A 70,590-nucleotide genomic window follows, 5' to 3' on the forward strand; every position below is an offset into this window, starting at 1 on the left:
CTTTAACTGGGTCTTTATGTGGGTAGTTACGCCTGTAAGATGGTCCTTCCTGGTGCCACGTTAATTAGCATTCAGATCAGGGGGTGAGGGAGGGAGAGGGGAGCCATGCTCCACGGAGGAAGGACATGGCATGAGATGGCGACACAGTGACATTGTCATTAACGTGATGTTAATTACTAATTAATGGGGCTATTTCATTTACATGTATCTCGGGTCTCTGATGGCCGGGGCCTTGCTGTAGTAAGTCGTTGGTATGGCCTCTACTGGAGCCTGCGAGATGGGGGAAGGGTCTCCTCTCCTCTCTCTCTCTGGTTCATCTCTGCTAATTAAACACTCATAGCGATCATGTCTCTGAAGTGCCTTTTACGTTTACCTTCACTGTGAAAGGCGCTGTGAACGGACTGACTGTCAGTGTGTTCATATTCAGACCTCTCGTCGACTTCTGTTGGACAGTAGTTTCAAACGCCACAGTCCGCGACCCCTCCCCTTTTCCCCATTGTCACAACGAGGGCCACAAGCCACCTGTCTCCATGGTAACCTAAGCCGTTCGGTCCCACGAGGCGGGCCGGGTTGGGCTGACTGGCGTCTGGCCCTTCGCGCGTCGGCGCTGCCAGCTAGCCAACGTGGCACACAGCGTCCTGCCATATGGTGCCGCCCCGTACGTCCCACCGGCCTGGGCTGATGGGCCGGGCCCGTAGTGGGCTGGGAAGTGTGAATGGGACAAACCTGCTCCATGTCCATTCCACAGCTGATGCACACACACGCACGCACACACAGGGTCAACAAGAGGCAACGTACTTCATTATTTCTAACCACTAGGATGCAAGGTGCAGGTTGCTTCTTTATGCTGAATAGCCTACATCCTACAGGGTAATATTTGCTTGGTCATCTTTATTACTGACATGTCAGAAAACTTACTTTGGGGTACAGTCATTATTACACTACTAAATGCAATGCCACTGAGCAACGAATCTCATGATAAAGAACTCGAATAGGCCCTGCTTGTTCTGTCTCTATCACATCAAATCAAAAAATGTCTTTATTCCTCTGAACTACTTGGCCTTTCCTCCCTCATTATTTAAACTGTACTGCCCCCCTGTGGTCATAGAGTGGAAGCACACACCTTAACCATGCAACACTCACTGGCTCTAAGAAAAGAATGACCAGACACCTCTATACAATTGATAAAATAGATTTTATTCAAAATTAGATAAAATATGCTTACAAATACATCTTTAAAGCAATATAACACATTTATTTTCTCATTAAACATTTTTGAAAATGTGTTTATACATTATTTTACATTATCTTATACAAAAAAATATCATCAAAGCTTTCAGGAACCTACAACACAGTAACATGTTGGTGAGCAGAGCTACGATGCTGCGCCTCATACAGGTCAACATTACAGAGCAGGGCGTAGAACGGAAATCAGACAAGCAACGAAGGCCTTTTCAAACAACGCAGCTAAGGCAGGTGACATGTTAGCATACATGTGGAGAACAGTCTTTTCGGAGCTTTTTAAAAGGTGCAGTAAATTGATGAGTTCATTAACACCAAGACTGACTGGATAGTTTGTAAAGCTTGTTATTGTAGGCCCATTACACTGTGCAATAAAGCATAAATTAAGTATAAAATAGCTTTATATGCAAGGGCCCTGTATACCGTATGTGGAGTAAATAGGCTACATGTTCACATTAATTATACAAATTTGCAGTTTTCTAGCTAATAGTGTGCCATACCAAACAACTTGGTGATTAATTGGTCATCTTATAGTATATTTGAGTCTGTGTGTTACATGGATTCAGTAACGGGAGGACAAGGTTCCCAGAACGCAGCTGCCGTTATTCACATAATACATATTTTACGCTTCCTCTGGTTAAAACACAGCATTTTATCCAACGTGAAATGCTGCTCTAACCTTCTCATGAACGACTTCTGGGTGGGGAATGGAAAAGGACCCAACGAGTTGACTACAGCAATGAGCAGCTTTTACAAGCACCAAGCCAAGTTCTACAATGGACACAACTACCAACTAACACACCGAAAATGTACTAGAGGGAAAAAAAAAGAAAAGGGTTTCCTATTTTTTTTGTGTAACGTACGACTGATGAAGCATCCTGTGACATGAAAAAAGGGTAATTTAAATAATAATGTATGTTTTATTAATAACTAATATAAATAAAGAATTAGGATACTTTCAATTGGAATACATGTACACTTGGATTGAGTTGGAACATAGCATGCAGCTAGCATCCCTGCTGTCTGTGGACGATCAGGCTTATGACCTCAATCCTGTCCATGATCACAGTGTCCAGCCTGTCGGTCCAGTAAATGATTCCACTGTCCAGCCAGCCCTGGCTGGTCCACTCAGGACACATCACAGAGGGGGTTAGGAGCCTAGGGAGCATTTCAATAGTCTAAAACGTTTCCTTCTCATGTTCACTGATCTACCTTTCGGTCAATCTAGTAGGCCTATCAGTGTTGATGGAGGGGAAAGGAGATGAGGGGCGATCTATGGAGATTTCCTCCATGGGGAGAAGAGTGTGGAGAGAACTGTGGATGGCTGACCAGTCGGCACCGGGCAGGACCGCTCCCGTCTTGTCATCACTGGCTTCATGCCACACATACAGACCCGAATGGACCCTAATGACATCACTTCCTGTCTAGACAATGAAGTAACCATAAGCAGGATTCGTCTCAAAACAAAGGGGTCTTTTTCCCCTCATATACCCGCCATTCACCTGTGTCTTCATGATATACCGTAATAGTTAACATTTCTGAAAGGTTTTCCAGTGAGGAAACAGGAACACTCGCACACTGTCTTGAATGAAATTTAATGAAATTTAATACACATTTAGTACTTGACCTTCTCCATGTACCGAAACGATGCAATATTAGATTTCATTGCGCAAGTGAAGGCAGTGTGCAGGTGCTTGTGTTTCCTTGTGGTACGTGTCCACTCCACCTACGCACCGTCACTGATATGTGATTCAGGTGTGCAAGACAATTGTGAGAATTGTTTACTTTGGACAGTAGACTAGGGGAGCACATAATAGATGTGGCCTGATCCATCTCTGGGATTCTAACGCATGACACACTAGTACAACTCAATTAACAATCACCATTCATATAAATATAAGAAAAGAATCAAGTGAGGTATTTGTTCTCGGATATCTCAGGCAACTATTGTCAAAGTAATATATCAAAAAGAAATAAAGCTTTTGGTTGTCGTCTTAATTTAACACAAATCACTGAAGGTTGAGAAGCGAGACCAACTGAAGCACAATGACGAGATGAAAAGCTGGTAACCATGGAGACGGGGGCTATGGCAGGTGAATGGTACAGGAGATCAGAGGGGACGCCAGGTAATTAGTCATTTGATAATTAGGTGCCTGTCACAGACCCGTCATGTCTGGAAGGGAAAGAGTGGGGGGGGGTTAGGGGACTCACCTACTTAATACATCCTCCAGCTTTCTCCATCTTCCTACACACACACACACACACACCAACTTGGTCTGTCCCAGCGACGAGACTAACACACACCTGTCACTCCCCTGATCTCTCCAACACAAGCGCACGCACAAATTGGGTGTGAAGACACTGAGGTCACGCTAGACCGTCTCTTAAGCTGAGAGCTGTGGTCAGCATTTCCATGACTGCCCCACACGCCCTCAGCCCAGGCACATTCTGGGATTGGCTACGCTTCAAAGATAACAACGGCCTTGTGTTGATCAACACAAGGTAAGGAGGTACTACCGACTCTCCCATCGGTACACACTCACCTCTCAGGTCAGTGGGTCAGGTTTTGGTCGTAAGAAATATAAGCATAGCTTTCGTGTTCTACTCTAAGGCTCTAGGACTCGTACTGCAGGCGGACGCAGTGACAGTGAAAAGTCGGTTCAGTAACATTCCAGAGAAGCTGCGACTCCACAGCTCTAACTGCACCAGAGCAGGATTCTGCGCGCCATCTTTTGGATCCTCGTATTCTGATAGGGCGGTTATGATGCTTACGGCCAACCGGGGCCTCTCACTGGTTCTCCTGCTGCAGTCCAGGTCCTGGTTCTGGTTCTGGCGTGGTGGTTCTGGGCCCCGGCGTCGGTCAGATGTGGATGTTGTGGTAGCGGGCCTTGGCTGAATCGATGTCGACGCGGCGGGCTTCGGCGAAGGCCAGGAAGGTGCTCAGGCCCAGCAGGTTCACGGCGGAGATGAGGGCGAACACCGAGGCCCAGGAACCCGTGGCCTCGATCAGGTAGCCGGAGAAGTACACCAGTAGGACCCCTGCACGGGACACGCCCACAATACCCGTCAGGTCAGGTCATACATGGTCAGGACATACATGGTCAGGGTACAACAGTATGGTATGACACTACATCGATGGCTCAGGCCCATCCTCCCAGCTGTGAGCTGTATGACCAACTGGAACAGACACGTTGATTTTTGGTCCCCTGTAGGGTCAGTAACTGCCATTTCTATCTATTCCCACAATTATTCATCTGACACAAACTGCAGTCATTCCGTGATAAAATACACATTGAGGCACATTGGAATCAAGCTGGACTTGACAGGCGAGACACGCAGCCCAAAGTTTTTGCCTTCAGAAAATTCAGATGAATTATTCATCTTATTAATTTTCTCGCAAGGGCTGAACAATTCCTGAACCGCTGGTGAAAGATTAATCGCACGCGTTTTCCCTCAACGCTTCACTTCGCTCAAACTGAAACACTCACCCGAGAAAGCACCGCAAGTATTCATAACCCCTGCAATGGAATGAGATGTACAAATTTAATGCACAGAGCAGATTGTATATTTCGACAAAAACTCAGACAGAAAGAATTGAAAATCAGAAGTTGAACGAGGGGGAGATGAAAAGAAAGGTGATGAAAGTCAGCTGACTCCGTCCCATACTCCGGCCGTCAATAAAACGCACATCTCCCTTTCTTCTCTCCTTCATCGCAGGGTTTGACTGAGGAAGCAGACTGTGTTTTGTTGACACTGAGGGTCACGTAGCTCCAGAGAGAGGAGACCTTAGGGGGGGAACGAGGGCAGGACGTACCGAACAGGGCGCCGGCGCAGGATGGAGCCAGATCCTGGACGTTCACCGACACGCCGCTGGAACAGAGACGCGGCTCTTCAGTCAGTTTACATTTAGACAAGGACCGCCTGCGGTGCTACCGAACTGGAGCCGTGCAAAGTGGTAGCGGACGAAAAAGAGCGTAGAGGGCGCGGGGGGGGGGGGGTGATGGGGGTACGGATTAGGGCTGGACGCTGGCCTGGGCATCAGTACCTGTGGCTGAAGGTGGTGAGGCCCATGGTGGCGGAGACGAAGGCCACAGCCCAGGGGAAGGTGGTGGTGCTGCACAGCAGGAGGGTGAACACGCTGGACACGCCCATGGAGAAGAACTGAGGGGGGGGGGGGGGGGGGGGGGGTTGGAGACGACACACACGGCATGAGAAGACATTCATCACATCACGGTTTTCAGGGTGTAGCCCCTGTCAGGCTGCAACTACATCTGACGCACAGGATGCCATGCATACTAGAACAAGCGACAGTACCTGCATCAGCTTCCTCACGGCAGCAGTATCAAAACCTACAGGGAGATCGAGAAAGAGAGAGAGAGAGAGAGAGAGAGAGAGAGACAAAAAGAATTAGCAAGCACAGCAGACTAGCTCCCAAAGGAACCTCCAGATAGCCACATATTTCCCTATATCAAAACGTCGACAGAGATTAAGAAGCCCGGGTGGCCCGACCTCGGCTGATGAGGTTGTCAGACAGACAGCCGCTGAGGAGGGATGACGGGATGGCCACCAGCCAGGGGATGACGTTGAACACCCAGCCCTGAGGGGGAACACACAGCGACACACACACACACACAAGCCGGAGACCGTCACGCCAAAGCCCTTCCTTCAGAATCACAATTCTTTTCATTGCCGTTGTAGTTTTTCGACATGCTAGGAATTTGCCTTTGGGCGATGGTGCATAGCACAGAGATAACATTGGGCAGGGCACAGGGATGAGAAGGGACAGTGCAAAGATAGGTTGTGTGATTGTGTGTGATTGATTGTGTGTTTTAGTATTTTACAGCAGCTGTGTTTAGAGTGACGGTTACTGGTTAACCATGTGATCCTCCCAGTGGTAAAGTAATAGCATGCTCTGTTGCTAACCCTCACCGTGATGACTCATATTCCCAGTCTGCACCCCCCCTGGACATCATTTGGATGTCTGCGTTGCTAAGGACTAGCCTCCGGCTTCTTTATCTCACGGTGTAATCCAATCCTCATGCCTGTTATCTCAGTCACGCCAGCCTCGAACCTGTGCTTGGTGTCAGAAGCTAGCTTTTTGGCTAAGAGGAGAGGGCCGAACAAAGTTACCTTGGCTTCGGGGTAAGTGTCCTTGAAGAATGTCGGTAGCCAGGACAACAGGGTGAAGAAAGTGCTTGCGGTGCAAAGGTGAGTGACGATCACGGCGCTGGAAAGAGAAAATCCTTTAAACGAGTTATGACCCCGTGCGTGTGTGACAGTGTCGGAGCTCGCGGACTGGACAGTGGCCCCACTGTGGCAGGTCCATTTTCATTCTGCTGTACATCTGATCCCATTCCGCTGACTGGAGGCCAAAATGCAAGTCACTGTAATGTAATAACTGCTTCCGTGCTGTGCAGCGCAACGTGGCCATCATGATCTCTAGGGCACTTCCACAAAGCTACAACACCGTGTCGATTTGAGTGCGCCACAACACTCATAGGTCTCTTCCTGGTTTAGCCCGCCCCCTTTCCTCTCCCACTCTCCTGAAGACTGACGTCAGATTAACGGTTGAGTTGAGTTGAGTTGTGGTTGAGCCGTGAGGGGGAAACGAAACCTAACAAACGGTTTCGTTCATTATAGTCAGGGAAACAGGGTAGATCAGTTGCACAGGCATTGGCTTCTATAAATATCTGGCCTATAAGACAAGAGACTTGGCAGGCAGAGCACAGGAGATATGAATGGACTCATTATCTGTGACGCATAGCATCTGCACAAAGCTGAGCTCGCTGGCCACAGATTTACCCTGCTGTTTCATTCTAAGGTACACACAGATAAGGGCTTCGTCTAATTCTAGGGTATAAGCCCCCCACCTGAGCCAAGCTCACTCTGGGCAAACCAAAATTGCTCCATCACGTCCACACACGCACACACATGCACACGCACGCATACACACACACACAGGCAGGCAGCCATCTTCCCCTACACAGACATCCTGAGGCACACGGATCCAAAGGGATACGAGCCAAACCAAAAGTGAATGTGCGAGCGTGCGGTGGAGTCCCCATTGTCTTTGGTTCTTATCTCACCAGACAGCAGGTTGTTTGAAGAGACGCAGCCAGTGTCGCCTGGACAGTTTGGACTGAGTCCCCCCACTACCCAGAGACTCCAGCGTGATGATAGGCCCTGGAACACACACACACAGACAGACACACACGCACGCACACACACACAGTGTTCAGAGGAAATTCCTTAGGACAATACAGAACAATACAAAACCAAACGGCTTACTGCGAGAGCTGTGGGGCAGTTTTTTTGTTTCCTGAATTTGAACGCAAAAAAACAACAACACCCGTTCTCTCATACCACACACCTTCCCCTTTGAGCAGGTATTTCCACATGCAGTACGCCCACAGGACGGAGAGCAGGCCGGACAGATAGAACACGCTCTCCCAGCCGTACAGGTCCAGCATGAGGGAGCCGGCCCCTCCAATCACCAGAGTTCTAGAGAGGGCGGGGGAACAACACAGATCAATCACACAAAAACATGCACACGACTTCAAAGCTTTTTCCAAACAGTCAAAAAAAAAAAAAAAACGCTGTTTTGAAGTCTCCCTGACACCAATGACATATGGATCACTTGTTTTCTCCGCAGTAAAAACACACTAGCTATTACTGGAGCTGGATCAGCTTAGCCTGCCCTGGCCTGTGAGGTGAGGAAACGGATAACTGGCCTCAGGTCAGCGCGGAGGAGCGTCTGAGAGCAGGAAGTGTGCGGGAGGCAGACTCACCCCAGGTAGGAGCCGCTGCCCACGGTGCTCATGAGGAAGCCCCTCTCACTCTCGACCACCTTCTGAGAACACAGGCTGGCCAGGGATGGGTAGTGCACACCTACACATCAGCACAGGTTTGGACTTAGTCATTTATTATATTCCCCAGGCAGAATGTGCAGTAGGAGGAAGAGTAAGGCCTGACCCAAAATACAACAACAATGAAAGTCCCAGTATTTTCAGAGACCCAGAAAATACATGTATCTGACATGAAAGTTAAGGTCCCCTGCAGTTTACCAGAGACGTCAACAGCAATATTTGTCATGCTTTGACTGAAGAGTTTCTGTGTTCTGTACTGTGTGGACAAACGGACAACTGGCACCAATACCCCTAACCGGGGGAGACTTGGTGGAAACCAAGGTCAACTAGTAACAGAAACAAACTGAACTTTGACCCCTGAAGTTATTCACCAACGGCTCTGAATACCACATCCAACTCCAGCAGATGGGTCCTTATCTAACATCTATACAGACATCCAGGGGTTAAATTGGGAGAAATGTGCTTGTGGGTGGCAGCATTTTATTGAGATTTCTTGAGTGTTCAGAGTGGTCTACTCTGTAGTAATTTAGCCAAATCGAGTTCACTTGTCTGTGACAAATAAACCTTTTCCCTTTAATCACTAGCAAACAAACGAGTACCTACCTGTTCTCATCTCCACTCTAGAAAAACATCACAAAAGATGATATGCTGCACACGAGACACCCCAACGTAAGCTGTTTATGTAAGGTATGCTTACATTTCTAAAAAGTCAAACACAGTTGGACTTCAAAATGTTAGATATCTGACTCGTGTTAGTTCTTCCTGGTTCTGACGGGAGGTTGCGGCAGCACCCCAGGCCCTGGTGTCTCACCTTGCAGCAGCCCCATGAGGAAGCGCGCCAGCGTCATGGAGAAGATGGGCCGGTTGCAGAGGCGTGCCAGCACCGGGGTGAAGGCTGTCATAGCCCCCCAGGCCGCCGCCGACAGCAGGAGTACCTTCTCTCCCCCCACCCTGACAGAACAGACGCACAGAACACAATACCATGATCCACCCTGACAGAACAGACGCACAGAACACAACACCATCATCCACCCTGACAGAACAGATGCACAGAACACAACACCCTGAACTACCCTGACAGAACAGACGCACAGAACACGCCACTGTAATCCCTGTTACACTATTTGCACAAAACATTTAAAGAAAACGCAAGCTGACCAATGTCAACAATGACATTTCTGTTTACAAAAAGACCACACCCTCCACCAGCTGAACCACAGAGCAGCTGGACTGCGGCCAGCTCAAACATCCGAGACTCCATCATGACAGTAGTAGTCTTAGTATGTGTGAACCATATATATCTTGAGTATGCTCTGGGGTTGCATATTACTCAGTTACTCTTCTATCTGTTTCTCAAATCAACATTAGCGCCAGTCCAGACGGTATAAAGAACATGTCTGTATACGTCATTGAACCATCCACACCCAAACCCAGTGTTTAACTAATACCAGAGCACCACCCCACCCTTCCTTATTTGACTGGAAGCGTCAGATGCTAATTATTGACTGGAAGTGAGCCGTACCTGTCGCTGACGTAGCCCCCGAGGACCTGGGTGAAGCAGTAGCCCCAGAAGAAGCTGCCCAGCACCATGCCGGACTCCCTCTTGGTCCAGCCGAACTGCTCTGCCATGCTGACCGCACAGATGGGCATGGCCACGCGGGCACAGTACAGCAGGCAGGTCCCCAGCAGTAGTACGACCGTCCATATCCGTGCCAGTGGTCTGTACAGGGTAAAAGGTTATGTTATGTGGTGTGTATGTCGTCTGTAGTAGATTAGTGTGCATGTGTGTGCACCAATGTGTATGAATGATCGTATATTGAGCTGATATGGTGGTCAACCTAGCCTACATCTATTACTGCCTTCAACACTGACAAATGATCGGCTGGACAAGTTTGGTACTTGGAGAGGACAACATTGTCCTGTTCACTTCACTTCAAAGTAATAAGTCCTGTATTCGTCGTAGCCAGGTCACATATGACATCAATATATTAATACTAAAATTCCTTCGCAAACGAGGTATAAGCTTGCCTATTCATGTTAATTCTGAGCTGATTAAAGTGCCCCATGGCTGCCTATGGATCTCGGGACCACCAGCTGACAACCATCTAACAAGTCAATGGGTAGGCTATTCAAAGACAGCATAAGGATATGTGCCTAGAAAGCGATTAACAGCAAAACATATTTGAATGTAGGCCTACTATCTCGTAATGTAGTTACAAACAAGTGCCAAACGTCTTTGTGTGATATGAACGAGATCAACGAGTTTCACAAAACATGCCAAAATCGGAAGAAAATGTTGCAATCAGAAACTTGCCCTAACTTGTAGAGTGAGAATCCCTGACAATTTTAATAGATCCAATAACATGCTCCAGACATGATATCTTTATATACCTGTTTATAGTAGGCTACTATTAAATCACGGAAACAGGTCTTCAAGTTATCAGGCAATTACCTTGACCAGTTAGTATTCTGTTCAGACCACTTCTTCTGACATCCAGGGACTCCGGTTTTATCAGGAGGGTGGTTTTCTTTGTGGCAGACCAGATCTGGACTAGAGTTCTTTCCATGTTTTTGCAGAATTGCCATTCAACGAGAGGGATAACTGTTTACTGTCGCTTTCTGTGGGCAAGTTTATAATTCACCGCTTTCTGGGAGGACGAAGCAAAACTGGAGAAAAAAGGATGACAAAAACTAAATCTTGCATAGGGCTGAAGCAGGCGTCTCATTTCCTTTCGAATACAGTCATATCGACATTACAGGGTCATGAGGAGGAGAGGCGCAAGGATGAAGAGAGGACAGACTAGCCACGAAGAGAAAATCTGTTTTTACCGATGCTGCCTGGATGGTTGATAATCCACGTGTCAGTTCTCAGTTCTAGTCATTGCAGTACTTCTTGCCATCGGTAGGGTGTCCCGAATCAGGAAGTAAAGACATGACTCAGTCGTTTTAAAAACAACGTGAAATGGAGTCAATTCCGTGACATCGCTCGCTTTACATCTTCCTCCAGAATATGAAAAGGCGCTCCATCGTGCCGTAATGTTCAGGTTCCGTTCACAGCGGGAGGTTACACTGCGAAAGGAGAACGACCTACAGTGCGGATTCATGGGGTCTCTCTCCGCTCCCCGTTGTCCTTGGTAGATGCATGATGAGTAGCCTATGTATAATAGTCCCTCTCTTTGCTGTTGTTGTCACTATCGCACAGGCAGGGCAGTGATGCTGCGCAGTACCTTTTCGGCAGTTTGAGATGAGGCTCCCGTGACAAAGGCTCAGCTCAGTTGACATATTGGTCAGATGAGGTACAAACATTAGTCTACATAAGACCCTGCAATTGACTTATCTAATTTTCCCCTATAGCCCAGGACAAGGTTGGTAAATGTTGCCATTATAACTCCACACATCAATCCTGTTTCTAAATTCCGTTTTTATTGCAAAAAAATATCAGCTAAGCAAAACAAACAAGTTCAAGTGTACAAGAACATTTTGTTTCTTATCTCCCCATTGTAAAGCAGCTTACGTGACCAGGACAGACACTTTTCTGAATTCACATTATTGTCTTGTGTAGGTGAGAGGATGAAGAGAAAGTCCCAGCTCAGTCATAGACATTCAGAGCACCCTGCTTTGACTCTAACTACAACATCCACGACAAGCCTAAATGTGCATCTCCATGTTCATAAAAACAAACAAACTTGAATCTGTGTTAGATCCAGAGCACTTGGAACCAGTTATTCAGCCTCAAGTCCAAACTCTCATCAACACCAGTTCAAAGTCAATGCTCAAGTCCTTCAAGCCTAATTTAGGCTTTAATCAAACCATCCATTAGCAAACAAGGCCAACTTTCCCTGCCAACAGACAGAAAAAAATCTGTAACTGAAATATGAAAAAAAAGAGGAAATCTCCACAAAACTTTACATCACAGGCATGAACAAATTATGTGATGGTACCTCATTACAAAACAATATATTTTGGAAGTTGTCATTTCAGTTTTCACACAAACACCAACCATTCAGTTTACAGTCTTATATTATCAAAGAGTCCCAAAAAGCAACCCTTAAAAAAAGAAAAGGTTGTTCTGAATGAGTCAGTCTCTGCTGGGGTATAAATAGATTAAGATAATAGTGGGTGTGTCCATTTTTTTTGTACCACACAGGTGTGTCCTCACTTTGGGTCTTCGATGGTTCCCTTGCTGAGGTCTGTCATTTTGGGGTACTTCACTTTCTTTTGGTCGAGTTCATTCTGAGCCCAAAGGAGCAGCTTCAGGAGTTTGGCCAGTTTGGGTGTCGACTCTCTGTTCTCATAGTCCAGTACGGCCTGGTTCACCTCACTCCACACCTTAAGACATTGCATCATAGTCAATTAACAAACACTTTTATCCAAAGTGACTTACAATAATTGCATTTAATGTAGTTAGTGTACTCTACTCACCAAAACTCACAAGTGCATCTCCTTTCTAAACAAGTGACTAAGAGCTAGTGCTAAAGCCAAAGTGCAAGAGTAGTAAAATATAGCCTAAATACAATAGGTGCTTAAGAGGAAGGATCCTGGTAGTACTTAGTAATTAAGAGAGTGGAGATGTAGCACTGCATAAGTGCATAATGTAATAGTATCATCATTTAAACAAGCACAAATCTATGTTGGCAGAGAGACTCACATATTGGCTCTACCTATTTGTGAGTCAGCATACCGTTTTACTTTGAACTCACCTTCTGCCTTTGCATCATGTTGAGCAGATCTCCAAAGGGTGACTCCTCTGGGTTGTCGAAGGCCAGCAGGGCCAGGGTTCTCTCCATCTCAGTCAGACACTCACGGCTCTCCTCCCCCTGTTCGGCCAGCTGGGACTGGGCGAACTCCAGCGCCGCCTCAGTCTCCCTCAGACGGATCAGCTCGATCAGGTGCTGCTGCTGCACAGGGGACAGGTCAGAGAAACACAGGGGACAGGTCAGAGAAACACAGGGGACAGGTCAGAGAAACACGGGAAAGGTTGGAGAAGGACATTAGTCGGGCGGAACAACACGGGACAGGTCAGAGAAGGACATTAGTGGGGAGGAGAAACACAGGGGACAGGTCAGAGATGGACATTAGTGGGGAGGAGAAACACAGGGGACATGTCAGAGGAGGACATTAGTGGGGAGGAGAAACACAGGGGACAGGTCAGAGAAGGACATTAGTGGGGAGGAGAAACGGGACAGGTCAGAGAAGGACATTAGTGGGGAGGAGAAACACAGGGGACAGGTCAGAGAAGGACATTAGTGGGGAGGAGAAATGGGACAGGTCAGAGAAGAACATTAGTGGGGAGGAGAAACACAGGGTACAGGTCAGAGAAGGACATTAGTGGGGAGGAGAAACACATGGGGAAGAGGAAAGAAAAGACGATGAGTGAAGGAAGTAGACATGCTTAAAGCAACACCAACATGATGGACATTGGACTGAGTAAGTAAGTGTCTAAGAGAACAGATAGGTTAGATTTAGGAAAGGTAAAAAAAAGAATAATATATTGACGATGGGCTGAAAGCCATTTATATTATCTTGTCACCCCTAAGTAATATGTAAAAAAATAAATAAACCTAAGATAAATATATATAAGATAACTCTTTTTTGAATGGTGCACTGACAGCATTGTCAGTGCACCATTATTCCAAGTGCAGTAGTGGTGGTTTTCATGGACATAAACTAATAATACATTTATGACAAAAAGGAGGCCCTGTTTGTTACCTGTAGATGGAAGTACAGGTAGCGGTTGGTGTCTAACAGCTCCGGGTGAAGGCTGTTTATCAGGGCGATGGCCTCCTGGATCTGTCCCTTCAGGATCATCTCTCTGATCTTGATCCTCTCGTCCAGAGAGTCCAGGTCCACGCTGGGCTCGATCCCAGACTCCACTCTGAACTTCTCAGCTGCCTCCTTGAAACCCTCTGTGAGAATTACACAACAACCAAGCTGTTATAGACCTCACTATCCTGTGCATTCTGGCTGAACACTAGGCATGGGCAATAAAAAGTACCATTGAGATATTTTGTAAATAAAAAAATAAAGACTAGTAGGAATAGTGTTTCTCCTAAATTGAAATTAAGTTAAGATGCTATGATATGTTATTCTACAGTCTACCTGTCACCAGGTAGTTCATGATGAGCCTGTTCATGTCAGCTCTCTGAATGTGGACATTGTTGAGCTTTTCCATCCACTCTTCCCGCGTTATATCTTCCGGCTTTTCAGCATAACTCATAATGAATTGTCCTGCAAAAGGTGAATCAGTATTAGTAATTAAGCAATTTCAATACATTATACTGTAGTGACAACAATGTCGCCTGTGTCACATTTATAGCTGCAACAGTTTACAAGTAAACGAAGGCGTCTAATGGCTAAAACACTCGTCAGCTCGTTGAAGTGCAAGCACCTTATCAAAATAACGTTAACGTAAATAACGTTAAGCCTTACATGATAGATGAACACAATGCAAGCAACAACGAATATATCTCTCTACTAATGTTCATTACGATCTGCCCGCACTGGTCACTTATTGGTACAAGCCACCGGAAGCTCACTGTACCGAGCTGAGGCCCACATCGAAAAGAACAACATTGAAGCCCGACTCGTCTTGTCGACCAAAACAACGCAGTATTTACTCTCAAATGTATTTGCACCAAACACATACATCTTATATGGTTGACGGGATTAGTACCACGTTAAACTCCTTATGTGTGTCAAGTGTGTCTTGATAGATGAAATACGTTATTTTGGAATGAATAGGTACCTGAAATGCTGTTATTCCTCAACGGTAGCAATCGAGATTATGTGCACTACTCGCGATATTTCAAGGAGCCGAAATGGGAATCTCATCGGAGTCGCCAGATTTGTACAAAACCCCCTATTGTTGTCCATTAAGTGGACTGGCTGGTGATTGATAGGCGACTAATTCAATAAATGCATAAAATGGCCAGTGCAGTTAAAAAAAGAGTTTGATTACACTTGATTGCTTGCCTGAACTACGCCTTATAATGCTACATCTCCCACTAGCTTTACTCACAGTCAAGTAAAGTGGCACACATACACACACACACACAGATCCCCATGATATTATTTTATAGATTGTATTGTTGATAGGCTATTTGTATATTATTGTATATACATTTCTTATTATTTGTCTATGTTAATAATTGTCTGTACTCCTAGGTTTTCCATCTGTCATGCCAATAAAGCTTATTTTAATTTGAGGGAGAGAGAGAGAGAGAGAGAGAGACTGTCCTCGCCACCTCTTTTCATCTGCATAATCATATGTAAATCAATACATAATATTAACAAACAGTCAATACAGACATGGTGTCACCCAATACCTGAATGTGAAAATGGAAATGAGTGAGCATGCATACAGCTGCTTGAATAATGCATGAGTTAATGAATGCCACTCGCCGTTTCTATAGCAACGAAGTTGTTTACCTCCCCTGCGAAGCCCTCTGCTCTGTAAAGTCAAGTAACTTTATCCTAGCTAACTAACGTTAGCTGACGCATTTTTGGCAACACATAGAAGGTACATTTTGTTTACATTGATGTAAGGATATTTGTTGTGCTCTTCTGACAATGTATTAGCTCTCTATACAAGCCAGTGTGCTTACTGTAACTTTGTAGCTAACCTAGCCAGCTAATAGGTGCTAAACTAAGTTAGAATAGCTAACGGTAGCTAGCTACGCACAGGAACACAACATTCATTCAGAAAATGTACCTTCACCTTATTTCAATTAATTTGTGTCTGCCCTAAATCAGTGAACTCCCTATTAACACCTCTAAAGGTGACGATTCCTCCGCTCCAGTGCATGAGATGCCTACTTCTTCCGCGGGGGTGGTTAAGACCCACATTGGAGATGGCTTGAAGAGGTTCTCTGTCCTGCCCCCCATCCCGACCATACCTGTACAGGAGGAGGGGGCCAGCGGGCCAAGAGGTTCAGAGCAGGACGGGATGACAGCACAGAGGAAGCTGCTGGGTCACAGGAGGAGCAAACAGCAGCTACAGCAGCTACATAAGATAATGCAAGTCTCCAACTTGATCCTTTAGGTTATGTATGCTACTACCTGAGTGTAACTCTCCTTTTGTACTACTGTGGTATGATCGTGATGCTCTCTGATCCTTGCAGGGTTGCTAGTGCAATGCAGGCCTACAAACATGATCAAGATAGGGGACCTACAGCACCCCCGCCACCTGTGCCTGAGTTTCCCGCTTCAGTAAGATTTGTTTTTCTTCTCACAGGTACTATACCAGCTGTTTTGGCTTATAGCCAATTGTTATTGCTAATAATTGTCACTGTTTTGTTTCTTTATATTTTACAGATGTGCAGTGAGGATAGAAAACGTAGAGTAAGCATTGTTTTTTTGGTTTTGAAAATTCTCTTTTTGTCTCTGTCAATAGGTTAACTATATTGTCATAAGCAACATTGTTATACTGTCCTCACAGTGGCATATTTGTGTCTTTATTTGCAGTTGAACTACATGTTCCTGAAGCAGTGTGTGGAGGGCAGTCCCATCGTGCCGATCCAGCAGCAGTGGCTGGACGCCATGCTGAACCGCGTCCCTCCCCAGCTCAGGAAGGGCCCCGGGAGGGAGGAGCTGCTGCAGGAACTCTGCAGGGAGGTCAGCGACAACTTCCTCAGTGGGATGGTCAAACACACAGGTTTGTGTATGTGTGTGTGTGTGTTTGTGTACGTGTGTGTGTGTGTGTATACAGTATGTGTGTGTGTGTGACACCGTACTGTGTTTGTTCCCCTCAGTGAATACTGTACTCCAGAAACCGCAAATGAAGGGCACAGTCTTGGAAATACAAAGAACCCCTTCTACAAAGTGAGTGTTTCAACAGTTCACAACAAGCATGTGGACATCCATGAACAAAACATATTCTAGTAATGTAGTAAACAACAGCTGTATGCTGGGGGAAAAAAAACTATTCCTCAAACCTCTTTGCAGGGCTCTCGATTTCTCCAGACCTTGGCATGCCAGCTTTGTTAGGAGTCGCAAGGAGATGAAGGAAAATTTACATGTCCTTCGTCCAGTAATGAGGATCATCCTGGATATCTGCTATGTGACATTCTCTAACCTTCTCTTAGTGGATCTCTCTGACCGCAGGTAATCACGGCGTCAAGCACCAATGGCTCTATACTGTGTCAGTTGAAGAGGGGAAACTTTGTCTGGGTTGTCTTGTGCTTTAAAAATGCGATGTGGCGTGAAGGTCCACAGGGCCTGTTGACTGTGAGAGCCTGAAGAACAAAGTGGCGGTCGAGTGTGAAAGGATAGAGGAGAGGATCATGAACACCTGGTTCCCCAAAGTCATCCACCTGCTGACCAGTAAAGACACGCTCCAGGGCATTAGGGCCGAAAAACTGGACGCATTCTACAACTGTGTCTCTACGCTCATCTCCAATCAGGTAACATGGTGGCGTGTTGTTAGCTAGGCTGATGATATACCACTGAATGTTATAGACAATGTGTATTATCCTCTGTCCATTTGTTGCAGACCTTGATATTTTGTTTTTGGCTCTTCCTTTTCCTACAAGTTGAGATCCATGGTTAAGAGAAGTGTTGAAGAGTTTGTCAGCTTATTCGATCCTCGCAACACCCATCGATTGCCCCTGTTTCGGATGGACTTGACATTCGATGATGAGAAGATGGAATTCTATCCCAGCTTCCAGGATCTCGAGGAGGCTGTTTTGGGAATTCTCTGTCTAATCACCAACACCATGCAGGTCAGGGGAGGAGCAAATGCCTTGGACTTTCTCACTGCTCCGTTATCTTTTCCACTAATGAATACTGTATGTAGTGCCTTATCTTTGATTTTGATCCACAGAAAGTACAAACGGTCCAGTCGTGGCTGGCTGAGGCCAGCACCACTTTTGTGGACGCCAAGCTGGCCGACCACCTCCTGGTGTGGGCTCAGAGCACTCTGAGGACCGTTGTGAGGAAACACTTGGAGGAGCCTGATAAACACTTCCAGAATTATGGTAAGAGGCTAACAGAACATCAAGCAAAAACCTGTCTGGTGTGAGTAAGGAGATATGTTGGTTTCTGTTTCCTGTCTGGTGTGAGTGAGGAGCCATGTTGATTTCTGCTTCCTGTCTGGTGTGAGTGAGGAGCCATGTTGATTTCTGCTTCCTGCCTGGTGTGAGTGAGGAGCCATTTTGATTTCTGCTTCCCGCCTGGTGTGAGTGAGGAGCCATGTTGATTTCTGCTTCTTGTCTGGTGTGAGTGAGGAGCCATGTTGATTTCTGCTTCCTGCCTGGTGTGAGTGAGGAGCCATGTTGGTTTCTGCTTCATTTTTTTTTAATCGAAGCACATAAAGCTAAAGTAACTGAGGTGAACATGACGCTCTGCCTCTCTGCAGTTGACAGTTATGACTGGCTGGTCAACGGCACAGCACAGGCCCGAGTAGAGAAGTTCATGGAGGAAGGCCATTCTTTTGATGAGTACACCGAGGTAACATAGAGGAGTTGCGTTTATGTTTTAATATTTGAGGTGTAATCTCTCTGTGTAATTTTCTTCATCTCTATTTATTATCTTTTTCAGCAAGTGGAGGAATTCCGTGCTCTCTCCAGAGAGATTGTGAGCCTGCCGTCGATCGCCCACTTCGCCATGGTCCGTCTGGACTGCGAGGAGCTCAAGCAGGGGCTGGCTAAGAAAGCCAAGAACTTCGCTCAGGTCCTCTTGGAGCAGCTGATCGCCAGGCACCGCGAGCACAGTCTACAGTGAGCGGCATCCACCTCCCTCCCTCTTCTTCTACATCTTGGCTGTTCTACGAAGTGCTTGGCTTTTTGAATGTGTCATACTGAGCACTATCCCTCTGTTTTGTGCCCCATCCAAGGATCTGTCAGGAGTTTGAGACCATCAGAGAGAAAGCTCTGAAGGTCCCAGAGACCACTGAGGACATGACGGAGATGATCGCTTACATTGGTCACGTTAAGACAAAGGGAATCCAAGAGCTTAATGCCAAAATCATGGTAAGTAAGCCTATCTCTTTCTATAACTCGGCTACCTACACATGAATTTCCTGTTTACACCTGACCGGTGTATACATTGTATGGGAAAGTCTGAGTGAATCGGTTTGCCTGAAGGAATTAAAGAGTGAGTAGTGAGTCACTATCGAAACTGTGCCAAACCCCATCTGTACTCCACTCCCACAGGAGACCCTCCACAGACTGAACTACCTGTTGGACGTCCACATCTTTGATCCAGAGGATCTGGAGTTGAACTCTACAGTCCTGCTCTGGCCACGCAATATTGATCCTGTGTTTGAGCTCAGCGATGAGGTGATACCTGCGTACCCTACCTTCCATGTCCAGCCGACATGCAGGCGTTAGGACAGAAACCCTAACAGCGTGTTTCTCCACCAGGTGATGGAGAAGGCCAAGCAGAAGGGCGAGCAGGAGCTGCTGGGCAGGAGGGAGAGGCTGATGTTGGAGCTGGAGAAGCTGTCTAGAAGGATGGAGGAGTTTACTGAATGCTCTGAGCTGGACATGATGCAGCAAGTACGGGTTTCACTATCATTCAAACACTATAGGCAGATGAGTCCACCTTTTAACTTGCTTCTCACTTCAGTACTACTGGTAGTCGGTATTTATATCTACATTTCTTTGGAATGCCTGTTAAAGGACAGGTTCTGGACTTAGCATTATAAGCCATGTTATAAGGTTATTTACAATCATATACAACGGCCGATATCAAAGTTTTGTCAAACGGTACACTCTCGAGATATAGCCCGTCGCCACTAACGCACTCAATGGATCCATAGATGCATAGAAAATCCCTCAAAAACACCATAAACTCTTGTTTTCAAAGACAGGAAACTCACTGAGTGGTCACTGGTGTCGATTGATGTTCTGGGCAAAAAAAAAAAAAAGCCACAAAGTATGCTTCCGATCGGGTTTTTAACATAACCTTTTAACATGGCTTATAATGCTAGATCCCGAACTTGTCCTTTTAACTTAAACAAGGCCTCTCTGTATCATGGCTCACGGTCACGTTTTGCTCTGGGCAGTATGTGACAGATGTGAGGATGGTCCAGAAGCGTGTTCAGGAAGCTGAGGAGGCCATCGTCTTCATCAACAAAGAGGAGAGCCTGTACAAATGGGAGAAGACAGCTTATCCTGAGGTGGAGGTCATCAAGGAGAGCGCTGAGCCTTACCAGAAGCTCTTTGGACTGGTGTTGAAGTGGCAACGCACAGAGAAGAGGTGTGGACTCAGACTGTTTTTTGTTGTTCGTCCTGTCAAAGACTGGTGCTGGTCTTGAATACTTTAGTGATACTTTTTAAAATACTAGTTATGAGGGTGCCCAGTTCCAGTCACCATTACAATGTATTTTCTCTCTCCTCAAAACAAAGCAACATGGCGTATTACTTTTACAACTTTTTACGACTAATTGTAAATGACATTGTAAATCTACTTGTAAATGACATCTGATCCACCCCATTTGTTGTGTTTGTGTGTGCAGGTGGATGGACGGCTCCTTCCTGGACCTGAATGGCGAGAGCATGGAGGTGGAGGTTGACGAGTTCTTCAGGGAGATCTACAAGATGCTCAAGTTCTTCCAGCAGAAGCAGAAGAAAGCTGAGCAGGAGAGAGAGAAGATGGAGGGAGGGGCTAAGAGGAGGCCTGGGGAGAAGGCTCCAGAGATGCAGGAAAGCCCCGCGGCACACATCTGCTCCAGGGTCATGGAGCAGGTCAAGGACTTCAAGGTAGGAACATGTCATTTTATCATCCTTATAGCTTATGGACTTATGCAGTGTTTTCTATAGATACAATAAGATAAGAAAACATATTGTCCATTAAATTGACATCATGTAATATGTCTTTGGCTCTCTGGGATCACAGTATAAAAACAGACAATGCAGACAAACAGACAAAAACAACTAAAGTGAAATGTAAAAACAAAGACATGAAATACAGTTATAGCAACAATGCTCTGTGCTCATAGGCTTTGGGCGGAGGGGGGACTTACTGTACTATAGCATGGCCTGGTTTAGAATGGTTACAGCAGAGGGCAGACATTATCTTATCTCTTGTATCCATTCTTCCTGGTTAGAGTCTCCTGCCAGTTGGTAACAGCTTGAATGATGAAGGAGGTGGGTGGGGTCATTATAGATCTGGGTTGCTTTTTTTTGTGTACACATATAAAGCCATGTCGGTGATGCTAATCCATGCTGAATGCGTGTGTGTGTGCGCGTGTGAACAGGAGCACATCCCCATGGTGTCCATCCTGTGTAACCCGGGTATCAGGACTCGCCACTGGGACCAGATGTCCGAGATCGTGGACTACGACCTCACGCCTGACTCTGGCACCACTCTGCGGAAAGTGCTCAAGCAGAACCTGGCGCCGTACCTGGAGCAGTTTGAGACCATCAGCGCCTCTGCCAGCAAGGTGAGGAAAAGTTTTTTTTTATGTTTTTTCCTTTGAGGGATACAGAACTCAGGGCAAACTTTGGCAACGCTCTGAGAGATTGAAAAGCATATGGGCACTAATGCACTCTGTTGTCACCCTCTCTATCTCCCTGTAGGAGTTTTCTCTGGAGAAGGCCATGCAGACCATGGTGGAGGGGTGGGACGGAGTCTCCTTCCACCACCACCCCTACAGGGAGTCTGGAGTGTCCGTCCTCACGGCCGTGGACGAGATCCAGACCATGCTGGACGACCAGATCGTCAAGACCCAGACCATGCGGGGCTCCCCCTTCATCAAGCCCTTCGAGAACGAGATCAAGGTAGGTTGATGTCCTGAGCACAGCTAGTTCGCACAGTTAAACCCGCACCCCAGGCTTACCGTTGAGGTTGAACCCTTCCCTGTCTCTCCCTCAGCTGTGGGAGGAGCGTCTGATCCGCATCCAGGAGACCATAGATGAGTGGCTGAAGGTGCAGGCTCAGTGGCTGTACCTGGAGCCCATCTTCTCCTCTGAGGATATCATGCAACAGATGCCCGAGGAGGGACGCCTCTTCCAGACCGTCGACAAGCACTGGAGGGAAGTCATGAGGCACTGCATCAAGGACCCCAAGGTACCGTAGCAGGAGCTGGTTTCGTAGGTAGCTAGGCAGCTGCCCGTCCTAATGATGGGCTCTCTGACTCGGAACATCATCTCGGGCTGTTGCAGATCTTGCCAGCCACCTCTCTACCAGGCTTGCTAGAAAAACTCCACGATTCCAACGGCCTTCTGGACCAGATCATGAAAGGACTGAACGCTTACCTGGAGAAAAAACGCCTCTTCTTCCCTCGGTATTGGAAGGCCTTTTGTGCACTTGTCCCACAAGTTTGTTCTGCACGTCACAGTCGTGAGTTTAGTAATCCACGTCTCTCTGCTCCAGGTTCTTCTTCCTGTCAAATGATGAGATGCTGGAGATCCTGTCAGAGACCAAGGACCCTCTGCGTGTGCAGCCCCACCTGAAGAAGTGCTTTGAGGGCATCGCCAAGCTGGACTTCCTGCCCAACCTGGACATCCAGGTAGGCCCCATTCGGTCACCAAAGGATGTTTTCTCTGAACTAGGGTTACCACGATACCATGGCAAAAAGGAAAAAAAATCCTAGGCACGCTTGTTACAGAGTCAAAGTCACTGAACACATACAGAACAAGATTGACATTATTATTGTCAACGCGCACGTGGGCAATGATGGAGACACTTGGAGGGGCATGATTGGAAGGCATGGTCACCATGATGATCTGAACCTGAGCGGTGTTCTGTTACTGGACTTCTGTGCTAGTTGGTTTCTGTTACTGTGTGTGTGTGTGTGTGTCGTCTGGGCGCAGGCCATGTACAGCAGCGAGGGGGAGCGCGTGGAGCTTATCCAGCTGATCTCTACGTCGGAGGCGCGGGGAGCGGTGGAGAAGTGGCTGGTGCAGGTGGAGGACGTGATGCTGCGGAGCGTCAGAGACGTGGTGGCCCGCTCCAGACTGGTGAGACCTCCCTTGCTGCTACACGTGTCCGCACGCCGTGGCGCTCTACTACGGCGGACAGAAGCCCCCGAGTGTGAGCGCGTTTTAGAGTCGGCGATGGCTGAGTGATGGACTGGTTACTGTGTCTGCGCAGGCCTATGATGAGACGCCACGCAGCCAGTGGGTGAAGGAGTGGCCGGGCCAGGTGGTGCTCTGCACCTCCCAGATCTTCTGGACCTTGGAGGTGCACGAAGCCATCCGCGGAGGACTGGAGGTAGGCAAGGAAAGCCACACGTTTATGATCCTCAGTGACGATGTCTTCGTCGGAGACCACATCACTATACAGTTACTATGATCCTCAATGACATAAACATACACATTTCATAAGAACACATAAAATATTATAAAACAATCAAACAACTATAAACAAAGTCACAGATGCATAAAACAAAAAAACAAGTCTCAAGCCATTCAAAAAGTTACAGAATAGGGTTGCATACTTCATTGTCTTTTAACCATGATTTTTAATTTGTTTTGAATGAGTGATATGTCACATTATGTGATATGTGTTTTATTGGACTGATTTCTCACTTGCTGTGTGTTATTTATGCCATCTCCAGGGTCTGAAGAAGTACTACCAGCAGCTCCAGGCTCAGCTGAAAGACATTGTGGAGCTGGTGAGAGGGAAACTGCCCAAGCAGACTCGTACAACGCTGGGCGCTCTGGTCACCATCGACGTGCACGCCAGAGATGTGGTCAGCGAGCTGATAGAGAAAGGTAGTGTCCCTCAGCACTCTGCAGCCCACATACTGCAGCTACTGCCATATAGCACAAGGTTTTGAACAATCAGCAAAATGTATTATTTTGAAAATGACATTTTGAAGCTGTTCTGTGTATCTCTTGTCCCCAGGTGTCTCCGATGAGACAGACTTCCAGTGGCTGGCCCAGCTGCGTTACTACTGGCACAACGAGAACGTGCGCGTTCACATCATCAACTGTGACGTCAAGTACGCCTACGAGTACCTGGGCAACTCCCCCAGGCTGGTCATCACGCCGCTGACGGACAGATGCTACCGCACCCTGGTAACTCAACCACTGGACATACAGTATGTGCTGACATATACCTTAACACTGGTCACATAGTGTTGACCACAGAAGCAGCGCTGAGCCTGAGGTCCTACATCTTGGCCTACATTGCGTCTTCTCCCCCTGTGGTAGATCGGTGCGTTCTACCTGAGTCTGGGGGGAGCCCCTGAGGGTCCGGCCGGGACAGGGAAGACCGAGACCACCAAGGACTTGGCCAAAGCCCTGGCCGTGCAGTGTGTGGTCTTCAACTGCTCCGACGGCCTGGATTACCTGGCTATGGGGAAGGTAGGTGTGGCTTAGCAGTAGTAGTACACAGTAGCGTTTTATCTCGGGGGGCCATGTTCATTTTTGTTATCTTATATCTCAGTTCTTCAAAGGCCTGGCGTCGTCTGGCGCGTGGGCGTGCTTTGACGAGTTTAACCGCATCGAGCTGGAGGTGCTGTCCGTGGTGGCCCAGCAGGTCCTGTGCATCCAGAGGGCCATCGAGATGAAGCTTGAATACTTTGACTTCGAGGGAACCATGCTTAAGCTCAACCCCAACTGCTTCGTGTCCATCACCATGAACCCGGGCTACGCCGGGCGATCAGAACTCCCAGACAACCTCAAGGTACTCCAGTCGTCTCTTCGTTTGAGGCCTGTTGCTAGTTTTGTCATTCGGTAGAACCTCAGAGATCCAACCCTGATAGAATGTGAATTCTGCAGGGCCAGGATGAGAACTCTGGCCACCCTGTGTACACATGCGGCCTGACATTGATGAGAGAGTTTTGCTGATGCGATCCTATGCTGGAGTGAACTCTTCGTTTGAACATGTTAGATGTGTATGTGACTACGCCTGTATAAGTGTGGGAGCTTCGAGCTCACTCCTCAGCTATGGTCCACACAGCTGCTGTGTTCCCTGTATCAAGGCTCATGATTGTACTAATTCCTTTGTATTTAATCTCAGATCGATCGTCCAACACTTTTATTTGTCTCTCAAGTGACTTGGTACCAAACTCATCCTTTCAGAGCCCATCGGGAAAAAGGGTTGTTCGGATCTTTGAAATGTTCGTGACTCTGAAAGTGACGTCAAAATACACCAATTTTACAAAAAAGCATATTTATTTTGTTCACTCACATGAAATCAATAAATACCCTCTTTAACAATTGGAAAGGCATTGAAATTGGAATCAAATAACCAACTATACTATGCGTTTTGTGCTAGCCATTTTGTCACATTATAGTCAAATGTTAAATTTATGGGCTTCTTTGGGTTTTAACACCTTAAAACTTTTCGGATCTCTGAGGTTCTACTGCAAATGGTTTAGCATTTTCACAAGTGATCGTCTTCCCAATCGCTGATGTGTTATTGCTATGCCATCATCTTCAGCCGATTCCTGTTCCTCTTATTCTCCCTCCGCCTCCATTCCAGGTGTTGTTTCGCACGGTGGCCATGATGGTGCCTAACTACGCCCTGATAGCGGAGATCTCCCTGTACTCCTACGGCTTCCTGAACGCCAAGCCCCTGTCGGTGAAGATCGTGATGACCTACAGGCTGTGCTCGGAGCAGCTCTCCTCACAGTTCCACTACGACTACGGCATGAGGGCCGTCAAAGCCGTGCTGGTGGCAGCGGGGAACCTCAAGCTCAAGTTCCCTGACGAGAATGAAGACATACTGGTGGGTATAGATGAAGAACCCTGACCATGATTACCTGTCATTCATACATACACTATAAACTTTGTGATACAAACAATACAGTATGCAATATTTTAAGATTTTGAAGATTTGTTTTTCAACTGACTGATTCTCATGTGAGTTTTGTGTCATTTTGACTCCCAACAGCTCCTCAGATCCATCAAGGATGTGAACGAGCCCAAGTTCCTGTCTCATGATATTCCCCTGTTCAACGGCATCACCAGCGACCTGTTCCCTGGCATCTCCCTTCCTGTGGCGGACTACCAGGTTGGACCCGTTACTCTCTTTAGTCCTGTTTTAAAGGTGCAGTGTCTGATTTTGACAACATCTTGTTGGGAGGTTACAGATTGCAACCAACTGAATTGAGTGCCTAAGCGGAAGCAGGAAGAGCCATCACATGGGACCTTAATTCTAAGTACCATAGTCAATGGCAATAAACAAATAATTTCTTGATCCTGTTTGAATTGTGCCATGGCCATACATACGTATATGATGTTTGTCAATTTAAAACAGAATTTTGCAAGTCAAGAAAGTCTCAGTTTGTCATAAAGCAGTTATTCCAGAGCGAGTTTAAAATGATTTAAAGAGGTGAAAATCACTGTTAGTCTGGCCGTGTTGAGAGCTGCAGGAATGCGAAAGGAGAGTTAGTCCGTTCTGTAAGAGCTGGCATGCGAGATCGGCTTTACAAGGTTTTGGTGAGTGTTAAACAAGTGTAATGTCGGCTAGCTAATATTAGCTAACTTGCGAGTTAACCGAGAGTAGAAAATATATGTTTTAAATTGACAAACATCATATGTAATGGCACAATTCAATGGGGATTATACACTAATAAAAACATATGCTTATAAATATTATATTCCATTTCTGTCAAGTCTACACAAAATATTGCCACAAAATTCTACACACTGCACCTTTAACTAAAACATTTCCCAACAGAATAACAGAACAATAACACTGTGTCTTCATCTTGCCATGTCCTTCCCCAGCTGTTCCTGCAGTGTGCTCAGGAGTGCTGTAAGAACCACAACGTCCAGCCAGCCCCGGTCTTCCTGGAGAAGATGATCCAGACCTATGAGATGATGATAGTCCGCCACGGGCAAGTTATTCAAGATTCAAGATCTGTTTTATTGGCCATGTATCTGGTTCACACATACTAGGAATTTGAGGGTTAAGGCATACGTTGTTGCAGATAACATAGGACAGGGTGCAGGACGGGACAGAACAGTGCAAATACTGTGGAAATGCAGTACAAAAACTGTGCAAATATAAAATACTAAATATAGTGCAAACAATATACAGTGCAATATACAAATTACAATATATATAGTACTGTTAAAAAAGAAAATAACTATATCCTTAGGTTTTTCATTCATAGTCTTGATTCTGTAATATTTATCTGCCCAGACACTGCCATGTTAAATGTTGTATGGATTTAAATACAGAATGAACCATGTTCTGTATGAATAACCTCCCCTGGTGTGTGCGTCCAGGTTCATGCTGGTAGGAGAGCCCTTCGCTGGGAAGACCAAGGTGCTGCACGTCCTGGCCGACACCCTGACCCTGATGAACGCCAAGGGCTACAACGAGGAGGAGAAGGTGATCTACCGGACTGTCAACCCCAAGTCCATCACCATGGGACAGCTCTTCGGCCAGTTCGACCCCGTGTCCCACGAGGTGGGGCTCTGATTCCCTCTGTTCCGTTCCTCTCAGAGCTCGGATCACTTTCCCCAATCACATCCGATGATACCCTCTGCCTCCCTGTCTCTTGTTTGTGTGTTCCAGTGGGCGGACGGGATAGTGGCCAACACGTTCAGGGAGTTCGCCTCCTCAGAGACCCCAGAGCGTAAGTGGGTGGTGTTCGACGGCCCCATAGACACCCTGTGGATCGAGAGCATGAACACGGTGCTGGACGACAACAAAAAGGCAAGCGTGTTCATTTTTAGCGGAATGTGCTAAAAAAAAAATCTGAATTCCAGGATAAAGGAAGGTCAATAACGGTCTCCTGTTTCTCCACAGCTGTGCCTGATGAGTGGGGAGATCATCCAGATGTCCAACCAGATGAGTCTAATCTTTGAGGCCATGGACCTGTCGCAGGCTTCGGTGAGACGTCACACCACAGTGCGGGAAAACGGATTCTTCTAATGTAGGCAGTTTGACATTGAGATGGGCCGACGTCTACACAGCTGCTTGTTCTCTCCTGCCCCTAGCCAGCGACGGTGAGCAGATGCGGTATGATCTACATGGAGCCTTCTCAGCTGGGCTGGGAGCCCCTGGTGGCCTCCTGGATGAACAACCTGCCGGAGGTCCTGCAGAGCCCGGACAACAGCGCCCTGCTGCTGGGGCTCTTCCACTGGCTGCTGCCCCCCTGCCTCCGGATACTGCGCAAACACTGCAGGGTGGGAGAGAGAGAGAGAGAGGGAGGGAGAGAGGGGCCCTAGGCCTAGTCTGACTAGATACACACCACCTAACACAGGGTGGAGGGATACATTTTCATCCCCCCAGAGTATAGGCTTCATGCTTAGTGCCTAATTATTTGTGTGTGTGTGTGTGTGTGTGTGTGTGTGTGTGTGTGTGTGTGTGTGTTACAGGAAGTTGTTTCCACCAGTAACAGCAACACGGTGGTGTCGCTGACCCGGTTGTTTGTGATGCTGCTGACAGAACCTCTGAAAGAGGATGGAGGAAACAAAAACACACGCACCTGGATCATGGTAACCGTCTAATATAACATGTTTATTCACCTGGATCATGGTAACCGCTCTAATATAACATGTTTATTCACCTGGATCATGGTAACCGCTCTAATATAACATGTTTATTCACCTGGATCATGGAACCGCTCTACTATAACCAGTGGCGTTTCTAGCTTATATGCCCCCCGATACGGCGCCCCCCGCCCCCCCCACCCGGCCCCGAGCCGACACGGTTAGATGGAACACTTTCAGTTTCGGTTTGTAAACCTGAAATGAATTCACCTGGATCATGGTAACCGCTTTCTTCAATATAATATGTTTATTCACATGGATATAACATGGTTATTCACCTGGATCTTGGTAACTGCTCCAATGTAACATGTTTATTCACCTGGATCATGGTAACCCTTTCAATATTTAAGCAATAACACATGAGAGGGGGCATGGTAAAGCACGTGCCACCTCAAGTGTGTTATTGCTTTTAAACAACAGCACTGCACTGTTCATTTTTGTGTGAAAAAGATGGGTTTGTAGTTCAATTTCGCTAAACTGCCTTGCTTTCAGCCCCCCGCAATCCAAAATAGTTATCCATTGTATACCGTTGCTATAGGCAACTTAATACCAGCTGACAGCATTTAAGGAGTGATACTTTACCTCTAATTTGCATGTTGGTATATCGTGGTTATTGGCATAGCTCTGAATGCCTCTTGGACAATCACAATGCACGGTCGCAACTAGCTGTTGTATAAAATATGCTTATTCACCGTATCCAGATTCACGCTATCCAGCTCGTTTAGGGGTTCATGTCCTAGCTCCTCACCCTCGGTTGTCTGTGGTGCAGGCGGCCTTCGTCTTCTCCCTAGTGTGGTCCGTGGGGGGCAGCTGTGACGCAGACAGCAGGGAGAAGTTTGACGGGTTCCTCAGGATGCTCCTATCAGGGAAGGACGACAAGCACCCCATCCCCGCCTGTGTCTCCAAATGGGAGTGTCCACACGACGAGAAGGGGCTGGTCTACGACTACTCCTACGAGGTACGATTACGACACAGCGTACACACAGTTCTCTTCCTTTTATTCAGCTTTTTAGTCGAACCAGGTTACAGTGATATAAATGGGCTCCTAAACAGTTTAAAGGGAAAGGCCGGTGGCTCCACTGGAACGAGACCATCAAGAACATCAATCTGGGGGATAAAAACACCAAAGTTCAAGATATTATCGTCCCCACCATAGACACAGTCCGCTACACCTACCTCATGGACTACTGCATCAACTACGGAGTGTAAGTCACGTCAACAGCATTGGTTTCATATACTAAGTTTCTGTACAGGTGCACGCGGTAAAGTAAACTCTCTGTACAGGCCTCTGCTGTTTGTGGGCCCCACCGGTACAGGGAAGTCGGTGTACGTGAAGGAGAAACTGATGAACAACCTGGACAAGGACCGCTACCTGCCCTTCTTCATCAACTTCTCAGCCAGAACCAGCAGCAACCAGAGTCAGGTCAGCACCTGCAGCGCAGCCACTTCCTTCATCATCTCTTCCTCTAAGAGGTTCCTGGTGTCCATTTCTGTGTGGAAGGTTAAAGGATCAGTGTGTCAAATTTTGTGGCAGCATTTTGTGTAGACTTGGCAAAATAATATTCATAAGTATGTTTTACTTTGGGATATAATCTCATGAAAATAAGAATCATTTTTATTTTGTTGCCTTCGAATAGGCCCTTTGTATCTACAGTACAGTACATAAGGAGCGGGTTTCAGCAGAGGCTGCCATTTTGCACCACGTAATTGTATACAGTTGGTTGCAATCTGCAGCCTTACCACTAGATGCCGCCAAAAATCACATTGCACCTTTAACAATGTGTGAATGCCAAAAATCGTAACTTATGAAACAATCTCTCTGTGTGTAGAACATCATCATGTCCAGGCTGGATAAGAGGAGGAAGGGGGTCTACGGCCCGCCCATGGGGAAGAAGTGTGTCATCTTTGTGGACGACATGAACATGCCGGCCTTGGAGCAGTTTGGAGCCCAGCCTCCTGTGGAGCTCCTCCGCCAATACTTTGACCACGGCAACTGGTGAGCACTATCTGCTGTGTAGACACAACCCAAGAGATGTATTTTATGTGAACCATCCCTTTATATCAAGACAACCAGGATCATTCTCCAGACTGTCTGAAGTGTCCTGTTGTTGTTCTTGGTCAGGTATGACTTGAAGGACACCACCAAGATCACCCTGGTGGACCTGCTGTTCATCTCGGCCATGGGGCCCCCTGGTGGCGGGAGGAACGCGGTGACGCCTCGCTTCCTGCGTCACTTCAACATCTGCAGCATCAACGCCTTCAGCGACGACACCATGGTGCGCATCTTCTCCAACGTGGTGGCCTTCTACCTCAAGAACAACGAATTCCCCCCAGACTACTTCACCGTGGGAAGCCAGATAGTCGCTGCCACCATGGAGGTGAGTTCTGGAGAGGACACTTTCATGATTTTTTCATGAAATTTGTTATTTAATTTCTTATGGTGATACTCTAACTGAATTTGGATACAATGACTCACACCTTAAAGGATCAGTGTGTAGAATTTTGTGGCAGAATTTAGTGTAAGCAGGAATTCTGTGGCAGAAAGGGAATATAAGTATTGATAAGTATGTTTTAATTAGTGTATAATCCCATGAAATAAGAATCGTTATTTTTTCTTTACCTTAGAATGAGCTCTTGAGCACGTCCTTCCACAGGGGCTGACATTTTGCACCGTGTAATTGTATTCAGTGCACCTGTAAAGCAACTAGCCTCCCTTGAGTTCTCCTGCCTCAGATGTCCTCCTCTCTTCATCCTTACATCCCCGTAGGTGTACAAGAAAGCCATGCAGAACCTGCTGCCCACCCCGGCCAAGTCCCACTACACCTTCAACCTGCGGGACTTCTCCCGCGTGGTGCAGGGCTGCCTGCTGCTCAGGAAGGAGTCCCTGGAGAACAAGCGCACCATGATCCGCCTCTTCGTCCACGAGGTTTTCCGCGTTTACTACGACCGCCTGGTGGATGACCAGGACCGCGCCTGGCTCTACAGGCTCATGAACGACATCCTCGGAACCCACTTCAAGGAGAACTTCGACCAGGTGTTCGATCACCTGAAGCAGGACAGAAAAGCGGTAGGCATTAGAGAGAGAGTGTGGGTTTTATAAGATTAGCTAAATCAAAGGGGGTGGAGCCTAATATCTGTAGTGCGTTGATACTGATTTGGCACTACTTCCTGGTTTGTTTTGACTTCCTGGTTCCTCTCACTGGCAGCTGTGTGAGGAGGACATGCGGAACCTCCTGTTCGGCGACTACATGAACCCCGACCTGGAGGACGAGGAGCGCCTGTACGCGGAGGTGCCCTCCATGGAGAGCTTCGGCCAGGTGGTGGAGTTCTGTCTGGATGAGTACAACCAGACACACAAGAACCGCATGAACCTCGTCATCTTCCGGTAAAACAAATCCCAACAAAAAACCAAAACAGTGAAATGTAAAAAAAACAAAAAAACAAGAATGGATGGTTTGCCTAGGGCCACCGTCACACTTGTTTCAGTTCATATCAAGATTCAAGATTCAAGTTTATTTAGCCATTTCAACAATACAGTTGATAGGAATGATTTTTGATGTTTGTTCACATATACCATATACAGACAACTATATACCACAAACAGACATCAATACATAACAAAAAACAACACATAATGCAGGTAAATTTTCAAGTATAATCAGTCCATAAAGTGCTTGGCGCAGGAGGCACAAGCCAGAGTGCAGACAGTGCATAGTGCAAAAATCAATGACAGTCCCTAGCGCAGGGGGACATTCTGTATATATTATTTGGATTAAATGCTTAAATTCTGTGTGTAGTCCTGTTTAAAATCACCATCAGTGTAGCCGTTTCCTATACATGGGAAATACCGTGGCAAAACTTCAAATTGTGACGTCACTGGACGCGTTTGCCCTTCAAAGTTTTGCCACAGTTTTGCCGCGGTATTTCCCATAATAAAGGAAACGGCTACACTGATGGAGATTTAAAAAATAAAAAAAAAGAACAACACAGAATTTGATCCAAATAACATCATCTGAAGCGAGCGTCTGCTGAAGTGTATTTCTCCTGCCCGCCCTGCGGGGGCGCAGCTACGTCCTGGAGCACTTGTCCCGCATCAGCCGCGTGCTCAAGCAGCCGGGGGGCAACGCCCTGCTGGTGGGCGTGGGGGGCAGCGGGCGCCAGTCCATCACCCGCCTGGCCACCTCCATGGCCAAGATGACCCTGTTTCAGCCCGAGATCTCCAAGAGCTACGGCATGAACGAGTGGAGGGACGACCTCAAGGTCAGAAGAAGAGACGACTTTTCCCGAGATAATCCCGACCGTAATCCTCTGTGCTCGCCGGACGTCTGCCGCTGTCCAGGGAAGTGACGAGGTCAAACTGACCGGCTGAACCTTTTTCCCATCCTGTCTCCGTCCTGTGTCTTGTCCCATAGCTGCTGTTGAAGAACGCGGGGGTGAAGGGTCAGAAGACCGTGTTCCTGCTCACAGACGCTCAGATTAAAGAGGAGGCTTTCCTAGAGGACGTGGACAGTGTTCTGAACACAGGAGAGGTGCCCAACCTCTTCGCTGTGGATGAGAAGCAAGAAATCATGGAGGTCAGTCTTCACTCTGTCTCTGTATCTTTTTACCATCCAGGAAGCCTTTTTTAATATAACATCTTGGCCAGGGATTACGGATGAAGATTAGCCTTTTGGCTAACTCTGGTGTATTTACAATTGTATTGTTTATTAATATGCACTGTCCCTTTTCAAATAAACTAAACTGAAACTGAACCCCCCCCCCCCATTACATTTTGAATAGCAATGACATTATCTAACTAGCCTCCACCTCGTTCTCTCTCCCTCTCCCTCTCCTCCCTCGCTGCCTCCCCCTCCCTCTCCCTCTCCTCCCCCACTGCCTCCCCCTCCCTCTCCCCTGCCCAGGCGGTGAGGCCCATAGCCCAGGCCGGCAACAAGAGCGTGGAGTTCAGCCCCCTAGCTCTGTTCGCCTACTTTGTGAACCGTTGCCGGGAGAACCTGCACATCGTGGTGGCCTTCAGCCCCATCGGAGACGCCTTCCGGAACCGTCTGCGCCAGTTCCCCTCACTCATAAACTGCTGTACCATCGACTGGTTCCAGGTACGCAGACGACAGGTCACCGCTTCGAGAACAGCAAAACCAACATAGAGGATATGGCAAAGGATCATGCTCATTCTTTTTTATTGTTCAATCATTATTTGTTACTTACTACCCCTCTCCTCCTCCATCTAACTACACCTGCCAGCCGTGGCCAGAGGAGGCGCTGGAGCGCGTGGCCAACAAGTTCCTGGAAACCCTGGAGATGAGCGACCACGAGAGAGGGGAGGTCATGCCCATCTGCAAGACCTTCCACACCTCGGCCATCCGGCTCTCACGCAAGTACGCAACTCAGTCTCTTGACATGTCACAACCAGAGACATGACGGCACATAGCTTGGGAGGTAGGGCGGCCAGCTGGGGATACCAAGGTCCCCGGTTCGATCCCAGTTCCTGGCATGTGCCGAATTGACTGAACCCCAAAATCGCTCATGTGCGGCACGGTGGCGTACAGTAATACCTTCATGTGTGTGTTGTGTGTCATGTCGCCGTCAATGTGTGTCATTAAACCGGAGATGAATGACGAAACATAACTGTTTCGTGTACAATCGCCAGGTTCTTGTCAGAGCTGGGGCGCCATAACTACGTGACGCCCACCTCCTACCTGGAGCTGATCGCCGCCTTCCGTCAGCTCCTCACCCAGAAACGAGACATGGTCATGAAGGCCAAGAAGAGGTACACCAACGGCCTGGACAAGCTGGCCTTCGCCGAGTCCCAGGTAACACGGGACGCGTCTGAACCTCGGCCCGTTGGATATTCAGTCACTTCTCTGGGCCTGTGTGAGTTTGACGTGGACCGGTGGTTCTGTCTGTCTGTAGGTGGGAGAGATGAAGAAGGAGCTGGTGGACCTGCAGCCTAAGCTGGAGCAGGCCAAGATCGACAACACCAAGATGATGGAGGTACGCGGCCATTTTAATCACACAGACCTACACATACTGTACTGTACAGTAGTACTGTATATTGTTGCTGTGGCTACTGTCCCAAAATGTAGGTGTAATATATAATGGTCTGCGCTTGATAAAGGCACACCGTCATTGCAGAAGGTGCATGTGTTGCGTTCCAGGTGATAGAGGTGGAGTCGGTGCAGGTGGAGGCCAAGAGCAAGGTGGTGCGCGTGGACGAGGAGGCCGCCACCGTGAAGGCCGACGAGGCGCAGGCACTGAAGAACGAGTGCGAGAGCGACCTGGCGGAGGCCATACCCGCCCTGGAGGCCGCCCTCTCCGCCCTGGACACCCTGAAGGTAGACGCGCCCGACCATCTCAAACGAAACCGGGCGCTTCACAAGCGCACATCGGCGCGATGAGCGTGAATGAAAAGCTCTCTCCTCCTCTCGCAGCCCTCCGACGTGACCATCGTTAAGTCGATGAAGAACCCTCCGTCCGGCGTGAAGCTGGTGATGGCGGCGGTGTGCGTGATGAAGGAGCTGAAGCCAGACAGGATCGCTGACCCTGCCGGCACTGGACAGAAGGTGAGGACCTGCCTGGGAACCGATGGTCGAAGTCTTGACATTGTATACTGTTTATGTCTAAGCATGTATACTGTGTATGTCTAAGCATGTATACTGTGTATGTCTAAGCATGTATACTGTGTATGTCTAAGCATGTATACTGTGTATGTCTAAGCATGTATACTGTGTATGTCTAAGCATGTATACTGTGTATGTCTAAGCATGTATACTGTGTATGTCTAAGCACGTTTTCTGTTTTACCTACATAGATTCTTGACTACTGGGGTCCGAGTAAGAAGCTTCTCGGGGACATGAATTTCCTCAGAGACCTGAAAGAGTATGACAAAGATAACATTCCTGTAAGTCGGGATAAAAAGCAAATCGTAACTAATTGCATAGAGCGTGCTAATATTCTACATCCCGATAAACCCTCCTTCCTCTACCTTCATACCAGATCCCCGTGATGCATAAGATCCGCAGCGAGTACATGACCAACCCGGACTTCGACCCCACCAAGGTGGCCAAGGCTTCGTCTGCGGCCGAGGGCCTGTGCAAGTGGATCACCGCCATGGAGGTGTACGACCGAATAGCCAAGGTACAGTTGAGCTCTCTTTTCAGGTATACAGTAGCTATCACCAGTGGTGTAGCGGGGATTTTTTTAGGGGGGGAACGTTACGCACACACACACACACACACACACACACACACACACACACATAACAGGGGAGTTAAAATAAATGCCAGATCCAGAAACTACATATTCTACTTTAGCTATTGTATTACAAAAACAAACATTAGCAACATTCATAATGTTTGCGGCATTGCTTCATTTAACTACACACAAATCAAGCCAATTCAATAGCAGACATACAGGATCTGTAAACTAATTCACTCCAGACGCAGTCAATTACTGTATGTAATTAGAGGCAAGAGTAGCTCCAAGTTGGAGGGAACATCATAGCATTGCCATTGCTTATTATTCATTCAACATCATTGGTTTACGATACCATTACAGTCATTTAGATTATATGATGCAAAGTTTGATGTTTAGTTTGTGATCCCTAAAACACACCAAGGCAGCAGCACCTCTTCGATAAGGCGCGCACCATATGAAGGCTAGTCCTTCACGCGGCGGACCCGGGTTCGATTCCCGGCTTGGGTCCTGTGCCGCATGTCCTCCCTTCTCTCTCCCACATTTCCTGTCTCTTTACACTGTCCTATAACATTAAAAAGCTGAAAAGCCCTAAAAAAAAATAAATATATATATAGTAAATCAAAATAAAATCACACTCGAAGAAGGTGCCCAACGCCCACTACACCCCTGGCGATCACGTATCTGCAACCATCTCCCTTCTGGCACTGTTGCACACCTCATTCAACCACCCCCCCCCCCCCCAGTAAGTCTTTCTTTATTCTCCATCTCCATCTTTCTCTCTAACCGCCCCACCCCTCCCCTCCGTGGTGCAGGTGGTGGCCCCTAAGAAGGCCAACCTTGTGGAGGCGCAGCAGTCCCTGGCCACCACCATGGCGCTGCTCAACCAGAAGAGGGCGGAGCTGAAGGAGGTGGAGGACCGGCTGGCCGCGCTGCAGCAGACCTTCGAGGAGAAGACGGAGGAGAAGGCCCAGCTGGAGTTCCAGGTGGACCTGTGCGCACGCAAGCTGGAGCGGGCCGAGAAGCTGATCGGAGGCCTGGGGGGAGAGAAGACCAGGTGCTGTGAACGGACGGGGGGGGGTTATTGATGATGGTGGTGGTGATGATGATGATGATGATGGTGATGATGATGGTGATGGTGGTGATGATGATGGTGGGGGTGGTGATGTTGATGATGATGATGGTGATGATGGTGATGATGATGATGATGATGATGATGATGATGATGATGGTAAGAAGCTCATCAGAGGCCTGGGAGGAGAAAAGACCAGGTGATGTGGTGGTGGAGGGAGGTGATGATGATGATGATGATGGCGGTGATGATTATGGTGATGATGATGATGGTGCGGTGGTGATGATGATGATAATGATGATGATGGTGGTGGTGATGATGATGATGGTGATGATAATGGTGATGGTGATGACTGTGATTGTGAAGAGAGTCTGATCTCCCGCCTGTACCTTCTGTAGATGGTCCAAGGCAGCGGATGACCTCCAGAACACCTACGACAACCTGACTGGAGACGTGCTGATCTCCGCCGGTGTCATCGCCTACCTGGGGGCCTTCACGTCCGGCTTCAGACACAGCTGTGCCAAGGAGTGGACCAAACTCTGCAAGGTACCGGAACACGCCTGGACCTTTCTCTGTAATGCATCGATGCAATAGTGTGTAGAGCCTGCTTTCCTTTTCAACAACAATCTTATCCATGCCACCCAGTCCAAGAGCATTCCGTCGTCAGATGACTTCTCGTTAAGTAAGACCCTGGGAGACCCCATCAAGATCCGGGCGTGGAACATCGCAGGCCTGCCCACGGACAGCTTCTCCATCGACAACGGAGTCATTGTCAGCAACTCACGCAGATGGTGAGTCCCCCTGCCCCCCCCCCTCCTCAGCTGACAAGACACTGTATTCAATCAACTGATCTCTATCTCTCCTTCTCTATCTTCCTCTCTCCCTCCTCTCTCTCTCTCCTACCCTCTCTCTCTCCCTCTCTCTCTTTCCCTCTCGCTCTCCCGCTTTCTCTCTCTCTCTCTCTCTCTCTCTCTCTCAATTCAATTACAATTATCAATGCAAAGGGCTTTGCCAAAGCAAAAATCACAAAAAAGAAGTTGTGTTTTTTGCCAACTTTAACAGCACACTTGTTGTTAGTGTACATTGAATTTATGATGTCATAGGTTTTTACTCCAACTCCAATTTCCAATAGATTGTATAGCAGATCCTCATTCCAAATTGATTCGAAGGCTTTTTTGATATAACAAAACGGGAGAATAATTTGGTTGTTTTTGTGGTATGGTCTGTTGTACGATAATCTGGTGAAAAGATAATTTGGGATTTGCTCAGGACATTATTGTCCTGAATAATTGAGGAACTGAATTGAGGAATAGAAAGTTTATTTGCCATGTGTAACAAGTATGGGTACAGGAATTCTTGTAATCAGTTCCTCATTCCAGTCCTCTATACTCAGGTAGACATTTAACGGTTCCCATTGCAGTGAGGAAATGTAGGAGTCTGTGGTCGATGATCATGCAGAGAACTTTCCCCGGGTTGCAGTTGACACTCTGTCTCTCTCTCCCTCTTCCTCTCTCTCTCACTCTCTCTCTGTCTCTCTCTCTCTCCCTCTCTCCCTCTCTCTCTCTCCCTCTCTCTCCATAGGCCACTGATGATCGACCCCCAGGGCCAGGCCAACAAGTGGGTGAAGAATTCAGAGAAGGACCACAACCTGAGTGTGATCAAGCTGACAGACGGGGACTACATGAGAACCCTGGAGAACTGCATCCAGTTCGGAACCCCTCTGCTGTTGGAGAACGTTGGGGAGGAGCTGGACCCCTCTCTGGAGCCTCTGCTGCTAAAACAGACCTTCAAACAAGGTGCAACCATTCACTCTTCCAAGAAAGGTGGTCAAAAGGGTTCTTAATTGGTCCCAAACAAGGCGCAGGCCAGGGGAACAGCTGTCAGGACAGTATTGATGTGGTCTAGGACTGCACAGTCATTATGTGCTTACCTAGGTTGTCTAATCCGTATGATTGCATCAGATCACTGTGAAACAGCTCTATTTATTCGTAAGTATCACGTATGTCTGCCTCGCTCAGGGGGTGTGGAGTGTATCCGGTTGGGGGAGAACGTGATCGAGTACTCGCGCGACTTCCGCTTCTACATCACCACCAAGCTAAGGAACCCACACTACCTGCCGGAGCTGGCCACCAAGGTGTCGCTGCTCAACTTCATGATCACCCCAGAAGGCCTGGAAGACCAGCTGCTGGGCATCGTGGTCGCCAAGGAGAGGTGGGCACAAAACAGGCCCACACAGAGACAAAACATGCCCACACAGACTCTGTGTGGGCATGTTTTGTGGGCTCTCTCCCTCTCTCTCTCCTTTCCTCTCCCTCCCTCTCTCTCCCTCCCTTCCTCCCCTCTCTCTCCCTCCATCCCTCTCTCTCTCTCTCCCTTCCTCTCCCTCCCTCTCTCTCTCCCTCCCTCTCTCTCCCTCCCTTCCTCCCTCTCTCTCTCCCTCCATCCCTCTCTCTCTCTTTCTCCCTCCCTCTCTCCCTCCTCCCTCCCTCTCTCTCTCTCTCCATCTCCCTCTATCTAAAATGAATGTGCAGTGAGTGTAACTACCTGCTGTCCTGTGATGTCCCCTCACCCAGGCCAGAATTGGAGGAGGAGAGGAACGCCCTCATCCTGCAGTCCGCAGCCAATAAGAAGCAGCTGAAGGAGATCGAGGACAAGATCCTGGAGACGCTGCAGTCCTCAGAGGGGAACATCCTGGAGGACGAGAGCGCCATCCAGATCCTCGATTCCGCCAAGATCATGTCCAACGAGATCTCCAAGAAACAACAGGTCAGTGAGGGGCCAGGAGGTCTCTGTAGAGAGAAGAGAGATGTAGTGGAGTCTTTGATTCTGCCTATGTAACCACCTGCCCGCCCCCCCCACCCCCACCCCCAGATAGCAGAAAAGACGGAGATCAAGATAGCCGAGTCGAGGGAGGGCTACAGGGCCATCGCCAAGCACTCGTCCATCCTGTTCTTCAGCATCGCTGACCTGGCCAACATCGACCCCATGTACCAGTACTCCCTCGGCTGGTTCGTCAACCTCTACATCAACTCCATCCACGACAGGTGAGACCAGACCAGGCCCGAGACTATTAGCGCCTTAAAACATTAGACTTTTTACATACATGGTGCCTGACCGAAGTAGATGATCGATTTAGAATGTGTATGTTTTCACTCACCCGTGTGCTTTGTGTATCAGCAACAAGTCCAAGATCCTGGAGAAGAGGCTGAGGTACCTCATCGACCACTTCACCTACAACCTGTACTGCAACGTGTGTCGCTCGCTGTTCGAGAAGGACAAGCTCCTCTTCTCCTTCCTGCTCTGCTCCAACCTCCTCCTGTGAGTCCCGCTCACACACTGCACAGTAGCCCCTTGTGTTTTAAAGTTGATTTCATTTAAGTGCTTCAATTGTATTCAAATGTACACTGTGAGGTATGAATTCAGTAATTTATTTTACAGATGTTAAAATACATAGGTTTAAAAAGACTATTTGGCCACAACCACAATGTATTACATTGCAGAGGAATTACACGCAATAAAGTCTGAGACTTTAGTTCCATTGTGGTCCTTGTCTGTTATAGCAGTGGTCTGCACAGGCAGCCCTCACAAGTCAAGCACCACTGTTGTTAGATGCCTCGTCTATGGATTCTCTCGCACAGAGCGAAGGAGGAGATCGAGTACTCGGAACTCATGTTCTTCCTGACCGGAGGAGTGGGTCTGCAGAACAACGTGCCCAACCCCGACCCCAGCTGGCTGCAGGACAAGAGCTGGGACGAGATCTGCAGGGCCAGTGACCTTCCCAACCTCCAGGGACTCAGGTAGGACACTACGACGACTACTGGCCCAGAATCCCAATCTCTGCTCCATTCTATGCTACCTGTGCAACCCCCCCTCCCCCTCCGGGATCAATAAAGTACCTACAGTACCTATAATATAGAAAGATTGCCCGCCAGCATTGTAAATGAATGTCATCTTCCTAGGGAGAGTTTCATCAAGAAGCCAGAGACCTTCCTGCCCATCTATGACAGTAAGGAGCCCTACAACACCCGCCTGCCCAGACCCTGGTGTGAGCGCCTCAACGACCTGCAGAAGATGATCATCTACCGTTGTCTCAGGCCAGACAAGGTCAGGAAGCACGGCCCCCCACATTCGGCACTATAGGCTATTAGGGCCGAGGACCGTTCATTGATCTATTGTGATGCTCACGTTACACACTGTACCCACAATGAACGTTCACACAAGTAGATCGTCCCCTTCATGTCCCAGATTGTGCCGGCCATCAACAACTATGTGACTGACAAGCTGGGGAAGAAGTTTGTGGAGCCGCCGCCGTTCGACCTGAGCAAGAGCTACCTGGACTCCAATGCCACCATCCCGCTGGTGTTCGTGCTGTCTCCGGGAGCCGACCCCATGGCCAGTAGGTGGCGCTCTTCCCACGGACAGACACACTCTTTATTCTGTTAGCGATATCCGTGACATCCCTCCGAATGTGTCTGTTATCGTTTCTCTTTTCCATAAACGTTCAGATATGAGTCGGCGAAACTGTGATTTTTCTGACAAAGCTTTGTCGCGCCTCCCTCCTCCAGGCTTGCTGAAGTTTGCCAACGACAAGAACATGGGCGGCGCCAAGTTCCAGTCCATCTCCCTGGGCCAGGGCCAGGGCCCCATCGCCGCCAAGATGATCCTCAGCGCCATGAGGGAGGGCACCTGGGTGTGCCTGCAGAACTGCCATCTGGCCGTCTCCTGGATGTCCACCCTGGAGAAGATCTGCGAGGACTTCAGCCCCGACGCCTGTCACCCTGACTTCCGCCTGTGGCTCACCAGCTACCCCTCCCCCAAGGTAGGCCTCGCCGCGCCTCGCCCGCCTGCTGAGATGACTGGGGGAGTTGTGAGTACCCGTCATTCCCAGTGACGAACTCATGACGCCGGCTGTGGATCAGGAGGTAGAGCGGGTCATCCGGCGACCGCAGGGTCGGCGGTTCAAATCCCGGCTTCTCCTGTCTCCACGTGTCGAAGTGTCCTTGGGCACAGACGCTGAACTCCAAATCCCAATGAGCAGGCTAGCACCTTGCATGGCAACTGCCGCCATTGGTGTATGTGTGAATGAGAGGCCATTGTAATGCGCTTTGGATAAAAGCGCTACAGTATATAAGTGCAGTCGATTGACCATTTACCCGCCTGGTGAGACGATCGGGGGAGTTAGTAGCTGTTTCCTGTGACTAACTCATAACTAACAGTAGATGTCGTCTGTGTGTCTGTGCTGTTGTAACCTCCCTCCTTGTCCTTCCCTGGTCAGTTCCCAGTGACCATCCTGCAGAACGGGGTGAAGATGACCAACGAGCCCCCCACAGGTCTCCGGCTCAACCTGCTGCAGTCCTACCTGACTGACCCCGTATCTGACCCCACTTTCTTTAGCAACTGTCCCGACAAAGAGCTGGTGAGTGGGTACTATAGCTCTCTCCCACACACCCACACACCCACACACACACACACACACACACACGCACACACACGCACCCACACCCACTCACACACACACACTCAATCTGTGTATGCCCATTGCTTCTGATCATGCTTGTGTTGTGTTGTGTGACGCTAGGTGTGGGAGAAGCTCTTGTACGGAGTCTGCTTCTTCCACGCTCTGGTTCAGGAGAGGAAGAAGTTTGGGCCCCTGGGCTGGAACATTCCCTACGGCTTCAACGAGTCTGACCTGCGCATCAGCATCAGACAGCTGCAGGTGATCCATCCACCCATAGCCACATCCATCCATCCACGCATCCACATCCACCCATTCACATCCATCCATCCACCCATAGCCACATCCATCCATCCATCCGTCCACCCATCCATCCATCCATTGACCGAGATCCATCCATCCATCCATCCATCCATCCATCCATCCATCCGTCCACCCATCCATCCATCCATCCATCCATCCATCCATTGACTGAGATCCATCCATCCACCCACATCCATCCATCCATCCATCTACCCACATCCATCCATCCACCCACATCCATCCATCCACCCACATCCATCCATCCATCCACCCACATCCATCTATCCATCCATCCACATTCATCCACCCACATCCATCCATCCACCCACATCCATCTATCCATCCATCCATCCATCCACCCACATCCATCCATCCATCCACCCGCATCCATCTATCCATCCATCCATCCACATCCATCCATCCACCCATAGCCACATCCATCCATCCATCCATCCATCCACCCGTCCACCCATCCATCCATCCATCCACCCGCATCCATCTATCTATCTATCCATCCATCCATCCATCCATCCACCCATAGCCACATCCATCCATCCATCCATCCATCCATCCATCCATCCATCCATCCACCCATCCATCCATCCATTGACCGAGATCCATCCATCCACCCACATCCATCCATCCATCCATCCACCCACATCCATCCACCCACATCCATCCATCCATCCATCCATCCACCCACATCCATCTATCCATCCATCCATCCATCCATCCATCCATCCATCCATCCATCCATCCATCCATCCATCCATCCATCCACCCACATCCATCCATCCATCCATCCATCCACCCACCCGCATCCATCTATCCATCCATCCATCCACCCACATCCATCCATCCATCCATCCACCCGCATCCATCTATCCATCCATCCACCCACATCCATCCATCCATCCATCCATCCACCCGCATCCATCTATCCATCCATCCATCCATCCATCCATCCATCCACCCACATCCATTCATCCATCCACTCATCCATCCATCCCACCTTCCTTCCTTCCTTCCTTCCTTCCTTCCTTCCTTCCTTCCTTCCTTCCTTCCTTCCTTCCTTCCTTCCTTCCTTCCTTCCTTCCTCCCTCCTTCTGCTCTCATCATCTCTCCCTCTCTCCTCCTCCGGCCGGCAGCTGTTTGTGAGGGACTATGACCAGGTGCCGTTCGAGGCCATCACCTACCTGACGGGGGAGTGCAACTACGGGGGCCGAGTAACCGACGACTGGGACAGGAGGCTGCTGATGACCATCCTGGCCGACTTCTACAACAAGGACATCATTGAGAACCCTCGCTACACCTTCTCCCCCAGCGGCAAATACTACGCCCCGCCCAAGTGCATCTACGAGGACTACGTGGAGTTCATCAGGGTAGAGGGACACAGAGAGGGGTTTTCTCTTTCTCTCCCTCTTTCATGTTTTTTCACATAATAATAATACAATATTTAAGTACCATTTTCTAAAGTGACTGGTATGCTAAGCGCATTCTGACTGTACATCTGCATTCCAGAATCTTCCGCACAGCCAGCACCCGGAGGTGTTTGGGATGCACGAGAACGTGGACATCTCTAAGGACCTGCAGCAGACCAAGCTGCTGTTCGACTCCCTGCTGCTCACTCAGGGGGGCGGGCACAAGGGAGGGGCCAGCTCCGGGGGGGACAACACCCTGTTTGACATCGCCAATGACATCCTCACTAAGGTGACCAATCGTGGTCCTCCTTCAAAAAGAGAGATATTTGCGATCCAATTTCAATGTCCGTATGATCGTGTCGCATCCCCATCAGACTCACCCCAGCTGCTTGCGTCCTGTAGCTGCCGGCAAACTTTGACATCGAGGCGGCGCTGGTGAAGTTCCCGGTGATGTACGAGGAGAGCATGAACACCGTGCTGGTCCAGGAGATGGAGCGCTACAACACGTGAGTCACCGTAGTTCTCTCTGAAACGTTACCATACAACCTTTCACGGCCTCCTGACACCTGAAAGGGCACGGCTCTCTTTCCCTCAGGCTGAGCGTCACCATCCGCGTGAGCCTGCAGAACCTGCTGAAGGCCATCAAGGGCCTGGTGGTGATGGACGCGGAACTGGAGGCCCAGTCGAGCAGCCTGATAGTGGGCAAGGTGCCGGACCAGTGGGCCAAGCGCTCCTACCCCAGCCTCAAGCCCCTGGGCAGCTACATCACAGAGTTCCTGGCCAGGCTCAAGTTCCTACAGGTCGGACTGCGCTCTCTGGGACCAAAGAAGACTTTATACTACATTTTCGATGTCACACCCCAGTATTAGCGAAGTGAAACCTTTCATGTGGTTTGTTTGAGAGAGCCACAATGTCAGATGTGGATTTGACGGCGTTGATTATGGCGTCTCAGATCCTCCACGCCTCAGGAAATGTTTGTGTTGTGAGCAGATGTCCCCGTCTCTCGCCCTGCAGGACTGGTACAAAACCAGCAAGCCCCACGTGTTCTGGCTGTCGGGGTTCTTCTTCACGCAGGCCTTCCTCACCGGGGCCATGCAGAACTACGCCAGGAAGTACTCCATCCCCATCGACCTGCTGGGCTTCGACTTCCAGGTAGGCTGTGGCGACGCGTTCCGCGATCCGCTCTTATCGCCCCCCTGTTCTACTCACACAGGGTTCCTGGTTCTGCAATGTCCCCTCATAACAGGTCCTGCCCATAGACGCCTCCGACTCCTCCCCCGAGGACGGCGTCTACATCCATGGCCTGTACCTGGACGGAGCTCGCTGGGACAAGAAAAGGTTTCTTTATGGCTCTATACATTCTGGGTTGTAAAAAGCAAGACCCACCAGGACGGATGGAGATCTGAGTTGTAGCAGTGACTGACTGACTGAGTTCGCTCCCATCTCTCTCCCCCCCTGTTAACAGTGGCGTCCTAGCGGAGCAGCACCCTAAAGTCCTGTTTGACCCTGTCCCCATCATCTGGATCAAACCCAGTAAGACAGCATATATACTGTATATACAGTATAACATGTGACAGTTTACATCTTGTCATTCATGTGTTGTTTATGGTAAATGGTAAATGCACTGCACTTATATACCACTTTTTATCCAAAGCGCTTTACAATGGTCTGTCATTCATCCATTCGCACACACACATTCACACACCGATGGGGGCAGCTGCCATGCAAGACGCCAGCCTGCTCATCGGCAGCAATTTGGGGTTCAGCGTCTTGCCCAAGTACACTTCAACACTTGGGCAGGAGGAGCCGGGTTTCGAACCGCCGACCCTGCAGTCATTGGACGACCCGCTCTACCTCCTGAGCCACATTTATCTGCCCCTCTTCTCTCCAACGTTTGCCTCTATTACTCCCTCCCTGATGGGATGATGTGAAACACTGGTGAATTCAAATAGCTCTTTCACAGATGCTATAGTTCTTCTAGAACTATTCACACATGGACCTCTCACTGTGGAGTGAGAGGTTGTGGTCAACCCCGTGTGGATGTCCAATGCCCTCAGCGTTGTCAGTCATGGGTTGCCTGTGGCTCAGAGGACACTGATGAGTTTATATCAAGCACAAGCTTCTGTTTTTCCATTTCAGTTCTCTCTTCCTCTGTCCCCCCCCCCCCCCTCTCTTCTCTCTCTATCTCTCTCTCTCTCTAGCTGAGAAGAAGGGGGCGGAGCCTCAGAGCCTGTACGTGTGCCCACTCTACAAGACCAGCGAGAGGAAGGGCACCCTCTCCACCACGGGGCACTCCACCAATTTCGTCATCACCATGATGCTGCCCACCAGCAAGAGCCCACAGCACTGGATCAAGAGAGGCGTGGCCATGCTGTGTCAGCTGGACGACTGAGGCGGCGACACCCACGTTTCCCACCAGCACTTTATGTCACGGAATGTCGTTATTCACTAATCGTATCTATGTGATCTATCTATCTATTATTAAAGGCTTTGAAGTATCTCCGGGTGTGGTTTTGAGGCTGTGCCTTTGTATTTCTTGTCTATACATCATAGCTGTGACTGACTGACTCTCTGTGTGATGCCCACTGCCTTTTTGTCCTACTGGTAGTCGCCATAAACCAAGTGGATCTGTAATTCCTTTTCTGGTAAAGTTTAGGGATTTTTAAGCAGTGGCAGTTTAGAGCTTGTCATCGTAATGGGTAGTCGTCATTAGAGCCCGACCGATATCAGATTTTTGGGTCCGATACCGATATTGATTTAGGAGAGTCTTAGCTTACCGATAACGATATTTTGGACCGATATATAAAAAATACTGCTACATTTTCAAATCAAGCTGAAAAACTTTTTTTTAAATAAAAAATTCTAATTATCACAATATTCAGTGTCAATATATTACAAGAACATTTCAGTTTGAATGAACAAAAACAAAAAATGCACAAATGAACATGCCATTTTAGCAATCTAACATGGACCAGGACCTGTACCACTGGCGCCATGGTTAGCCTCTCCAGTCTCTATTACTGCCACTCAGCTGCTGCCACTCAGCAGCACCCAGCAGTGGCAGATTATAAAATAGGAAACAAAGCTTCTCAGCAATTTGACCTAAGAGAGATGTTTTTAGTTAGTTTTTGTTAACTATAATAACCTTGGGGGTGGTGAGGGGGAGAGAAGGAGAGAGAGTAAGAAAGAGAGATCAACAAACTCCTTCCCTTCCTAACCCACCTCATCAATGCATCTCTTGTTTCAGGATGTTTTCCCTCTGCTTTCAAGACTGCCAGAGTCACCCCCCTCCTAAAGAAACCATCTCTCGACCCCTCTGATGTCAAAAACTACAGACCGGTTTCCCTTCTATCCTTTCTATCCAAAACACTTGAACGTGCTATCTTTAACCAACTGTCTTCGTACCTCCACCAGAACGACCTCCTAGATCCCCACCAATCCGGGTTCAAGGCTGGCCACTCGACAGAGACCGCCCTCCTTGCAGTAACAGAGTCACTCCATGCCGCTAGAGCGAACTCTCTCTCCTCTGTCCTGATACTCCTAGACCTGTCAGCAGCATTTGATACGGTAGACCACCAGATCCTCCTCTCCACCCTCGAGGAGAAAGGCATCGATGGCTCTGCACACTCCCTGTTTGCATCCTACCTGACGGGCCGCTCCTACCAGGTGACAGGGAGAGGGTCGACGTCGGAACCGCGTAGTCTGACTACGGGGGTTCTACAAGGGTCTGTCCTGGGTCCTCTCCTGTTTTCCCTCTACACTACATCTCTGGGCTCTGTCATTCGCTCGCATGGCTTCTCCTATCACTGCTATGCCGATGACACCCAACTGGTTCTGTCATTTCCCCCTTCTGATACAGAAGTGGAGACACGCATAGCTGGGTGCTTGGCTGACATTTCGGAGTGGATGACGACACCACCTCAAGCTAGGGCTGCTCGATTAATCGGATTTTAATCTAGATTACGATTTGGGCTGTCAACGATCATTAAAACTAAATAATCGCCATAAAACGATTTTGCACAAATCAAGCGCACCCTACACTGCAGAGCTATACTGTGCTTGACCCCTCCCCCACCCCCCAAAGCCCCAAAACAAACACTTCAAAGCGAGACGTTGTCAATCGAGGCGCACGCATGCTCCTCTCGAACAAAACACGACAAGAAGAAGATTATGGCAGCAGAAAGAGAGGTGGACAAGAGAGCTAAAACCACGTCAGTGGTGTGGAAACACTATGGGTTCGCGGAGACAGATTTGGACCAAGTTGACACGGTGTGTAAAATTTGCTACGCAGTCGTAGCTGCCCCTCAAAGTAGCCCTTCTCAGTGCATTCCGCTCGCTCATGCCAGACAACAGTTGCCGGTCCATTCACTTTGCCGTCAAAATAAATCGGTGTCGGCCTATTTAGGAGAGGCGCTCATATTTACAAGTGTCAGATAAACATGAAACTTCACTTCCCAAGCAAAAGGGTCTATTTTACCAAATGCTGGGTTTTGAAACCTCGGCGCTACCATTAAATAACTTATTTAGACACGTTCTGTCCTAGTGAAATTCTTTTTCCGAGGTAGTCTTCTTCTGTGGTGGTGGCGGGGCTTTGAAGCTTCTTTATTTATCAGTTTTGGCACTTTTATTAATTTATTTTCAAGGTCAAGGTTCACTATTTGTCTCCCAAAGAACATTGTTAAAAAGAAAAGCCACTGTCAACATTTAATAAATTAATTGTTATCAAAGTCAATAATTTGATTTGTTAAGAAAATGTTAAAACTTTTGATTAAAAAAAAAAATTCAATGAATAATCGTGTTTAATAATCGTGATCTCAATCTCAATCAAAACTAGTGCTGCGAGCAGCAGTGAGCGGGCCCTCGCACCCCACGCGGGTCGGGGTGTGGCGCCGTTAAAGGGTGTGCTATTTCGGTGTCCAGTACTGACAGAAACTTCCTGTCACCAGTAGGTGGCGCTCTAAGCGTGACTCAATACCGACGCATAGATGTGTTCAGGACAGTACCTTGATGAAGTGTGAGAAATGTTGTGTAAATCGGACAAAGTATGTAGGAGTTATGAGGACTTCCTGTAAGCAGTAGGTGGCGCTGTAAGTATGACGCAATACTGACCTACAGATGTGTTCAAGATGCGACCTTCATCAAGCATGAGCAATTTGGAGTAAATCGGATAATGTATGTAGGAGTTATGAGTACTTCCTGTTTCACCAGTAGGTGGCGCTGTAAGTGTTACTCAATACCGACGCATAGATGTGTTCAGAAGGTGACCTTCATGAAGCGTCAGCAATTTGGTGCAAATCGGATGATGTATGCAGGAGTTATGAGGACTTCCTGTTTCACCAATAGGTGGCGCTATAAGTATGACGCAATACTGACACATAGATGTGTTCAGGACAGAACCGTCATGAAGCGTGAGATAAATCGGACAAATCGGATAATGTATGGAGGAGTTATGAGGACTTCCTGTTTCACCAATAGGTGGCGCTATAAGTATGATGCAATACTGACACATAGATGTGTTCAGGACAGAACCGTCATGAAGCGTGAGATATATCGGACAAATCCGATAATGTATGGAGGAGTTATGGGGACTTCCTGTTTCACCAATAGGTGGCGCTATACGTATGACGCAATACTGACACATAGATGTGTTCAGGACAGAACCGTCATGAAGCGTGAGCTATATCGGACAAATCGGATAATGTATGGAGGAGTTATGAGGACTTCCTGTTTCACCAATAGGTGGCGCTATAAGTATGACGCAATACTGACACATAGATGTGTTCAGGACAGAACCGTCATGAAGCGTGAGATATATCGGACAAATCGGATAATGTATGGAGAAGTTATGAGGACATCGTGTTTTATGGCGAAATGTCAAACTTTGGCGGGGCGCCACGGCAAGGGTGTTTGGTGAAAACTCAATTTTCTTGATAACTTTTGATCACAAAGGGCTTAAGATGAAGCTGACTGAGTATGAAGTTGATCGGATGAAATCTGTAGGAGGAGTTCGTTGAAATACGAGGCATGGAAATGGTCAAAACAAGGACAAAATGGCACATTAAAAGCAAAATGGCGGCCTTCCTGTTGCATGTTGGGTACAGCTCTAAGAGACATTTTAGTGTGGCTCGATGAAATACATATGCCCTCCGAATTTCGTTCGCCTACATCAAACTGAAAGGTGGGGCTCGCCATTTGAAACTTTCCAGGGGGCGCTCTTGAGCCGTTTTGCCACGCCCATTTCCGTCACCCATGAATTATCAAATTTTTCACCGGGACTGACGTATCTGCAAAGTTTCATCCGTTTTCATCGATGTTCAGGCCGCCTAAAAGGCATTTGTTTGGAGTAAAGGAGAAGAAGGAGAATAATAATCCTTCGAGTTTCAATAGGGCCTCGCACCACCAGTGCTCGGGCCCTAATAATCGTGATTATGATTTTTGCCATAATCGAGCAGCCCTACCTCAAGCTCAATCTGGACAAGACTGAGCTGCTGTTCCTCCCGGGGAAGGGCTGTCCGCACCGGGACCTGGCCATCACCATTGAAGACACAGTGGTGACCCCGACTCGGACTGCGAGGAATCTGGGTGTGACCCTGGATGACCAACTGTCATTTTCCTCACATGTCACATCCGTCACACGTTCCTGCAGATTCATGCTCTACAACATCAGGAGGATTCGCCCTTTCCTCACTAATGAAACGGCGCAGGTACTCATCCAGGCCCTGGTCATCTCCCGCCTGGACTACTGCAACTCCCTCCTCGCGGAGGCACCGGCGTCAGCCATTAAACCTCTGGAACTTGTCCAGAAAGCTGCTGCTCGCCTGGTGTTCAACCACCCCAAATTCTCCCACACAACTTCCCTCCTCCGTTCCCTACACTGGCTCCCTGTAGCGGCTCGCATCCAGTTTAAAACTCTGGCGCTAACCTACAGGGCAATGAAAGGAACAGCCCCCTCCTACCTCCAGGCCATGGTCAAACCCTACATCCCCTCCCGACCACTACGCTCTGCTACCTCAGGGCGACTGGTTGCCCCGTCACTCCGAGGCTCCTGCAGTCGATCGACACGGTCACGGCTCTTCTCTGTCCTGGCCCCGCAGTGGTGGAATGAGCTGCCCACTGATGTCAGGACAGCAGAGTCGCTGCCCATCTTTCGTCGCAGGTTCAAAACTCATCTCTTCAAGAAGTACTACAACAATCCTCCCACCTAAGCACTTATTATATTGCACTGTACTTTAGATTGTGATTCTTGCACTTTGCCTTCAGCACTAGATTATGCTCTTAGTCACTTGTTTGTTTTAGAAAGAAGATGCACTTGTGAGTTCTGGCAAGTAGTAGTACATTGGCTCTTCCTACGTTAAATGCAATTATTGTTAGTCGCTTTGGATAAAAGCGTCTGCTAAATGACTGTAATGTAAATGTAATGTAACAAAATCATCCCCTTCGACCCCTCTGCCCACCACTGGTTCTAGTCAGCAGCCAGGAGGCTACAGCTCCAATGTGTTCCAACAGCCGCCTTAATGTTCCATACACCGAGAGGGTGCGTTAAAGAGAGACAAGCCTTAATGTTCCATACACCGAGAGGGTGCGTTAAAGAGAGACAAGCCTTAATGTTCCATACACCGAGAGGGTGCGTTAAAGAGAGACAAGCCTTAATGTTCCATACACCGAGAGGGTGCGTTAAAGCAGAGCCAAGCCTTAATGTTCCATACACCGAGAGGGTGCGTTAAAGAGAGACAAGCCTTAATGTTCCATACACCGAGAGGGTGCGTTAAAGAGAGACAAGCCTTAATGTTCCATACACCGAGAGGGTGCGTTAAAGCAGAGCCAAGCCTTAATGTTCCATACACCGAGAGGGTGCGTTAAAGAGAGACAAGCCTTAATGTTCCATACACCGAGAGGGTGCGTTAAAGAGAGACAAGCCTTAATGTTCCATACACCGAGAGGGTGCGTTAAAGAGAGACAAGCCTTAATGTTCCATACACCGAGAGGGTGCGTTAAAGCAGAGCCAAGCCTTAATGTTCCATACACCGAGAGGGTGCGTTAAAGAGAGACAAGCCTTAATGTTCCATACACCGAGAGGGTGCGTTAAAGAGAGACAAGCCTTAATGTTCCATACACCGAGAGGGTGCGTTAAAGAGAGACAAGCTTTAATGTTCCATACACCGAGAGGGTGTGTTAAAGAGAGACAAGCCTTAATGTTCCATACACCGAGAGGGTGCGTTAAAGAGAGACAAGCCTTAATGTTCCATACACCGAGAGGGTGCGTTAAAGAGAGACAAGCCTTAATGTTCCATACACCGAGAGGGTGTGTTAAAGCAGAGCCAAGCGGCAATCAAGCGCGATGTAGCCTACAGTATAGTGGTGTCGACTGCCCTGTCATTTGCTCTGATATTGGTTGTGTCAGATTAATTTTATTTTAATTTAGGTTTGTGTCAATATGCCTCTGACAGTAGGCCTATAATTGCTCTCCTTCTCTCCGTGCGTGCCATTGCTCTGTCTGTGTGTGTGTGTGTGTGTGTGTGTGTGGGGGGGGTTAGAGCGCAGGAGAGTTCTTAAGTGCAGCGCACAGTATTGCAGTGCCCTCATTTAGGCCACTGTAGTTTTCTTGTATGTTTTTTTTATTACATAAAATGCCACTGCTCAAGAGCCCTTTTGGCACCTAGAAACCTCCTGTCAGGGCAGGAGGTTTCACTCGCGCGGGCAGTCTTTCCGTCGCAGGATTTTTTTCCGCCCATGAGGAGTATAGTATAACCGAGAACAAGCCCCATTGACCGTCAGTGGGACACATTCATCTCTATCGTGGCCGGTTAAATCAATACCCATAACTCGTGGTCTGGGGGGCGGTAGGCGAACAATTCAAACTGGTGGTTGTATAAGCCCTTTCAGGCATCATTCCTACTCGTCATATCGAGCTAAATTCGTCCAGACTTAAGTTAGACGCGAGCCTCTGAGCACAGCTTTTATGTTTGTCTTGACTGACACGTTTTGTAGCCCTCCGCTGACGTTACAAGCTAACTAATACCATTATCTCAGATTAAAATAACAAAACGTGTGATGCATTCAGTCACCGTTTTATTTCGGCTGGTTATTTGAGAATACAGCGATGTCCTCTGCAAATGTAGCTAACGTACCCATTTTCCCCTCATAACATCTTGCGGTAAGCAAAACTTCCATCCTGCCAAGTAAATTAAGTGGAAAATACAGGCGGAAATAATGTTTTTCAAATAGGGACATATCGGCTGCATAACGGCCGATACCGATGTTGTTAAAAAGGTCTAAAAACAGCCGATATATCGGCTCTTCCGATATAGCGGTCTTGCTCTAGTCGTCATAATGGTTAGTCACTGTTCAGGACTTTTTAAGGTGAGTTTAAGGGCTTGTCGTCATAGGGGTCGCAGTAGTGGATTCTTGCTCTTGATATGAGGACCGTCGTAACGGGACACTGTTTTGGGCTGACACGAGGTCGGCCAGCGTGTCACTGCCAGAGGAGCCCCGTGACCAGACAGATATAGCAGGGGAGATATAAATAACTGTTTGGTAGCAGGGTAGACCACTGAAGCCAGTGAAGGCTACTGGAACATAGAAAGGTAAACAGAAAATAAAAACACCAATAACATAGTATGTAATGACCTTCAGAGTTTGATTGGGTGTGATGCATGAATGTTGCAGGTTAATGTGCAGTTGTGTTGTTTGGTGCCATTCTGCCCGATTTAGTTTTAGTTGTACAGTAGGCCATAGCATGCTTCAGTATGTGTACTGCAAGCAAAGGGGGCTGTTTAATCACTACATATTTTTCCTATTCAATAAAATGCCAAAAGCTTCATGTTGAAAGGACGGTTTAGTCTTGAAATTGTCTCTTTTTGTGTTTTTGTGTTACTCTAAATTGTGTAAATTGTGTTACTCAAGATTATGCCATTGATGCGAGATTTCCAACAATATATCCCCGGTAGAGTGTCTAAGGTATCTTGTAACCACAGGCTCTACCTCATGCACAGGAATTGGGGCAGTTGTTTCAACCCAACACCATTTATCAGGGGACAGTGGACACACAGACCCCATTTACACACTTTGAGTGATCAGATTGCAATCTGATAGTGCTAAACTACATGAAAGTGCAGGTGTAAATGCACCCAAAATGTTTTGAAGATGGATTGTGAACTGATCAGCCAAACCACCTCGGAGGTGGTCAGGGATGCATTGTAACCACATTGAACACAAGTGTTAACGCAAATGTTGTTTGTTTGAGCTGGATAGAGCAATCGGATCTCACCGGAGACATATTAATACCAGGTGTAAATGTAATCAGGTTAAATCATATCTAGACACACATCACACATCTGGATACGAGACGCATTTTAATGCCAGGTGTAAATGGGGTCATAGCTAACTGCATTGCTGTATCTGCATCTCTGATTCCGAGTATTCATTAGTTTAAAATGTCTCTGTTCAGACTGTACTGCAAGTTGCATGGCACCTACGTTTTGTGTTCAGGAGGGTATACCCCACTCTCCAACTGCACAGTTGTTTTTAATGGCTGTGAAGGTGTGTGGTATTTCAGGGTGTGAGTGTGTCGTGTGTGGGACTCTGGTGCTGGAGTCTGTATGGCGGCTAACATCATGACTGTCCCATGCTCCCAGAGCCATTCGGTTGTTTTCTGGCGAAACCTTCCTTCCCGGAGTGACAGATGGCCACAGAGACGGAGGCGACGTATGAGTTGGACGAGTCAGAGGATGACTGGGATGAAGATGAGGCCACACAGTTCATGATTGAACAGAGCCTGCTTCAATGCAACAAGCGCAAGGCTGCAATTTCCAGGTATGACCTGTCAAAGGACACCGGTAGACCGCACCACACTCAACGTTATTGGCGATTGAATAATTCAAAGTAAACAATAATTTATTACAAGTACAGATTTAGATGCATGCACAATATTGAATGAATTCATATTTAGAGATAAATTGGGGAACCACCTGTCTCCATGAACTAGAATGCCAAAGCCACATCATCACATCTTTCAAATGCAGCTACTACACAGTGTGCATCCTACCCATCTCTCTACTGTAGCCTATGTTTGTTACAGTACATGTGGTTAACTGTTCAGTGATATCCACAGTCACTCTGCTGGCTCCGGAGACGACCCAGACGCCATCTTTAAAGCCATAAAGGAGGGTGAGCTGAATGATCATCTTTCCTGACTATCAGTTTGTGATGTCTTTGTCTGCCTTACTGTATGTGGGTTGGAGATACTGTACAGTTATATATGACAAAGAAGGACAGCAATACCAAAGAGTAGTGCTGTGCATGTCACAGGCGACGAGGAGGCCCTGAGTGGTCAGACAGAGCTTCCAGGGGTCATGTCCAGAGTGGACGACAGAGGATGGATCCCTCTGCATGAGGCAGCGACACAGGAGAGCAAGCACATACTGGAGATTGTCTTCTCAGGTACTGAAACTCTTCAAGAATGCTAGATACAATACATATTTGTACAAGTATAATTAATGCATTCATTATAATATCATTAGATATATATAATTATATATATTAAGTATGATTCAATGTCTAATGGGCTTGGCGTGTGTTGGAGCCAGCTTCTCCTCAGGGGGCCGTCCAGTGCCGTACTCTGAAGGGGGAGACGGCGCTCTTCCTGGCCGTTGTGCATGGCCTCAGGGACAACGCTACATTCCTGCTGCAGAACGGATGCAGTCCAGACACACAGGATGACGAGGAGGACTGCCCGCTAGTGGCAGGTAACCCAGCCCCACTAGGATACACTGATTTCAAGCTGCTATGGGATCAATCAATCACAATCAATCAATTGTTGTATAGTATAAAATATGTACTTTCCACCTCTCCGTCATCTGTTCCTTCGTCCATAGCTATAATGAATGACCAGTATGATCTGGCCTCATTGCTCCTTCGCTACAACGCCACGGTAGACCAAACGGGCCCTCTGGACCGGACCCCGCTCCATGAGGCTTCCTTTCTGGGCCTGGAGAACTTTGTCCATCTGCTCCTCCAGTCCGGCGCCGACCCAAACGCGTGTGACATCAACAAGAAGAGCCCGCTAGGCCTGGCTGCACAGGCTGGCCATCTGAACGTGGTGGACACCCTGCTACAGAAAGGTACTACTGTCGTGTTATTTAAGTTCAAAGTTCAACGTTTTATTCGTCACATGCACCATCGTACTAGTACGATGAAATGTAGTACAGCGAAATGTTTACCACTAGTTCCTAAGTGTGCTCAACAAACAAAAAGTTTTAAAAGTAGGCTAAAGTAAAAAGTAAAGTATTATATCTAGAATATATACTGCACTGCTATGTTAAAGTATGCACTAGTAGCTTCTCTCTCTCTCTCTCTCTCTCTCTCTCTCTCTCAGGAGCAAGTGTGGGGTATCCCTCAGGGATGTCTGGCTCTGTTTTGTTTGAGGCGGCTACGTCGGGGAACCCTGATATCTTGTCCATGCTGCTGGACTACGGGGCAGACCCCAACGCACCCCTGCACAGCGGGGACCTGCCCATCCACCGCCTGGCTTACCTCGGGCACATACTGTGAGGAAGTTACCTCATACTTCCTGTATTACATATACTGTACATACATTAAACTGATTTAATTTAATGTATGTGCTATGGGTGTAATGATACACTAAACAATACATGATATTGGGATCACAATATCGATATGATATAACTTTTTTTAAAACTTGAATGATGCATACAGAATATGACTGGAAAAATAGTATTTTATTCGAAAGACACAAAATGCAAAACAATGCTGTTGTTTGCGCTATAGTTTCATTTTGTAATGTTTTAAAACTTGCTATATCAGGAAATTACATTATATTAGTAATTTAGCTGACGCTTTTATCCAAAGCGACTTACAATAATTGCATTTAACATAAAAGCCAATGTACTGTACTACTACTCGCCAGAACTCACAACTCGCCAGAACTCACAAATGCATCTCTTTTCTAAAACAAGTGACTAAGAGCATAATCTAGTGCTGAAGACAAAGTGCAAGAATAGCAAACTAAAAATATAATAGGTGGATTGTGGTAGTACTTCTTGAAGAGATGAGTTTTGAGCCTGCAGCGAAAGATGGGCAGCGACTCTGCTGTCCTGACGTCAGTGGGCAGTTAAATTCCAGCACTGCAGGGCCAGGATAGAGAAGAGCCGTGACCGTGTCGATCGACCGCAGGGGCCTCGGAGTGACGGGGCAACTAAGGTAGCAGAGCGTAATGGTCGGGAGGGGGTGTAGGGTTTGACCATGGCCTGGAGGTACAGTAGGAGGGAGTTGTTCCTTTCATTGCTCTGTAGGCTAGTACCAGAGTACTGGATGCGAGCTGCTACAGGGAGCCAGTGTAGGGAACGGAGAAGGGAAGTTGTGTGGGAGAACTTTGTTTTAATTAATTTATCAATACAGCAGCTGTTTCTCCTCTCCCCTGACAGGGCATTGGAGCAGCTGATCCCAGTGACCAAGATGGAGGCGGTGAAGGAGAGTGGGATGAGTCCCATCCACTCTGCAGCTGCCGAGGGACACGCTCAGTGTCTGGAGCTGCTGCTCCAAGCGGGCTACGACCCCAACTTCATGCTTCACCCGCGGGTGCGACGCAACTACGACGACGAACGCCGGTCTGCGCTGTACTTCGCCGTTTCCAACAACGACCTTCAGTGCAGCCGTCTGCTGTTGGAGGCCGGGGCCATGGTCAACCAGGACCCCATCAGCTGCCTGCAGGTGGCCCTCAGACTGGGAAACTATGAGCTTATCAACACCCTGTTGAAGTACGGGGCCAATGTCAATTACTACTCCCGCGTGAACACCACGCACTTCCCCTCGGCTCTGCAGTACGCGCTGAAAGACGAGGTCATGCTGAGGATGCTGCTCAACTACGGCTACGACGTGCGACGCTGCTTCGCCTGTCCCTACGGCGATTGTTCCCATGACTACACACCGTGGACGACCTCAGTCATCAAAGACATGGTGGTGAGACATGCAGTCTGGGAAATGTGGTATATTTCTCTGTCTGGGTGCCACGTTTGTGTAAATCTGCCTGTCTGTAAAGTTAGCCTGTGTCTCCCTGCAGTTCTGTGAAGTGATAACGGTGTCCTGGCTCAAGCACATCTCCGCGCTGGTAGTGCGCATCATGCTGGACTACACTGACCACGTCACCTTCTGTACCAAGCTCAAAGACGTCCTGAAGCAGCAGAAACAGTGGCCGGAGATCTGCGAAATTCAAGGTAAGTTAGGAGAGATGTGTCACTGTCGTCCAGTAGAACGATGCCAGGAGAGGGCCGTCGTAAGACTGAGTGGAATTAACATACTGTGAGTGGTACACACATTGTTGTATACAAGTAGTAGAGATAAAGGGTGTGTTCGTAAAGGCACTCTGAGAATCTGCTTTGATTTCAGAGCGCTTGGGTTTCAATGTCATAGAGCGCTCTGAAATCAGTTAATTTACGAACGGTCAGTTCGCTCGGACAACGGGGCTTGAGATAAGTGAAAAAATCTCACTCCAAACTTTTGGTCAAACTTGGCTGCCCTGTATTGTCTATATTCAGCAGTGCATCGTATGGTAGGCTACGTCACAACCGTGGAAGATGCATGATGTGCGTATTTTGTGCCATGTGGGAAAAAAAGACGTGCATGCATTGTGCATAAAGGCCTCGAAATGCCTATTTTGCACAGGGCCTCGCTGCTCTCGTGTATCTCCCAGACAGCCCTGCTCTCCCAGAGCACAGTGCTCTGAATTTTTGAACAGGGACGCTCGGAGCGCTCTGAATCTCCGAACGCACCCAAAGAGTGTCTATCGTGAGAGTTTAGTGTCTCCACCTGCTTTCTCTGTGCAGAGAACGCGCGCAGCCTGAAGCACCTGTGTCGCCTGCGCATCCGTGAGCAGCTGAGCCGGCTGCGCCTGCGGGCGCCGGTCTTCATCAGCTTCCTGCCTCTCCCCAACAGCCTGAAGGACTACCTGCGCTACAAGGAGTACGACGTCTACAGCAGGGGCAGCGGTGTCCACCTCTGAACCCTCAGCAGCAGAGTGGCTTGCCCTCCCGGCGGTTGGTTGACTGTAGCCTACTCCCCTTCCCGGGCAGAAGTATACAGCAGTAATTAGTATTGTATGTAGAGACCTGTGTAACCTTAGACATGCTTTGTATTGTTTCTGTGTATTAGAAGAAGCCTCTCCAAGGCCGGTGGGGACATTCTGTGCTTGGAGATAGCCTACTTAGGGTTTGATTTACTAAAAGTTTCGTCCGTATTTTGTCTGTCTTTTGAAAGCTTACAGATAAGGTCACGGGCGTTAATGGAGCAGTATGAGGGCCTTACCACCGGAAGTCATGGGGGCATAGCTACAGTTTAAGCAAGACACGTCCAGTCACAACGAACAGAAGAAGAAGCTTTCACTTTTTTTGACGCATCGAAGTATGTGGGCAGTGACTGTTGAAACGGACGGATAGATTTTCGTATACGAAAAGAGAGCATAGGCTAAATAAGTCTTAACGCTGCTTGTCCATTTTGTACGTTTGACTTAATTAATATACAATATGGGGCGTGTCTAGCCTAGTGTGCAAAATAATGGGAGTAATGTAATGTAAATGTAATGTTAATTTGGCACACGTATTACAATTTACCAAAGCTGAAAGTAATTTTGGTGATGGTGACTGCGTCTGTATATAATACGTTTGAAGGGAAGGTTCTAATCGGCCCCGTTACGCACAGATGGCTGCTGTGATTGTAGCGAGGAGACGGCACAAACAATACGTAGAGAACGGGTCTTTCCCTATTAACATTTTTGAAATGACAGAGGTAGCCTAAACATTATTCAGACATATATCGTCTCTCCAGCAATGCCATTTTGGAGCTCTTGGATGAATTACAGTAGGACTGATTTGGAGCCAGTCACAAGGAGTCATTCCACCAGCCCCCCACCTGTTTTGTTTGCAAAGGTTTTATTATTAGCCAATTTTTCTATTGTTCTTCGCCTTATATCTTGCCATCTTCTCTTAATTTCATCGGTTGTTCTTCTTGTTTTACCAACAGCGACTTTCTCGGAGATACTCTCCATTTAGCTTTTTTGTGGTAATATTCCGATTTCTTTGCTGTAACCTCTTCCACTAACACCTCTAATTCCATTTGGTCAAATTTGCTTTTGCGCTTGCGCACCACAAGGTAGAACGTTTGATGTTTGGCAACAACACAAGACTGTGCCAGCTCTTGATTGAGCCTGTATCACGTTTGCACTGTGCAAATAGCCTAAAAATCTACAGTATCCGTTTGGTATTATTGTTTGCCTTCATGTAGTAAGGTCTCTAGCCCCAACATCTGTACAGTTACTATACAGTAGTGAGCCCTTGGGGGTAGTAATCTTACCTGCGGGATCTCAACGCACCGTCTGCGGCATTCTGCACCACCACTCAAATGCCTATAGAGGGAGAAGTAGTACTACTCATTCACCCATTACTGTAGCCTTGTCTGTGTAAGGGGGCTAGCTGACCCAAACGCAGGACCACGGACACAGACGGACTTTCCAAGCCCAGAGGGCGGTTTAATATTAAAGCGTCAGTACAGAGGGCAAGGCAAAAGGGTAGTCAAGTTCAGGCAGGGGTCAATCGATCAACAAACAAAGTCCAGAAAACGTAATCCAAGCCGTGGTCGAGGTCCGGTGAGAATGGGTCGGGGAAGCCGTGTGTCAGTCCAGGAAAAGAGTAGTAAACAAAACCGGAATCTGGAGGGGTGGAGAGTAGAATGAGTAAAGGGAAAAAAAACAAGAACTTCAGAAACCACAACTTGCCACAAGGAATCTTAGGGAAGAACTGGCGACGAACGTTGGGAAGACCGGGTTCTTATAGGGGAGGTGATTGGATGAGTAGTGGCAGCAGGTGAGCCGCGTCCTCGGAGCTCGTTAGCGGAACCGTGTTCAGGTGTGCGGGGGTGATTACGTCGGAGGGCGCGCAGAGCGCGCGCTGAAGTGGAAGGCCGTGGCGTGCGCGCTGCGGGAACGGTGGTGGGAGCTGGAGAGCGCCCAGGCGGAGGCGGAGCCGTAACAGTCTGGCACATTAGATGAGCTAACCTTGTTCTCAAACTCCTTGTTCTCCATCTGGTTGTAATTTAATTAGATTAGATTAATTTGATTTAATTAACCCCTCTATCTACATTATATATCTCTGTAATGTCGGGTCTAACTCATATGGAACAAGGTAGGTTATCTGGACAAGAAGGCTTAGAGGTTTGACACAGTAGGCTAGCTAACTAGCTAGCTAGCAAGCAGAGTGTTCTCATATGGAACGAGGCATCAGGACGAGTAAGATAGCTAATGGAGCTAACTCAAACTGTGTTCAAAATGGTTCACTCACTCCCTATTCCCTAGTGTTCCCCATATAGTGAACTACATGGGGAACAATTAAATGGTTTTCGGACACTACATGGAACGTCATTGCGTCGGATATTCATGGACACAAGCAAGCAGACGCGCCCAGTTACATGTAAACAACCCGAGCACTGATGGCAGTGCTGTCTTTGAAATTGAGAGTTTAACGTTTTTTGAATGATTTTTCATGTGCCCACCCACATCCATTGTATGACCAAAACGGTGGTAGAGCAATTATCAGACTTTCTCAAAAGTGCTAGTTTTGTCAATGTTTTGATCTGAACCATTGTATATGATCATAAGTAACCTTAAAGCAGGGCTAAACATGCATTTTCCCTTTACTACTCCTTTAAGTCCAAGCCATGCCAAACGTAAAAATATGCAGATTGTGATACATTTCAGAGGAGAGCATACTGAGACTGGTAAGACTGCACCCTGTGCTTCCTGTCTTGGAAAAGCACATTCATATTTTCTCCAATGCATTTACAGGTGCCCCATTGACTTCCATTGTACCCAGTGAGCGCCTGCAAAAAAACTGCAGCTAGCTCAATACTAGAACGAATAGTGAAATTATGGTTTACGTTTCAGGTTCATGGTAGATGGACCACAAATAGGGCTAAATGCCCAAAATAGCATACAACCCCTTTAAGAACTAGCAAAGAAGCTAGACAAGAGTCACAAAATCATCATGCGAAATTTCATGTTTTACGAAATGTCATTGTGTTTTGTGAAATGTAATGTTTTGCAAAATGTCTTGTTTTGCGAAATGTCGTGTTTTCTGAAATGTCTTTGTGTTTTCTGTAATGTCATGTTTTATGAAATGTCATTGTGCTTTGCACTTCAGGGCCACCCTACCATCCCCAATCACCCTACCTGCCATTCATCACTTATCAGGAACTGGGGAAGTAAAGGTCCTCTAGTTCCGGTCTGCACTTCAACTCATCGCCAGTTCGTGCAATATTATGCTACAGTATGTGGTAACATACTGTAGCGTTCCTCCCAGTGGGTCCTGAGATTTATGTATTCCTGGTGTTCTTAGTTTTAGTAGCCTTGCTATTTTTACTTGCATTGCTGTGAGGCACACAAGTAGGGTGCTCATTGCTGTCTGTATGTGGGTGGGTGGGTATGTATGTATGTGGCGGATTTCACAAACATACACAAACATTTATATAAGGATTTTCTGAAACGTCAGTGGACTGTTAGCGAAATTCACTTTCTGAACTGAAGCAAGAACAAAAGAGTTGGCGGTCACTGTTGCGCTCTACAAGGCGCAAGTTGACACCTCGCCTGAGTGCAGTCTAGTTTCATCGTGTCTTGCCTTACCCTGCCTCTCCCTCTGCCCGAATGACTCAGCAACTTAACGACTTTACTCATGTGCTACTGTTGTGTTTTTTGAAGTAGAAATCTCCACATGTAGCCTATTAGCATAACTACTTTGATGACCTCATGGTAACCAACACTTTGTATCTGTTTGAAAACGGTATACTACAACCTATGTGTAACTATAGTCTATTTCAATGTGGAAAAGGAAATAGACCTCATTTGACAGGTGCTGCACTGTGAGCAGCCTATTGGGGTCACAGGGAGGGCCTACTTAGGAAGGAGGACAGAAGGAGACATCAAAGAGTGAAGGTTTGGGACAGAATGACAGATACAGAGACTAGGATGTAAGGGCCTTAGCCTAGGTGGCTAAAGATGAGAGAGGAGACTAGGAAACGATACAATATTGCTCTATTAAACCCCATGAGAAGGAACTAACTTGTGTAATAGATTTTATTCCTTATACTGATTATTTCATAACAGTCGATCATCAGTTGATCAATAGAAAGCATTTTTACATTACCACATTTTTATTGATCAACTGATGATTGACTATTATGAAATAATCAGTATAAGGAATAAAATCCATTACACTTTCTGTTTTGTCAACTGTATGAGTTGACAAGTGAGAGTCCATATGGCTGCAAATAATTAATTAGCACTAGCAAACTAAATCAATAGTCAGTTTAGAGGAAGAACCTAGCGATAGCCTCCTGGACAAAGAACCGCTTGATACTCTTAATAAGCTGAATCATAAATCAAAAGCCACCTGTGACATGGAGTAAGATAAGAGTTTTTAAGAATATGCTGCAGAGAGAAAGCCCCAGTTTCTCCTGCAGGACTAATCAAATCAAACTTTATTTGTATAGCACATTTCATACACAGAGGCAACACAATGCGCTTTACAGAGAGCAAATTGGGGGGGGGGGGCATAGGTCCCACCCCTACATATTCCAGAGGGAAGCACAAAACCAGACTAAACTCGGCTTTTTATTGTACTTGTATATTAAAGAGTCTATGTTGATTTTCTGCTAGACTTTCTTCATTTACCAAATTTGATTGAATTGGCAGTGTTCAAGTAAGACTTAAAGTAACACCAAAAGTGTTATTTGAGAGGATACAAGCCTGAATTTGGGTAATACAAGTTAAGGAATTAACATTTTAGTTCCATATAGAGAGCTATTGTCAACATATTACCATATTCAATAACAGTGGAAAGACTACCATGCCCATGGGCGTTGGAAGCAAAATAAATGTGGGTGGGACACCTTGAAGGGGCATCTGTGGTTCCTCCCCGAGAAAAAAAAAAGAGCGAAAAGATGCCATTTCCTGTATACTGGTGCATTTTACATGTGGTTTGATACATGTAACTAGCTATAGTAAGATAAGAAATATGGGTAGCCTACATTTCATTCAGAGGTTGGCCAGTCAGATCACTTATTTTGAAAATATATTAAATATTATTATGCGGGACATGCCTTCACCACCCTTGGAAAAAAATGTTGCTTCAGGTAACCCAAATGCTTGCTAGCTAGCTGGCTAATGTTATCTAGCAAGCTAACGCGATAGCACAAGAAAACAAGACAGTATTACTACATGTAGGCTATCATCATCAGCATCTTAAGATGATATTTGAGAAAAGTATCCTTAATATAAAAATAACATGGTAGTTAACTAGGGGTTAGTGTGCTTGGCATGACTTACATTCAAGTTAATTAAGTTAAGACAATGCTTCCTTACATCGGGAATCTAGTGCTATCTGACAAAGTGTGTGAAGTTATGAAGTGAAGCGCACACACTGCAGGTGGAGCAGACAAAATGTAGACTACAGGGGGTCTCATCTCACACACTTGTTTTCCAAGTGACATAATTACAAAATAAAATAGTATATACAGGTGAAAATTTATACTCACACATTGCTGAGTCACTCCATATTTCAATACATAAAAAGTAGACTGGGGGGGGGGGGGGGGTGGGGGGGGGCAGAAAATGATGGTAAAAAGTTTGGAGATCTTGTTCCATGTGATGCAAGGAGTTTCATGATGTAAGTTTAAACCGTCTAGGAGGAGTGTATTTTAAGTGTAGCACACATTATGCAAAATTTGTAGAGGAAACATCATAGAAGACTCTATAGGTCCCAGCTTTTCTGTTACCTGTAGTAATATTTGTAGCAAAATTCAGAACTGTCGGCTGGCAGTTGGGAAAACCCATGCGTTTACTACTGCAGGGCCTGTACAAAATGTGCGCACAGCGCCCTCTAGCTGCTAGGTGGTATATCAATGTGCCCGTGCCTCACAGACAGACCGACATTCACACACACACACACACACACACACACACACACACACACACACACACACACACAGAGGCCTATACATATAGATTCGTGGCATTAGTATGATGACATTGACGAAAGCATTCAGGTCAACCGGGCTTAACTTGGAAATGATCCCAACCACTGAACATAGCATAATTCCTGGTGAGGTTTGTTTACAATGTCTGGCAATATCAGGCTGTTATGACAGTTTATACTATTTTCCAAATGGTTGAAAAGAATGCATTAGTACTTGGCCTTGCCAGAATCTGTTAAGCGACGAAATATGAATGAAAGTCTTCAGTCTCTAGTTGAGCAAAGCACGTTAGAGATTAGTTAAATCAGTTTGCCTCCCTCACGTTATAGCTACAGTGTAGTGATACATACATGCATGCATGCATGCATACATACATACATACATACATACATACATACATACATACATACATACATACATACATACATACATACATACAAACAAACAAAGACACTCACACCCATCACTGAGACATTCTTACATCCACTATTGAAATGCCCTCACACTCACCACTGAAACACTCTGACATACTAGGCTACTGAAACTGTTACATTCACTATTGAAACATTCACACACACACACCACTGTAATACTCACACACACCACTGAGACACTCACACACACATACACACACACACCACTGAAACACTTTCTCACACACCACTGAAACACTCTCACAAACACCACTGAAACACTCACACACCACTGAAACACTCTCTCTCTCTCTCTCTCTCTCTCACACACACACATACACACACACCACTGAAACACTCACACACACACCACTGAAACACTCTCACATACACTTTTTTTCAGTTACGTGTATGTAGCCTACTGTTGGCTCTTAAATTTAGATGTGGGTGTGTTTCACAATCATTCGTACAAGTAATCTCAGTGGTGTGTATAAGTAATTTCACTTGCAACGGAAGGTACAAGTAGGTTTACTTCAGTAGGTGACTTAAGACGGGAAGGCTTAGAGACATTTCAGGTAACTTTAACATTGATAAATGTTATTTCGATTTTATTTTTGTGATTCAATATGAAGGTGCAACTTCTATATATATTGTTAAGTTTGCAGGCCTTATTCGTAATTGACAATTGCGATGAGGATGACATTGTTGATTTGTTAAATAGGGTGCTGCGCTGCGTTGAAGGCCTACAGCAAAACCCAGGAGAAGAGAGATGTTTTGGAGAGCTTAATGACCAGTTAATCAGCATACTGTAGCCTTGTACTCTTGGGTGTGAGGGTAATTCTTCATTCTTAGAGATTATCCTCAGTGAAACACAATCATTGATAAAGGAAATTAATAGTGATTAATCGACTATTGGCTTTTTCCTGCTCTAAACTATTTTTTATTTTATTATATCACCCTTTATAAAATCCACTATCAGTCAACCAATCCAAACAACTTCACACGCAACACTGCACTTCCTTGTGTCCTGAGCAATAGACCTGCCACATATTAGCTCCATACAGTGCCCAGTTCTCAAGATAATCGTGATACAGGCACATACATAGCCTACATACTGTACATATTACAGTCATTTAGCAGACACTTTTATCCAGAGCGACTTTCAACAATTGTATTTAACGTAGTACTACTAGTCGTCAGAACTCAGTGCATCTCCTTTCTAAACAAGAGATAAGAGCATAATCTAGTGCTGAGGCCAAAGTGCAACAGTAGCAAAATATAAATACAATACAATAAGTGAATTATACATACATGCATACCAGAGGAGGCTCGTCCATTGAGGTAGGGGAGGACAGTCCTCCTCAGTTTTTGGAGAGAAGAGAGGGATTAAAATATAAATATATGAATTTATTTATTTATAATTAATATTTAATATTATCTCCGTTTTGTTCATAAAGCAGCTTTTCCCTATGGATAAAAACCCATTATTGAAGCTCCAACAGTGACATCTATAACATGCAGCTGGAGGACCCATAGATATCTATGGAAGGGAGGCTAGCCTCCTTTAGTGCGGGTTCTTTTATATTAAATCCATAATTCCATTCCATAGTTCATAATTCCAGTTCAAGATATCTTTAATTCCCTTTAATTCAAGATATCTACAATTTTAAGATATCTTAAATTAAGTTTAAGATATCTTGAATTAAGTTGTAGATATCTTGAATTGGAATTATGACTAGTCAGAATTAAATTGTAGATATCTGAAACTGGAATTACACCTAGTCATAATTCAGTTATAGATATCCGCAATTCACATTGTGGATATCCGCAACTGAATTGTAGATATCTGTAATGACGTACCCTATACACGTGAATGGCAAAAGTAGTTTGAATCTACTAGGCGAAATGACGTTGCAGATATCTAAAATTAGAGTTTTGACTAGTCACAACTGAGTTATAGATATCTCTAACTGTCGTTTTGACTAGTCAGAATGACGTTATAGATATCTTGAATAAAAATTCTGACTAGTCAAAATGTGATTATGACTAGTCAAAAAAAGGTAGTTGATATATGTAATGTTAATTCCGGATAGGTCAAGTTAATACATGTTAAAACGGCTTGCCACAGACAGACAGACAGACAGACAGACAGACAGACAGACAGACAGACAGACAGACAGAGGCAGACAGACAGACAGGGATTCCTGCCTTTGCATATATTTACATTACTTGTTATAGCGCCACCTTAGTCCCATATCTCATGGGTTCTATTTAGGCTACACCTGCCCATTGTGGTTGGTTTCTCCAGGACGTATTATCTCAGAGCTATCCAACTGGCAGGAAAAATATATTAGCAGCTTTGCTGCTTGGAGTTAGGGTTAGGAATTTGGAATATATTGAATTTTCCATTTATCTTCCAATTTGCCATATATTACAAGTAGAGGTAGGCTATAGCCTACACAGGAATTGTTGTCATTGTTTGTCCTTAGCCTAATTTATCAGCACTAATCAGCTCAGCGTTTCACTCCTAGATATATGATAGACCTATAGACGCACACATACATTACATTACAGTCATTTATCAGACGAATGGAAATGAGCCGATAGATAGTGTTTTAGATCGAAGGTGTAGACTGGGACAGACAGTACGACCCCAAAGCGACCCTTGCCCAGTCTCTGGAAGTGTATTTGAGGCTGCAGTTCACCGATAGGCCTATGGGAGGCGCGGATTTGCTTGAATGTAAACATTGAAGCAAGCGTTTTGCAGTGGTGGAGAAGAAGGTATACGTCATATTCACTATGGCGGAGGTTGGGTGAGGAGGAGAGTGTGTCAGTGAAGCGGCGCTGTGTCCAACTACCTTCATTGTTCGCGACAAACGAACACGGTGCTCGCAAAATGGCCCTGAATCCCAAGGTGGATGGGAAACGAGACTCAGAATGTACAGAGACCAGCGAAATCGCACGGGAGAGCGGCGATAGCAGGAAGAATCCGCTGTCAGCCGCCACCTCGGCCACATCCAACCAAAATGGCGATCAGGCTGGATTTGAAGATGGTGTAATGCCCGAAAAAGAAGCCTCTGATCGGCGGAAGAGCGGGCTGTCTGACGCCAGGAGCTCCAGTAACTCGCCCTTACCAGGCCAGAGACCAACCGAAGAGCTGCCAAGGAGAAATTTTCAGATCCCAAGGAAGATTAAAGAACGGAAAGGTTGTGCCCTTTCGCTACTATTTCCAACAGAGGCTGCCCTGTTTTATAATTCTGCTGCTGCATGTAGCCAGCTAGCTAGCTAACTATTAGCATAATACATGTTCAGTAACATCTGGTGTTAGATTTAGATTATTGTTGTCACGTTGCAGAGGGTAGGTAGACTGAAGGACTACACCATTGTCATCTTGATCCGTTGTGTGAATGTGGTGGTAGGCTCTGGTTAGCTTAGCCTAGTAGCTAGCAGCAGCATTGCAGGTAGCTAACGTTAGCTAGCCAAGTTTCTGTACGGGCGCGAGAGAAGGAGCACGTGAGTCTGCTGTCCCCTGAAAGTTCCCTTTCCTCGGGCTCTCCTCGGAGCTCCATAGGGACCGAGTCGTGGTGTCTGCGTTGAACTACTCCAAAAGGCTTTCGGGGACTCATCGGCCGTAGTAGTAAACACCATGTTTTAACACCACACCCCCTACTACATGGGTCATTAGGGGCTACTGTGGTCTATCCATGTCCCCCAAGAGGTATTCTGCAATCTTTCCATGTCCTCACTGACTGTCCGGATTACGAAGGCCCCCGTCCAGACCCAAGGAGTGCTGTGATTTAGGCCCTTGATTACTCCAAGTAGGCATCTTCCCTTTGTCTTATCAACAGGTCAATCTTTGTAGGTGGCAGGTGGGCTCGGGAGTGTCCAAACGTGTGGGAGCTTTATATTAATTGGTCAGTCAACCTGTCTTCGCTGGCTCTCAGTGCAATGTTGTGTGAGCACAGGGGTAGAACAGTCCTGGTGGTCTAAAGGATTAGCTTGACACTAGGTTCTCATATTCAGTGAGCGAAGCTGAAATTGGTAGTCTGCGTGGTGTGTCGGTGTTTGTTGTGTGTATAGACTTGCTCATTTGTCAGTAGCTTGGCATGTTTGTTGTGAAGGTCTTTGCTTCCTCGTTTCCCTGTGGATGTTATGGCCATTGTTATTGAGCGTTATTGTCTGGAAATGAATGCATAGCCCTGGTTGAGCTCATCTAGATTTGTAAGAATTGCCGTGCTAAAACCTGTTTCTAGAGATGAGGACCGGTGCACTCGGTTAAGGACCAGCAGCATCAAATAGGAGAGTTAATGTCACTGGAGATCATGGATCACCTTTAAAATAACTTTTATTCGGTGGACAATCACTCACTGATCTTTCGGCAGAACAGTGCCTTCTTCAGAGTTGAATAAAAGTTTTCTTATAAAGATGATCCATGAGCTCCAGTACTCTCCTATTTGATGAATTTAGCCCCCATCCTCAGAGATAATCAGAGTAAGGATCTGTTCCCCATCATCTGCATTTAACTCTGTTGAATTTGACAAGTAAGTTTAATTCAGCCACAAGAGGGTAATCACACCAATGATTGTAATCTAGAGAGAATGGGCCTTGACTACGACACCCCTAACGCTCCCTAGACCATGTCCAGCACTAATGACCTGGCGCTCTCATTACAGTCAAGTGAAGTTCCTCTGATCTGTGGCAGCTCCCAACGTTAAGTCAGTGCTCCTTGAGTGCCCAGTCCAAACACTGCTCACACACTTTCTAAGCACCCAGTCACCCATGTCCACTCTTAAGATGATCCCAATGTATAGACTCCTCTACTCGTGATGACAACATGACAAATATTCATAACGAGCATTTTTCTTGGACCAAAACCCACATAGGTCCCTGTTCTTTGAGCCATGTCCGTTCGGCTGAGTGCATTTCTATTTTAGCGTTCATCAACACTGCCCCCTCCCTCCCGCCCACCCCTCCACTTTGGATAAGCCTTTGGTATGTGAAGCAGGCCCCCAATTGGGAATAGCCTTTTGCCAAGTCTGTGCCCCTCATAGTAGTTGATACTAATGATGACAAAAGTGATTGATACGACTGATGCATAGAAGCAAGCTTTTTCCTCCACCTCCATTTTCTTCCAAGCCTTTCTATCCACTGCCGCACCTAAACTCTCCACAATCACATGCCAAACCCCAACACGG

At 47.1% G+C, this 70,590-nt stretch overlaps 5 protein-coding genes across 5 annotated transcripts in view; 3 read left to right on the top strand and 2 right to left on the bottom strand.

Annotated features, from left to right (window-relative positions):
* Positions 1–3,511: 3,511 nt before the first annotated feature.
* LOC311329857 (voltage-gated purine nucleotide uniporter SLC17A9-like) lies at positions 3,512–10,794 on the bottom strand. Its single transcript, XM_084461795.1, has 13 exons — positions 10,561–10,794; positions 9,631–9,828; positions 8,920–9,059; positions 8,031–8,130; positions 7,613–7,743; positions 7,329–7,425; positions 6,373–6,469; positions 5,752–5,839; positions 5,557–5,591; positions 5,288–5,403; positions 5,057–5,112; positions 4,731–4,760; positions 3,512–4,281 (listed from the first exon to the last, which is right to left on the bottom strand). Exons 1-13 carry the CDS (start codon positions 10,692–10,694, stop codon positions 4,103–4,105), a joined length of 1,401 nt encoding a protein of 466 aa, XP_084317921.1. The 5' UTR covers positions 10,695–10,794; the 3' UTR covers positions 3,512–4,102.
* Positions 10,795–11,881: 1,087 nt separating this feature from the next.
* LOC311329858 (glucose-induced degradation protein 8-B homolog) lies at positions 11,882–14,880 on the bottom strand. The gene is made up of 5 exons (XM_084461796.1): positions 14,854–14,880; positions 14,208–14,336; positions 13,818–14,014; positions 12,809–13,006; positions 11,882–12,437 (listed from the first exon to the last, which is right to left on the bottom strand). Exons 2-5 carry the CDS (start codon positions 14,323–14,325, stop codon positions 12,264–12,266), a joined length of 687 nt encoding a protein of 228 aa, XP_084317922.1. The 5' UTR covers positions 14,326–14,336; positions 14,854–14,880; the 3' UTR covers positions 11,882–12,263.
* Positions 14,881–15,915: 1,035 nt separating this feature from the next.
* Positions 15,916–46,344, top strand: dnah12 (dynein, axonemal, heavy chain 12; the record flags this gene model as incomplete). The annotated part of the gene is made up of 72 exons (XM_084436001.1): positions 15,916–16,128; positions 16,572–16,761; positions 16,859–16,928; positions 17,052–17,210; positions 17,314–17,509; positions 17,639–17,827; positions 17,929–18,082; positions 18,463–18,554; positions 18,645–18,823; positions 18,940–19,075; positions 19,259–19,384; positions 19,469–19,603; positions 20,113–20,306; positions 20,566–20,809; positions 21,307–21,492; positions 21,629–21,829; positions 21,924–22,118; positions 22,214–22,335; positions 22,425–22,560; positions 22,865–23,011; positions 23,145–23,264; positions 23,611–23,767; positions 23,901–24,073; positions 24,209–24,361; positions 24,444–24,683; positions 25,485–25,730; positions 25,896–26,015; positions 26,735–26,844; positions 27,239–27,422; positions 27,531–27,671; positions 27,765–27,848; positions 27,956–28,144; positions 28,337–28,456; positions 29,280–29,468; positions 29,564–29,715; positions 29,795–29,933; positions 30,340–30,506; positions 30,633–30,888; positions 31,278–31,577; positions 31,717–31,895; positions 32,578–32,770; positions 32,923–33,084; positions 33,412–33,606; positions 33,752–33,885; positions 34,158–34,320; positions 34,421–34,501; positions 34,666–34,842; positions 34,939–35,070; positions 35,319–35,408; positions 35,504–35,644; positions 36,517–36,758; positions 37,172–37,319; positions 37,419–37,564; positions 38,355–38,569; positions 38,792–38,984; positions 39,347–39,543; positions 39,649–39,817; positions 39,951–40,091; positions 40,412–40,570; positions 40,733–40,877; positions 41,019–41,169; positions 41,339–41,592; positions 42,049–42,189; positions 42,352–42,489; positions 43,680–43,913; positions 44,053–44,241; positions 44,355–44,458; positions 44,548–44,752; positions 44,967–45,104; positions 45,199–45,290; positions 45,418–45,485; positions 46,154–46,344. 72 exons carry the CDS (start codon positions 15,916–15,918, stop codon positions 46,342–46,344), a joined length of 11,811 nt encoding a protein of 3,936 aa, XP_084292127.1.
* Positions 46,345–54,633: 8,289 nt separating this feature from the next.
* asb14b (ankyrin repeat and SOCS box containing 14b) lies at positions 54,634–58,968 on the top strand (the record flags this gene model as incomplete). The annotated part of the gene is made up of 8 exons (XM_084436002.1): positions 54,634–54,787; positions 55,260–55,391; positions 55,538–55,696; positions 55,826–56,071; positions 56,326–56,497; positions 57,395–57,929; positions 58,030–58,183; positions 58,793–58,968. The coding sequence occupies 8 exons, from the start codon at positions 54,634–54,636 to the stop codon at positions 58,966–58,968; spliced, it is 1,728 nt and encodes a 575-aa protein (XP_084292128.1).
* A 9,242-nt stretch (positions 58,969–68,210) lies between these two features.
* The window catches only part of tasorb (transcription activation suppressor b), a gene marked incomplete at its 3' end in the record, with an annotated part of 20,983 nt that continues 18,603 nt past the window's right edge, over positions 68,211–70,590 (top strand). The window contains exon 1 of the mRNA XM_084461789.1: positions 68,211–68,601. Within this exon, the coding sequence (XP_084317915.1) occupies positions 68,292–68,601 (310 nt within the window). The 5' untranslated portion in view covers positions 68,211–68,291. The remainder of the gene's footprint in view (positions 68,602–70,590) is intronic.

Source organism: Borostomias antarcticus, assembly GCF_949987555.1.
Source record: "Borostomias antarcticus genome assembly, chromosome: 3".
Lineage (NCBI taxonomy): Eukaryota > Metazoa > Chordata > Actinopteri > Stomiiformes > Stomiidae > Borostomias > Borostomias antarcticus.

Bases quoted from the DNA above. Each gene is read 5' to 3' on its own strand.
- LOC311329857 (XM_084461795.1), bottom strand. From the start codon at position 10,694: ATGGCAATTCTGCAAAAACATGGAAAGAACTCTAGTCCAGATCTGGTC. The intron at 6,470-7,328 runs GTGAGATAAGAA...TTCTCTTTCCAG, and splicing joins TTCAAACAACCTGCTGTCTG to CGCCGTGATCGTCACTCACC. The intron at 4,282-4,730 runs GTGAGTGTTTCA...TGTCCCGTGCAG, and splicing joins TACTTGCGGTGCTTTCTCGG to GGGTCCTACTGGTGTACTTC.
- LOC311329858 (XM_084461796.1), bottom strand. From the start codon at position 14,325: ATGAGTTATGCTGAAAAGCCGGAAGATATAACGCGGGAAGAGTGGATG. The intron at 13,007-13,817 runs GTAACAAACAGG...TCCCCTGTGCAG, and splicing joins ACCTGTACTTCCATCTACAG to CAGCAGCACCTGATCGAGCT. The intron at 12,438-12,808 runs GTGAGTTCAAAG...CAATGTCTTAAG, and splicing joins ACATGATGCAAAGGCAGAAG to GTGTGGAGTGAGGTGAACCA.